At 46.7% G+C, this 68,850-nt stretch overlaps 7 protein-coding genes across 8 annotated transcripts in view; 2 read left to right on the top strand and 5 right to left on the bottom strand.

Moving 5' to 3' along the window:
• ikzf5 (IKAROS family zinc finger 5) overlaps positions 1-6,264 on the top strand; it is a 7,451-nt gene extending 1,187 nt beyond the window's left edge. Inside the window, exons 2-4 of the mRNA XM_066693773.1 lie at positions 1-157; positions 594-776; positions 1,208-6,264. The exon at positions 1-157 is cut by the window's left edge and continues 16 nt beyond it. Of these exons, the coding sequence (XP_066549870.1) occupies positions 25-157; positions 594-776; positions 1,208-2,136 (1,245 nt within the window). The 5' untranslated portion in view covers positions 1-24 and the 3' untranslated portion in view covers positions 2,137-6,264. The remainder of the gene's footprint in view (positions 158-593; positions 777-1,207) is intronic.
• Positions 310-9,264, bottom strand: pstk (phosphoseryl-tRNA kinase). Of its 2 annotated transcripts, none has more exons than XM_066693774.1 (7): positions 8,966-9,264; positions 8,255-8,483; positions 7,816-8,017; positions 7,272-7,347; positions 6,871-6,964; positions 6,493-6,760; positions 310-799 (listed from the first exon to the last, which is right to left on the bottom strand). In XM_066693774.1, the coding sequence occupies exons 1-6, from the start codon at positions 9,182-9,184 to the stop codon at positions 6,546-6,548; spliced, it is 1,035 nt and encodes a 344-aa protein (XP_066549871.1). In that variant the 5' UTR covers positions 9,185-9,264; the 3' UTR covers positions 310-799; positions 6,493-6,545. The 2 variants fall into 2 exon arrangements, with proteins under 2 accessions (XP_066549871.1, XP_066549872.1); XM_066693775.1 differs by having other exon boundaries at positions 8,255-8,480.
• A 513-nt stretch (positions 9,265-9,777) lies between these two features.
• adam9b (ADAM metallopeptidase domain 9b) lies at positions 9,778-20,099 on the bottom strand. Its single transcript, XM_066693772.1, has 22 exons — positions 19,947-20,099; positions 18,869-18,978; positions 18,669-18,745; positions 18,318-18,396; positions 17,672-17,748; positions 17,065-17,287; positions 16,760-16,822; positions 16,598-16,669; positions 15,735-15,904; positions 15,382-15,472; positions 15,126-15,253; positions 14,722-14,893; positions 14,454-14,543; positions 14,072-14,267; positions 13,702-13,807; positions 13,308-13,488; positions 12,716-12,796; positions 12,272-12,377; positions 11,593-11,734; positions 11,332-11,389; positions 10,842-10,885; positions 9,778-10,650 (listed from the first exon to the last, which is right to left on the bottom strand). Exons 1-22 carry the CDS (start codon positions 20,011-20,013, stop codon positions 10,521-10,523), a joined length of 2,463 nt encoding a protein of 820 aa, XP_066549869.1. The 5' UTR covers positions 20,014-20,099; the 3' UTR covers positions 9,778-10,520.
• A 3,858-nt stretch (positions 20,100-23,957) lies between these two features.
• On the top strand, positions 23,958-27,360 carry c20h10orf88 (chromosome 20 C10orf88 homolog). Its single transcript, XM_066692938.1, has 6 exons — positions 23,958-24,582; positions 24,800-25,006; positions 25,132-25,204; positions 25,615-25,815; positions 26,080-26,441; positions 26,523-27,360. The coding sequence occupies exons 1-6, from the start codon at positions 24,440-24,442 to the stop codon at positions 26,746-26,748; spliced, it is 1,212 nt and encodes a 403-aa protein (XP_066549035.1). The 5' UTR covers positions 23,958-24,439; the 3' UTR covers positions 26,749-27,360.
• Positions 27,361-27,481: 121 nt separating this feature from the next.
• Positions 27,482-35,389, bottom strand: LOC136715639 (deleted in malignant brain tumors 1 protein). Its single transcript, XM_066692934.1, has 20 exons — positions 35,288-35,389; positions 34,854-34,916; positions 34,490-34,637; positions 34,093-34,289; positions 33,781-33,798; positions 33,293-33,346; positions 32,820-32,957; positions 32,655-32,702; positions 32,238-32,372; positions 32,073-32,120; positions 31,768-31,905; positions 31,369-31,416; positions 31,107-31,232; positions 30,791-30,811; positions 30,435-30,585; positions 30,025-30,239; positions 29,558-29,733; positions 28,804-29,195; positions 28,392-28,636; positions 27,482-27,774 (listed from the first exon to the last, which is right to left on the bottom strand). Exons 1-20 carry the CDS (start codon positions 35,346-35,348, stop codon positions 27,719-27,721), a joined length of 2,478 nt encoding a protein of 825 aa, XP_066549031.1. The 5' UTR covers positions 35,349-35,389; the 3' UTR covers positions 27,482-27,718.
• A 5,154-nt stretch (positions 35,390-40,543) lies between these two features.
• On the bottom strand, positions 40,544-60,094 carry LOC136715805 (CUB and zona pellucida-like domain-containing protein 1). Its single transcript, XM_066693185.1, has 20 exons — positions 60,046-60,094; positions 59,311-59,331; positions 57,956-58,000; positions 57,588-57,680; positions 48,787-48,852; positions 48,465-48,482; positions 48,284-48,373; positions 47,876-47,941; positions 47,554-47,571; positions 47,371-47,460; positions 44,951-45,160; positions 44,554-44,574; positions 44,119-44,142; positions 43,837-43,929; positions 43,528-43,575; positions 42,873-43,023; positions 42,385-42,587; positions 42,073-42,248; positions 41,226-41,611; positions 40,544-40,883 (listed from the first exon to the last, which is right to left on the bottom strand). Exons 4-20 carry the CDS (start codon positions 57,670-57,672, stop codon positions 40,544-40,546), a joined length of 2,085 nt encoding a protein of 694 aa, XP_066549282.1. The 5' UTR covers positions 57,673-57,680; positions 57,956-58,000; positions 59,311-59,331; positions 60,046-60,094.
• Positions 60,095-64,704: 4,610 nt separating this feature from the next.
• Positions 64,705-68,343, bottom strand: LOC136715643 (CUB and zona pellucida-like domain-containing protein 1). The gene is made up of 6 exons (XM_066692939.1): positions 68,209-68,343; positions 67,721-67,923; positions 67,408-67,583; positions 66,561-66,946; positions 65,958-66,217; positions 64,705-65,490 (listed from the first exon to the last, which is right to left on the bottom strand). Exons 2-6 carry the CDS (start codon positions 67,839-67,841, stop codon positions 65,318-65,320), a joined length of 1,116 nt encoding a protein of 371 aa, XP_066549036.1. The 5' UTR covers positions 67,842-67,923; positions 68,209-68,343; the 3' UTR covers positions 64,705-65,317.
• Between the last annotated feature and the right edge of the window lie 507 nt (positions 68,344-68,850).

The following is a 68,850-nucleotide window of genomic DNA, read 5'->3' as shown; positions in this document are numbered from 1 at the left end:
CCCGGAGCCCAGCCAGCAGGGAACATGGGAGAGAAGAAACCAGAGCCGCTGGACTTTGTCAAGGACTTCCAGGAGTACCTGACCCAGCAGACCCAGCATGTCAACATGATCTCTGGGTCAGTGGGCGGCGAGAAGGAGACCGAGGTGCTGCAAGGAGGTGAGGGGGTCTGTTCTCCCCAGAACGGGAAAGGTCTATTCTGCCTAAAGTGGCATCCCATGTTTATTTCTTCTGCTTTCTGCTTTTCTTCAAGACAGAAATATCACCAATTGCACAAAAGTGTAATTAAAAATCCGCTAGCCAATACAGAATTGCTTGTATACGTTTATTACATTCACACAATGTCTTAGTATAATATTTCACTTACATATTCCATTTTGCTTTTTTGTTCCCTTGATAATGCATGTTTTCTAAGCCAATGCATAAAAAGTTCCTCCCCTGGTATCTCTGGGAACATGCTGAGATTTGAGTAGTCTGGGTCCTTCTAGCGCAGCTTCCCCCATCAGAGCCAGGGTGGGGGGGTCCGCAGACGGAGGTGCTGCCTCCCGGCGCCTGCAGGTGTCGAGATACTGACCTCTCTCCTGTGTGCCGACAGCTGGGCCGGACAATGACCAGAACGGGCTGGACCACCCCTCGGTGGAGGTGTCTCTGGAGGACAGCTCGGGGATGCTGGTGGACGGCTTCGAGCGGACGTATGACGGAAAGCTGAAGTGCCGCTACTGCAACTACGCCAGCAAGGGCACGGCGCGCCTCATCGAGCACATCCGCATACACACAGGTAACGCCGGGGGGCCAGGGGTCCTGCAAAAGGACGGGGTTTATCACACTGCTTCCTGAAGGAGCATCAAGGCTAAAGCAAGTTTTAAAAATTTGGAATGTGTTAAAAATATTGACACATATATAAATAGTTTGGGGTGCTTTAGCAGTAACATATCTGTTTAATTGGCCTTAAACTCCCACATTGCTGCTGCAGAATCCATTAAATCTCTTAACCCCAAATCCAACACTCTCTCTTTAAACCAGGCTATTGGGGTCCTCCTCAGTGGGTGGGTGTTGGGGCCACTGATGGATGTGAGGGGGACATGGATGGAACAAGGGAAGGAGGGACAAATGGTGGGGACAATAACTTATATATAAAAAAAGCGCTGCCCTGATTAGTGTGATGTTTTTATTTACATTTTTCTCCTTTTCCTCTCCTCTCTGCACCAGGAGAGAAGCCCCACCGCTGCCACCTGTGCCCCTTCGCCTCGGCCTACGAGCGCCACCTGGAGGCGCACATGCGCTCACACACGGGCGAGAAACCCTACAAGTGCGAACTGTGCTCCTTCCGCTGCAGCGACCGCAGCAACCTGTCGCACCACCGCCGGCGCCGCCACAAGATGCTGCCCATGAAGGGCTCGCGCTCCAGCCTGTCCAACAAGAAGATGCTCAGCGTCCTGCAGAAGAAGTCCAGCTCTCTGGGCTACAGCCGCCGGCTGCTCATCAACTTCAGCCCGCCCTCCATGGTGGTGCAGAAGCCCGACTACCTGACGGACTTCTCCCACGAGCTGCCCCACTTGCACTCGGATGGCTACGAGAGCATGGCTAAGGGGCAGGGCAGCAGCTCGCGCGACGCCCACGACATGATGGTGGACAACCCCCTGAACCAGCTCTCCACGCTGGCCGGGCAGCTGGCCAGCCTGCCCCCTGAGAGCCACACCCCCGCGTCCCCGGACGTGGTGTCCTGCCGGGACGAGAAGCCCTTCCTCATCCAGCAGCCGGCCGCCGCCCCCGCCGCCGTGTCCGCCAGCATGGCCCAGGCCTCGTCCCCCACCAGCCCCGAGCCGCGGCCCCCGCCCCATCGGAACTACAGCCCCGTGGCCGGGCCCAGCAGCGAGCACAGCGCCCACACCAGCACCCCCCCCAGCATCAGCAACAGCCAGCCCAGCACGCCGGCCCCCGCGCTGCCCGTGCAGGACCCCCAGCTGCTGCACCACTGCCAGCACTGCGACACCTACTTCGCCGACAACATCCTGTACACCATCCACATGGGCTGCCACGGGTACGAGAACCCCTTCCAGTGCAACATCTGCGGCTGCAAGTGCCGGAACAAGTACGACTTCGCCTGCCACTTCGCGCGGGGGCAGCATAAACAATGACTGACGGGGGACGAGGAGGACTGGAGCGAGGGCTAGGCTTGTGTTCCTCCTCCAGGGTCCCCTCGAAACTGGAAACCATAGAGAGAGAGAGGATAGGTGTTTTGTTTTGTTTTGAATCTCAGATTTCAGCCCTGGCGCTAAAAGATTTCCTCTTGTCAGGGAGAGGACGGAGTCTTCGAGTGGAGTGCCGTTTTTAATTCGTATGGGCTGACCTGGCGAGTGTTCTTGTTACAAAAGGAGCCAATGAATTAGGAGGCTTTCATTCCACCCCCCCCGCCCCCCGATCCTGATCTCTATAGTCATTCGGGACAGATTTGCAGAGATGGCTGGCTGTCAGGGGCCACACTTACAAATTTCAATGAAGAAACCGACAAACTCGCAAAAACACGCCAGTGATAACCATCCCACACCGGTCTGCACAAGTATGGTCTGTGTGTTTCCCGAGAACCTCCTCGGCCAGTTATAACTTTTCACTCTGGCCAGACCTTTCACACCTTTTCCATTTCCTGTGGCCCCTCTGATCGGCCGCAATCTGTTTTCAATGCTGTTTCACATTAAAAACTGACGGAGATCTACAGTACAATACAGTACTTCTAAAGAAAGTCTTTTCTAACCAGCTGGTATTGTGTGTAGGAGGTCTGACCGGACCGACTCTGGCCAGAAGACGCTCCGTACGTCCCCCCAGTTAGGACACAACAGCTGTGTCTCGTGTTCCTGCGAATTGATTCCTCTCTCGCTGCTGGGAACTCAGAGGACACACCAGGCCAGCGGAACAGTCATGGGAGATGTTGTCATTTTCGTTTAGTTTTTTTTTAATGATTCCCTCGTGAATGGGATGTTTAGCGGCAATACTGTCACCGGGCTTTCTAGATGGGTGGTCGTTGCCTTCGAACTTGGATCCTCGGAGAGAAGACTGCAAGCTCTCTTGCTTTTTTGATTTTCTGGACCGATCGGCTTCACGGACCTCGAACCAGCCTCCCTGGCGAATGGCCTTTTCTCTCTCAACCTCTCCCGTAGGGTGTTGAGCAGAAGTTTGTAAACAAAAACCCAGTGAAGAGATCGCGGCCCCAGAAGAATCCCCTTCTACCCTCATCTTGTCTGCAAGCTCTACGCCTTGAAGAACCACATTTGTAACGCTTCCACTTTCTGAAGGGTATTTGGGAAACAGGTGCCATTGAAATTGCCTTTCTGAATTTGCGGAAAAGCCTTTTTGTCTTTAATTTTTTCCCTAGTCTTAGTCCCGAGTCCATCAATCCTGACAAATGTCTGTCACGTTTGAATGCTCCCACGTTTACTCTAATTAAGTGTCTGGTATTAACCGTGAACAGCGAGTACATGAAGTTACGCGAGCCAAATAACCCTGCAGATTCAAACTAGCCTTGGAAATGGAGTAGAAACTGCTCATCGGGGTATTTATAACAATATGAAACTAAGCCTTTAAGAACTCGAATTGCAGCTGCTTGTCATGTCAAGGCCAAAGTAAACTTCATTAACATTTAAGAATATTTTTTTAAATAGCATATTTTTTAACCGCATTGTAGCAGCGCGTTTTCTTTTTAATCAGCAACTTAACAGATATTGTTTACCTATCGTAGTATTTTAATGATTTGCACATAATGTGGTGTGGATGTTTGTGTGTGTGTGTGTGTGTGTGTGTGGAGCTGTGCAGTGTTTTTGTGTTTGAAGTCAGTTCTCATAGTGTTCCCTTGAAATGAAACCTTGAAATGCTGCTCATGTTAGAAGTGAGTGTTTTCCTAGACAAAAGGAATGGAGACGTGTCACGTGTGCAGCTTCATAGGTCGTAGCGGTACAGCACGGTGCCTGGTACTCATTGTGACGCCGTAGCCGAGTGTTTGGAGACACGTAGGATGATAGTGTAGGACGGACCACAGGAACTGGCACGCAGGTCTGTCTGGAGCCTTGTTAAGGGGCTTTCGCTCACACTGCAAGGAAATGGCTTGAGTGGAGCAACAGGACCTGGTCTTTAGGAAGCTAGAGTTAAAATGTCATGTGTACTAAAAATACACCAAATATTAATCGTTAATTAACATTTAGGTTGGGTACTTTGTGGTATTGCAGTACAGTGATCATATTTCAGACTCTCACAGCCAGCCCAAGCCTCGCCGTGCCTTAGTGTGCGATGCACTAAAATGCCTGCGTGTTTCCGGTGCAAACGGGCGAATCTGCGCTAGGATCTGGTCTCGGCCTGGTCCACGGTGCTGTGGAGAGGACCTTTGCCGTCACTTAGCAGGACAGAGAGGAGGAATGGGTTGTTTTGTGAGAGCTAGCGAGCGCATTGCAAACACAGTATGTGTGATTTGCACCCCTGCACAAAAAAAGACGACAAATATTTGTTTGGAGGAAACAGTTTGAGCGTTGGTATGCAAGCCCATCTATCCCATCATCCCCTCTCCTTGGAAGAGATTTCAAACGCCCCGTTCTTGTGGCACGGTGGGTTGGTTGCTCGCTCGTGGGTCGTGTGGGTGGGGCATTCAGGATAGTGGTTCAGATTCAAGGAGGGCCAGAAAACCTTCAGGATAATTAGTCTGGCTTTTTTTGTTCCTCAAAGCAAGCAAGTCCATCCGAGTCAGTTACCATAGCAGATAGCCTGACTTCTTGAATTAACTGAATCCTGCCTGAATTAGTTAAACCAGGCATTGAACGGGGCCCAGGATATACACAGATGTATTGATACTTGATTGATTTCTTTGTTTTTGTTTTTTAGATTCGGTGTATCCAGAAATAATAATTGCCAAATCTCTAAGTATCCACAGCTGGCAGCTCGGTCCCCCGCATGTGCTGTAGAGCATCTGAAGCTGAAGACCTGGGGACGTCCCCGTGTCAGCTAAAATAGGACCTCGAGGACGTGCATGATGTTTTAAGGTGCGCGGTCATGAGGAGTCCCAGGCAAACCCTGGACAGTGTCAGGACGTCAGCATGTCAGCATTTAAAACCTAGAAGTAGGCTTTTTCTGTCAGTATTCGCTTTTAAGATTCCCAATTCATATTTAGTTTTTTCCTTTATTATGCCTTTGAGATATTCTTACCCTTATCATCGAGCATTTCTTACTGAAACCAGATCAGCCGAGTAGGTGTAAATCTACAGCAGTAGTGCAGAGTTGAAATGCTGGGTATGTCCGCCGCTTAATCGCCTTGTCAAGTTCACCAGAGCAAACGCAGTGCTGTAGTTCTGAAGAACAGGCTCCACGTGGCGTTTGTGTACACAAGGTCAAGGTCATTGTCTTTTAAACAGAGCAGACAGTGACAAATCGCAGGGAAAGGTGGAGAACCATTTCTTTAAAGAAATGTTTTGTTTTGGGGGGTGTTGTGTTGTTGTGTGTATGAGACGACCCATTTACTGTGTCTGACATTGGACTGCGTCTAGACAGTGTTTATTTTGCAGACATCTGAAGCTGGCAGAGACGTCCCTGTGTTTGGGTGTGTAAACGTACTGAGCGAGACTTCTTGCCTTTCCTATTTAACCACACGTTTGATTATACTTGTTACAGGAACTTTAGTGCTTTAATTTATTACCATGACTAAGATTGAGATTATTTTTATTATTATGATAATTATTATATGCCTATAGATAGAGAGATTTTGTGTGAAAGTGTTTTGTTTTTTTCCTAATTCTTTGGTAAAACTTTGCTTTACGCAGGAGTTGACTTTACCAACTTTTAGGATTTTCTTAAATTGTTCTGATTTTCAGAATGTTGTCTAACCAGCCGGAACTGATTCATTTTCATGTAGAAAATCATAGCGGTTCAAACAAAAAATCATTGCGGTTCAAACAAAATGTAAATATTCGAATAGTCTTTTAACAAGCTGACGGTACATTTAAAATGTGCAGCACCTACGAGAGCCCGCGGAAATCTGTATCTCCATCTAAAGCCTTTTATTTTTCTTGTCTGGGAATTCTTGTATCATAATCCAGTGACGTCATAAGTAATTGTTTAATGGTGTTTAAAAAACTTAAAGAAGGAAAAAAAAAAAAAAAAGTCAAGACTGTTGTTGGCATCATTGCATTGTACATGTAGAAACGACCTGTGAGAGTAACCTAAACTAATGTCCATTTAAACTTTCAAAGCTCTGCTTTTTGTACGTCATAAGTAAAAATTCAGTTTTCTAACCGGTCTGTCCTGTCTGCTCATTTCTGCGTGTGACACCTGCCAGTCGTGCACCAGAGCGAGTGCAATACCAGTTTAATGTGAACTAATCTCTACACAACGCAAAACAATGTTTCACACCTCCCAGTGATTTTAGCATTAAAAATAAAGCCAGTTTAACCCCCCCATTCCCTACTCTCTAAATACACACCATTTCACCACAGTGGACTTTTCTTTCATGTTTCAATTACCTTATAATTAAAGTAAAGTTTCCTCCAGCATGTTCTCGCTGACTCTTCGGTTGTCACGGGGGGGTCACTGTGCAGAACCTCCTCATTAGGTCCGTTTTGTCCCGATCGAAAAGCGCGACCGCTCGGCTCACCGCCGCCTCTACCCCATCCCCGAGGCCGGCGGGACCGTCCTGCAGCGCCCGTCTCCGCAGGTCCTCCAGCAGCCTTCCCTTCAGCTGACCGAGCTCCGCTGCCAGGGCTCTCATGCCACTTGGAGACGCGTCACGATCTGAGACGAGCGGGAGCACGGAAAGAAAAAGTTTGTCAGATCTGTGGCAGCACGTCGTGTCCCACATTTGTAGTAGTAGTGTTGCCGTTATTCCCCAGTGGGGGTCTGACCTCGGGCATCCTGCATGGCCTGGGAGACGAGGCGGCGACAGGCCTGGTCCACCTGGTGAAGGACACTGGAGGCGCAGATCCGTCGGGCCGTGTCCTGCAGAAACATGGACCGGTGAGACAACACCTCGGACACAGACAGAGAACCGACTAAAACTCACAAACCAGACCGAATGTGACTGCCAGGGAAAACAAGACGCTTCCTTGCGAGGTGCTGGACTGAGGACGCCTGTGCCAAGATGGCCGAGCCCTTCTCGCAACCTGCAACCCCACCTGCTGGAGGGCAGGGTTCTGGAGGTGTTACGATTTAAAGCAGGACTTGATTGTGAAGTGAATCTTATTTATGGTAGTCAGCCTGTCGCACTAGTGGTAGAGCTGTGCTACCACGCTGTACAGCTTCCTACCTTCTCCTCGGAGAGATCCTGGACTGGACTCAGCGGTTTGTCTAAAGCAGCAGCAATCAGCTCCATCACCTTCTGCCTGAGGGACACAAAGAGGCAAGCCAGACAGTCGGGAAAACAGGATAGAAAAATGCATTGATGATTCTACAAAGTGTGAGAATGTCATTGAATAGATTAGTGTCTTAGATTTAAACTGATCACGGGGGGAGATTCAGGTCAAGCCCCTCCAACACAACAGACAGACACAGGAACCCAGATTAGAAATATCCAGCCCTGATCCCGAAAGGAAAAAGGGTCTTCCTGGATCTCAGGCCTAAATGACTGATTTGGACCAGATTGTTTGCCGAAACTATTCACAAATAACGTTTTTCCCAGCCACTGACAGAAGGCACCTATAAACCCTCCAGCGTTGGTGCTCTCCTGGACCAGGGGTGGACAATACTGCTCAAGATGCTTCAAGAAGCTCCCCTCTTCTTGGTGACCTAGAGCAAGTAGCCCACACCCCCCACTGACAGAGGCTGGTCCACGTCACTGGACGCGGACTCACCCATCCTGCTGCGAGAGGCCGTCGGTGCTGCACAGCGCCAGGCTGCTCTGCTCCCAGGGGTTCTTGCGAGGGTCGGGGGGCTCGATGCGCAGTGCCATGTCCTCGATGACCCGGTCCGGCAGCGGGCGGCTCCTCCGCCGGTTCCTACTCAGGCACGTGCTCATGGCACACTGTAGGTACAGCACACAGAACCCCAGGGAATCTGTCCGGAGCGACCAGGACCAAAAGAAAAGCGACACGCTGATAAGCCTGGGGTTTTAATACACTTACAAGCAATGCAGAGACTAAACAGGAAAGTGCACACATGCACAACGTTGCTCTATAGTTAGAGGCAACTGAGTACTATCTAATTGGGCGTTGGTGGTAAAAAGGGTTAGCTCATCCTATTATAATATCAGACTGTTTTAACACAAACGAGTGCTCAATCGCTCATACGCACACTTCCTGGCGAGCTGGTACACCTCGTATCTCATGCTGGGGTAGTAGAAATTGTCGTCCAGGATGATGATAAGGGGTGCGCCGGGTGACTCTCGCAGGCATCGCACGAAGCGGTCCCACGTCTCCGGCCCCCCCGGCGCGCCGCACTCGGCCGCAGCACAGCTGGGGCTCTGCAGGAAGCGGTCAAGGCACCGGAGCACCCCTTGCCTGTAGCTCCGCCAGCTGCTCTGCTAAAGCGAGAAACGCTTGTTAGATTTTGATCAGTAAAAAACGGTGTGGGCGGCAACATTTCAGTTATTGTCGTTGTTAGAATTGCAATCCTGTACGGATGTCCACGCCTGCAGCACACACTGCCCCCTGGTGTCACTGCCTGGCACATGCAGGCCTCGGTGGGTTTGGGAAGAGTAATTAATCTACCCATCTGCACCACTGGAGCTGCAGGGCTGGCGGGCAAGGGTCTAATAATGTTACAGTGCAGTAAACACCAGCATGCATTCTCTGATCTGATGAAATGTAATGTTCTTGCATTGCACATGTAAATGATACAGTAGCCACTAATAGCGATGGTTACTATGATTAGTTATTTCCGATTCGTGTATATAATTAAAACTATGTCGTTTAAAGCAGCTACGCAGACAGCAGGACATGCATTTGATCACAGACACACACACCCAGTGAAGGCACCGCGCATCCTGGCCCTGAGCCTTAGTACCGTGTCTGCCGGGACGCCCGCGTCCTCCCCTCTCCGCTCAAACGCCTCTTCTGGGATCAGGTCGTCGTACCCCAGGACCAGACACCCCCAGCCTCTGCGCCCCAGCACTGCGGGCAGATCCCGGGCCAGACTGGACTTCCCTGCTCCGGGGAGCCCGCACAGCACGCACAGGCACGCCGGGGAGCACGCCGCGCCGCCCGGCTCAGCACACCCACTCATGCCCAGACACGCGTGGGACCCACAGCTCCCGAGTCACATGACAGCCTCTCACCCCCGGCCGTCACTCTTCCGGGATTTGAAAACAACAGGAAGCAGAGGGGCGTTGATTGACGTGCGGTACAGCCAATCAGAAGCGAGGAAAGGGTGGCTGGCAGGAGTTATGATAGCAAATCTATTCTTCACACAGATATCAGGGATTATACATTTGTAGTATCTCTGGCAATGTATTAAAGTACCTGTAGTGCCACTCTGGTCACTTTAGACAATGGGATATTTGAATTTAGTTAAATATTATTATAAAATATTATGACTTATTTACAATCACTAAAAGTCATAATATTTTATAATAATATTTAACTGCTTCTTTGTGTTCATTTTGACATCATTATTGTGTAGTCTTGCTCATTACTAAAGAGAAGTATCCAATAGCGTCCACCTCTGTATATCGATTGACCTTGGTGATGGATTATTGATTTGAGATTGTATTTAATCGCAACACTCTGTTCCAAGTCATGTCTTTTATTGTGGGAAACAGCATCTGGATGTGAATATTGTTTGTCGCTTTACAGTAAAAACAAAAAAAACAAAGTATGTCCATAATTGTATGCATTTATTAATACAAGTACAAATTTTACACCCTGTAAACAAGTTTCCCCGAGTTAAAAAATATTGTATAACAGCATTTCAGTTCCAGTTAACCGCAGTATATCTGTGTGTGTATGTACAGGCATTCAAGTTATGTTGTAAGAGTGGAAACAATTAGGAATGGTTTATTCATTAAATTAAATCAACTCCCGTGTCAACTATTGATCTGAACGCATCTCGATTGTCTGTGGATACTAAATGCTAAAGTACTGTTCGTCAAACTGAGTTAAACCCTGGATAAATGGTAACCTTAAAAATATCTAAATGCATTAATTTGAGGAAAAAAGCATCTCTGAGCTCTAGATTACATCTGAAGGATTGCAACATTTCCACCAAGAAACCATAGGTGCTGGTTTAGGCAACCATTGCTTGGGGTGTGCCATCAATGGTAAAATATCACTGCATTAATACCTGAAAGCTTTGCAAATCAAATCATACAGCAATAATGACATCATACAATTTGCAAATAAGCACTAGTGTATCAGTAGCGCCCACATATCGACACCTCCCTATTTTATTCATATATTTTGCTACAATACTAATGCTTGTATAATTGTGGAATCAAACATGGCCGACATCCATACATTGATGTTATGGCTCCAGTTTTCCCTCAAATATAAAAACAAACCCTGGGCTGAATAACCAGTGCAAGTGTCCCAGGCTGTGTGGCAGAGAGGTCGGAGGTTGGAGGTCAGGGCTTCGTGGGGAGGATGGGTCTGGGCACTCCAGGTCCCTGCTGGTTGACTTGGGGGGGCACGGCAGGATTCTCATAGCCTGGAATCCCAAAATTCCCATTTACGTTTCGGGGGGTAGGTGGGGGCCTGGCAGGAAGAGTGGATTATGGAAAATGCAAAATAAATGACAATGAATGAATTCATTAATTACGCAAAGGCATGTCCTGAGCTACTGCTAAACATCCACTTTGAAAAAATAAGATGGGCCTTCATGATACATGACTAAATAAACGGCAGGAATTCAAAGAGTCTCTGGGCTGAGAGAGAGGAGTACGAACCTGTATGAGGGTGGGGCAGCAGGTGCAGGAGTGCGGCTGGCAGGCTGTAATCGAGAAGGCAGAGCGCCATTACCACAGGCAGAGGACAAATACTAATTTCATACAGCTGAGGAATGCAAAACTGGAAATTGCACTCTTTAAAAATTGCCTGAATGTGCTGCATCAGACTCACACTGAGGCACATTAATCAAAACCTCAAGGACTGAAGAAGTGTTTTTTTATTACTTTTCTATCAAACAAAGTTATACGCAGGTGTTTATTTGCTTGTATTTGCTTACCAGCCCGGTAAACCAAGCAGTTATACTCCAATCCCTGTTCCTTGCGATTCTCCGATAATGTGTCATAAAAGCGCTCTCTAGCCATCAAACCTGGTGCTGTTAAATCCGATCCCTGAGAGATACTGTTGTGTGCATTTGCATCTGACTAAAGCTGGTGAAGAACCGCTGTCAGACCACTGAGCCCCAGCCAAGGAAAGTCGTTGCACGATTACCTGAGCTCTCTGGGGGGCGGCCCTGGGCGTTGAGGTTCTTGGTGCGGGGTCCCGTGACCTGTAGCACAGGATTGCAGCGAGACATTGTTAAGGACAGAGACGATGACCAGTGGATCGATATAGGCTGGAGATAGACAGCTAGATAGTGATGCCTATGGCTCTGGGACTGTGTAGGACTGAAGTGGTCAGTAACCTCAAGGCTGCACTACTGTGATCAGACCCCGGGCAGGAGGGCAGACAGGTGTGGGTGACGCATCTTACTGGTTCTGACTGGAGCGCTTCCGCCTCCGGCACCGCTGCAGCCCGCCGCGTTTGAACACGAAGAAGAGGATGGCGCCGATGAGGATGAGGACAGGAACCACCAGGAGGAAGAAGATGAGCAGACCGTCTCTGAGGGAGGTGTCTACAGAGACAGTCGCAGCAGCAGGGTCAGTGTCCGCAGATGACAGGGGGACACAGGTCACAGCCATAAGAGGGCTCTGAAATCCTCGACTCAGTGTGCACAGATGTTTCCAGGTATGGAGCAAATACCAGGCAGCCTTATACACACAAACAAGACTGGAGTGAGAGGCAGGAGGCTGCACACTCTCTCTCCACGGCAGTGTGGACGCTCACAGTCCCAGAGCTGGCCGTGGCGTTGACCGATGTGTCCCGCTGCCATTGTGTGTGCGTTCAAGGTGACCCGTATCAAGCATCGCAAACACAACCTGACTTTAAGTGTCCAATATCCTTGATTCTGGCAGTGAATACATTTCTGGTCCCCAACACAGATTGGGGGAGGGGGGGAAATCAAGGGACATGAACTCATACACTGCCACCTTGCAAGCAGAGCAGGATGGAAAACATGTTTATTAACAGACTGTTTCGCACGGATAGGAGATGCTTTGTGCCGGCTGACACTGCAACAGAGAAATGCACTGATTGTGTGACAGGCTATTACCGATCTTTGTGGGGCCGCTGTCTATGCTGCCTCCCGAGCCGCTACGGTCACAGTTGGGGGGGGCCCAGCCGTTGTTACAGTAACAGTGACCCAGGTTATCACACACCTGCAGAGAGCACAACAAGACACTTCAGTTTTCCTGCTCACACCTACAGCAATCATTTTATATCATCCCACTCTAATTACAGATTAAGTTAACTGGTTCAGTTTTGTACTGTAACTGCACACATGAAAAGATTGAGATAGAAAACCCCCTTTTGAAATGACCAAAGGTGACACTTCTCAGAAGACCATGGGTGGGTCTGTAAGTAAATGGCACCTTTTACCGGGACAGTGAACCTGTTGGACAGGAAGCGGAAATGCTGTGTGCTGCCCGCTGCAGTCAGGTTAGCCAAGGAGCAAAAAATACTGAACACTGCGCCCCCGGAGACAAGTCGCACTCACTCCTCTGCCATTGCACTGTGTCTGAGTGTCACAAGTGTAATTGAGCGCGGAGGTGTTGCTGCACTGATAGTTAAAGCAAGTCTGAAAGAAATAAAGAAAAGAAAGGGGAAAAAAAAAAAAAAAATCAGGATAACAGAGTGCTGGATACAATTAGAAAAGTGCATGAATGTCTTCACTTACACCTGAATTACACACCTGCATTCACATATGCCCTGGACACCTAAGGTGAAGGTGACAATAACAAACTCCCTGCTAGGAGGCAGCAGATGCTAGGAGAAATAAACACAACCACAGCAGCACTGTGACGGTCCTCTGTGAACTCCTCCCTTGTGGGATTTCACCACAGTGAACCGGCACAGTAATCCAACAGTTCTCCCACGATTTTCACATGATTTCCCCAATGCATGGGCCTGGCTCCCATAGTTTCCCCACGCACGGGCCTGGCTCTCGCCAGGTTTTGTATCATACTGCACCTCTGCACTCTCTACCTCGATGTTTCTTTGCTTTTCCACACTTTCTTTCCTGAGGTTTGACTATTGTGCCCTACAGTAAATTCTTCAGAGAACCGTCCTGCCTCTGGCCCTTCGCTCACCTTGCCCTGGTCACAGCTGCTGCCTGGGTTGACGTAAGCAGGGTCCACCACATCACTTCCCAGGTCAAAGTCCGCGTTGAAACACTGGTTTTGCCCGACATAGTGCAGAGTGATGGTCGCCCCGTAGGGAAGCTTGGTGATGTCAACGTTGCTGCACTGGATCTTCCCACATTTAACATTCCTGGAAGAGCAGACGGGAAATGCAGGGTGGTCAAACACAGCTCACAATCACCTCCATGCACCATGCTCATCCAAGCAAAATCCTGTGTTTGGGTGTGTGGGTCTGTGTGGGCGTGTGGGGGTGTCTTCTTTCTTTAACCTCAGTCTACTTTCAACCTCTGTGCGTGTTAGCACAGCAAACCGGTAGATGCCCTCATACAAGACTGCTACTTACGCCAGAGTACATTGGATATACGTAGCCCCATTTCTTCCACAGTTCCCAAACCGATCTCCCCTTGTATTGGAGTCTACGAAACAGGCATCTACAGCCTTTTCGGCATCTGTATGCAAAACCAGAAGAAAGACAGAAAAACAGAGAGAGAGAGAGAGAGAGAGAGAGAGAGAGAGAAAGAAAAAGTCTTGTTTAAGAAACAGGTTAAATGTTAAATACATAAATAAGGGAGCCAAGCTGTGCAATTAACTTGCTCTGGCAAAAATGCCAGTCGAACGTGCACATTGTAGCGTCTACCTAAAACAATGGTACTACAGTACAGTGGTGCAGCAGGAGCTGTATTCAGCTCGGTGCCCTTGCCCCAGACACGTACCGTTACCGAACAGCTGTTGGCACTGGTAGTCGTAGGTCTGGCAGCGACCCTCAAAGCAGTAGGCCGTGTTGTTGGCGCAGGGGAAGCCGTCCATGATGTAGTAGTCGATTGGGCAGGAGGGTGAGTTGCCCAAGCAGAACTCCGGCAGGTCACAGGGGTTGACAGACTCCCGGCAGGGGGTCCCTGCCACATTCATCTGCAACACAGCGGCACCAATTCCACATCAGCCACACGGAACAGAGTGTCTACACACAGGGGTTTCTACAGTGAGTTTAGACTGGTAGCTATACTGGCGGACGAGCACAGTGGCGCTGGAGCTCAGGATAAGTGCAGGTCATAGTGGGCAGTGCGAGGGTGCTGGAGACCCAGGGAGAGCACGCACCTGGCAGTTTTCACAGCACAAGCCCTGAGCGCAGGCCGAGCCCTTGCTGAACTTGCATGTGGCCGCATCGCAGCACTTGTTCGTGCAATCCTACAAAGACAAGATTCACACAGGATTAGGTGACAAACTACTCCCTGCACAATCAAACTCCTGAACTGGCACCAGAAGAGACCACATATTGAATGTGTTTGATTGGTGTGGCATAAAAGACACAAGGAACTTCAATACCAATACTTTCAGAGCACTTGCATCCACAGCACCTGAATACCTGGGGCTTGCCACAGTCGCACTGTTCGCCCTGCTCCACCAAGCCGTTGCCACAAGACGGCTCTGAGAAGACATCGGATGGCAAGGGCTGGTTGTTCAGGCAGATGCCTCCGCCCTGCAGGATCAGGTTGATGAAGTCATTGCTGCTACAGGTGCTGAATTTGGTGGAGCCGCTGAGGGACGAGAGGAGACACACGCTCACACAGACGAGCGCAGATACACACACACACACAGTGTCTCATCATTACTGTGACCCCACACACGTCTGCTCATACAGGTGGCCAGGCACTCACACCCGTACCACACAAAACAGACGTCTCCATTAGAATGCCCCACTCCCATACACACAGTAGGAACAAAGAGGGCACGGAGAATGAGGAAGACTGCCCGTTCAGCTCGGCTCACCCTGCCAACGCGTGCATGATGCAGCTCCCATTGCAGTCGCAGATCTTGTCGTCGTGGTTCATGCCCAGATTGTGCCCCATCTCGTGGGCCACCACCGTGGAGTAGTACTGTAGGCTGTTGGCAATGAACTGTGGAGGAGAAACACAGCCCTCAGACTGGGACTCACTCAGAATATCCCCCTACTTCTCACACATCTCTCCCTCATCTCCCAAGACTGTCTACCCGTCCAAACACCAGCATAGGCCAGAGAACTTACCACACTGATGCCCCCAGCGCTGCTCGGGGAACACACCGTGCCCACAACAGCCATGCCCAGGATACCGCCATTGTAACTGCTATTCCTGCCCCTGAAACACAGACACACTGTCAGCTGGGAACAGCTAGACATCTCCCCCGAGGATTATGATGTGGGATTATTATTATTATTATTATTATAGTGAACTGCTAAGCACATCCTCTGAAGAGCATAAAAATACCTACAACTAATCATTTGGCAGTTGATTGGCACTTTCCTTCTTGAGCAGCAGTCACACAATCATCTCCCCAGCGAGCCTCGGCACTGCAGGCCCCGCCCCCTAGTCTCACGGCAGGCCCCGGCTCTCCACTCACACCAACAGCATGGCCATGTCGTTCCTCTTGCGTGGAACCAGGTATGTCTTCCTCCACTTGACGAAGCTGTCCAGCACCTGTCCGGCTTGGCCGTCCACGTTGATGGGGTCCTGGGTCTTCCAGATCACCACCCCCACCAGGATCACGCGGATGTTTAGCTGCTGATAGTACTGAGAGATGGAGGAGGAAGAAGAGACGCAGGAGGAACAAGAGGAGAATGCAGGTGGTGCAAGAGGGGATGCAGGAGAAGGGAGCACATTTTGAAAATGAAAATGAGTTGTGTTTTTTTTACTAAACAATTGGTTGTCAGAGACTTGTTAAATAATGATTTTGGCACCAACACATGAGACACTATGCAGAGCCTTGCTCTCCTGTTTTCTATCTTGAAATTATTATTAGTAGTAGTAGCAGAGTAGTAGTATAAGTACTGAATGAAGGAGATTTCCACTGTCCCTACCTACTTATGTAGCAAAACCTTAGCCAATGGGATAGGTTTGGTGGAATAATGTCATATGAACTTGTTTAAGGAATTACTACTACAACTAATAATACTTATAATAATAATACATTCAGACAGAAATGTACTCCTCCCACAGCCTTTGCCCATATGAATCTTTGTACGTTGTACACAATGGGTTTATTACCTGATAAATTCCAAAATGATTGATTCATAACACATTTTCAAATAATTCACAAAGCAGTGAACTGTAGCACAAGTCAGAGAGCAGACACTGGGAGAGCTTCATGCACATTCACACTCTCTGAAAAGACATGATAAATACACACACACACATCCCTAAGAAACGATGCAGAGACCACACTGCTGCAGACTGCTCAGCCCTGAGCTGCTATAGCCATCTCACCCCATCCAGCAGGTTGGCCATCTGAATCAGCTCCTCGTTCACCGCCGTCTCGTTAGAATTCTTGTATACATACTGGGAACAAACACTTCAGTCAGTTCACCTGGGACAATGTGCGCCATGCTTTAAATGAAAGAAATATGCACACACATGCATTTGCCTCACCCTGCTTTTGTCTGCAACTAGTATGAGCTCCACATATCTGGTCTGTGGCAGATTGCGTTTCTTCTGTTGGTTATATACAAAATAATTCAGTAAGAAAAACAGAATACAAAATTGTCTTTAACAGTTAGTAAAATCAGACAGGGTGTCAGTTACACACAAGCAGTGTTATTCTGTCTCTGAACTGACCAACTACTAATGCTCACTGGGCAGAAGAGGAACATGTCAATATCAATGGCTTCCAATGGTATAAATGCTGAATATACTACAGGCGGATTAACGGACAGATCACAGCCTCAGCGACGCACTCTGAACAGCCTGGTCATGGACCCCACAGTGTCCGAGTGGCGCGTCTCCGCTTGGCGTGGCGTCTCGGGGTCTTCTTCTAGCGGCGGAGGCATCTCTGTGCTCACTCCACACGCAAAGGGCTCATGCTGGCTGTGCTCCAGCAGGAACAGGAGGTGCTCATTGGCTGGTGACTCAGCAACAGGCTCGATCGCATAACTCTGCTCTCCGATCAGAATGATACCTCTAGGGGGAGAGAGAGAGAGAGAGAATTCAGAAGTATGCAGGTCACAATAATCATCACTCTTCCAGGATTGCTCGTTTAGTATGTCACCTGATATTTCCGACAGGTTTAGGACATGCGCAATCCTTTACTAATTTCTACCTCAGAGTGTTCTCTAGAAACAGAAAAGATAAAGATCTTGAGAATAGAGAAGGACAACTCTGAGTTAATACCTTTGGAAAGCTACAGAACCATAGTAAATCCCCACCCCAGGCTTATAGGACCAGAAGTTGAGGTAAATTAATGAATCAATCAATCAATCAATCAATCAATTAAATTACAGACTGGACCCTGGATCTGAAGCTTTGACACCGAATAGAGGAGGACAGGAAGGGCGAGGGACACACCTGAGGCCCGAGCAGGTGCTAAGCGCAACCATCGAGTGTTCCAGTCCCTCCACTTGACCATGATAGTAACAGTGCTCCTGCAAGGGAGAGACAACACAGTGCTCACACCTCGTGCTCCTCTTCTCACACACACATTCACACACGCATGCCTCCACCCATCCTACACAACACTCTCCAGCGGTGGGCACCACTCCTGCCTCCCGCCTTGCTGCGAAGCTCCTTGCTTTTCAATAACCATCTCTCTTTATCTCCCGTGGACCTGTGCTTGGGGCGGGCAAGGACAAGTCAAAGGCCTAAAAGGAAACATGAAAACACGGACAGACCCTGCCGCCCACCCCCTGAGACCGGACAGACCCTGCCACCCACACAGAGGAGCGCAGGTATTTCGGTTTTTAAAGTAGTTCTCCCACAGCTCAGAGGGAGCCGTTTTAAAACTTGGTCATAAGCCTCCTGCATTCTCTCCAGCTTTCGGAGACTTCATCCTAGGCGAGTCTTTAAGTGTGATTTGGTGTGACTGTTCTCAGGGAATATGCTTTTAACATTCAGCATATGCCTTTCACATTATTTCACGACAGGTCTTATAAAATATCCCCAGTCACCACACCCTCGAAAACAGAACAATCTCTTCCCGGCCCACTTCCCTCACCTGTACCCTGGGGTATGAGGTCATCAGTTCCCCATTATCATTGTAAGAATACTGCACAAAATCTTCAGGTAGAAAGTCTCTAAGGAAAAAATAAATGCATACATTATTGTTATTGTAATATATAGTATATTATTTTATAATTATGGGACAAGATGTTATAGATGACATTATCTTATAATGTCTTCCGTATCTTCCATTTGGATATATTTAAAAGTCCATTGGAGAGATTTGCTTGAACTTGTCTGTATTAGACTGAATTGAACATTGAACGACTTGTTGACATCCAATATATCTTGGACTAAGGAAATGGAAACCACAGAGGACAACTACATATATAACATGTACACATACCTGTTCTTCTCCAGGTGAAGGAGATGATCCTTGCCTTTGATCCTTACGGAGTAGGTCAGGGTCTCTGTGTTGTGTCCCTGGAATATTTCATCATTACCGTTAATACAGTTTTTCCTCTGTCCTTCTGCACTTGACAGACAAAGCAGTGTCAATGACAAATCAGTGTTTGTAACAACAAGTATTGTAATTGTAGCAGTTACCTGCTCGGACTCCCGGGTCTGGTTTGCCAGACGTTTCTGCCTGTGGAAGATGGCCTTAGGAATGACCACATCATATTCGGACAGTCTGGCTGTCTGCTCCGCAAACGAATCTGAGAACAAACAGATCCTTCCTTAATCATCCCATCTGTACATTTTCTTTCACTGCAGTCCTATAAGACACACTGCATTCTCTCTGTCTATCTATCTTGTTTTTTAAACCAGAGGAGCTTTTCCAGATCAGCAGGGACACACGCACCCGGGGACACAAATGGAAATTGGGCTTCAAGGCATTCAAGACAGAAAACAGGAGACACTTCTTCACACAGAGAGGCGTCACAATCTGAACAAACTCCCCAGCGATGTGGCTGAAGAGACAATGTGGGAACATTCAAAATCAGACTGGATAGGATCCTTGATCACTTAGTTATTAATGGACACCAAACGAGCACGATGGGGCGAATGGCCTCCTCTCGACTGGACACTGTCTTATGAGCTTATGTTTGGTAGGCTAACTACTATTACATAGCAGGTGAATGGATATTGTTGTACATTAAATCAATAACAATCAATCAATACATACTAGTCTAGTGGTTGTTATGAAGTACAAGATGCAAGAAAGCAATGGTAATTGTGATGTTAGGTAACTATTGTTATTCTTGTTTCCAAGATGCCCCCAGGAACGCATAATGTAAAACTTGTTTTAAATTCCCCTGCAACACAGCGCTGCAATGCCAACGTATTTTCATAAAACAATTGCATGAATAAATGAGTGCGACAATATGAAAAGATGTTTAATTTACAAACCCGTTTTGACAAACACTAATATAATTATTAATCCATACCAGAAACATAATGAAAAAATAGTATTGTTATTTGTAGCAGGAGAAAACAAACCCCACAGTGGCCAACCTAAGTGAAAATCTTCAGGGCGCATGAACTGATCATTATGGGGACAGGCGGACTCTTCAACAAGCCAGAGATTTGAAACATGAAAAAGTCATATCCTATCCAGCCCGACTGTGACACAGCAGGCTTCACGTCAGGAAGTTACATCCTAGTGAACCGCAGCGCGTCTTACCGGCGGACACGATCCCGCAGCCGGAGCACAGCAGACAGGCGAGGAGCATCACCGCCCGGCCCGACATCTCCGACCGTCCAGCCGCGCAGACAGGAGCCCAGGGGTGCAGCTCCCGTGCGAGCTCACCGGACAGGTGGAGCCAGTCTGCCGGTGACGATGTGCGGCTATGCGAAGTGGAGGAACCGGTTATACTGTTTCTATTGTTGCACAGACGACAGTCAGTCTTCATTTTAACTGGCAGGATCACGGCTGTTGCGAATCGTAAATCAAAGGTGCATTAGTTTCTGTGGACGGACAGCAGCGGGTGCATGCGAGGCAAAGGGCGGTTTACTCCTTTAACGTGTAAATACCAGCCAAAGCAGGCAAAATGAATACGATTGAAGAGCAATTACGTATGAATATCAGTGGACTTGTAATACAATACCAACTTTGCCTTAATAAACATGTTATATATATATATATATGCTACACACACACTCGGCAAAAAAGAAAGTCCTCTCACTTTCAACTGCTTTTATTTTAAGCAAACTTAACATGTGTAAATATTTGTATGAACTTAAAAAGATTGAACAACTAAGCCATAAACTGAACAAGTATCACAGACATGTGACTGACAGAAATGGAATAATGTGTCCCTGAACAAAGGGGGGTCAAAATCAAAAGTAACAGTCAGTATCTGTGTGGCCCCCAGCTGCATTGTACTGCAGTGCATCTCCTCCTCATGGACTGACCCTTCTTGTGTGAGATGTTACCCCACTCCTCCACCAAGACACTTGCAAGTTCCCAGGCTTTTCAGGGGGAACGGCCTATGGGGTTGAGGTCCGGGCTCTTCGCTGGCCATCGCAGAACACTGACATTCCTGTCTCGCAGGAAATCACCTAGGCCCTGGGCATCTTTCTTTTGGTGTTTTTCAGAGTCAGTAGAAAGGTCTCTTTAGTGTCCTAAGTTTTTATAACTGTGACCTTAATTGCCTACCGTCTGTAAGCTGTTCATTAATTATTTAATTGAACAAGCATGGAAAACATTGTTTAAACCCTTTACAATAAAGATCTGTAAAGTTATTTGGATTTTTTCAAAATTATGTTTAAAATACAGTGTCCTGAAAAAGGGACGTTTCTTTTATATATATACACTCGCCTAAAGGATTATTAGGAACACCTGTTCAATTTCTCATTAATGCAATTATCTAATCAACCAATCACATGGCAGTTGCTTCAATGCATTTAGGGGTGTGGTCCTGGTCAAGACAATCTCCTGAACTCCAAACTGAATGTCTGAATGGGAAAGAAAGGTGATTTAAGCAATTTTGAGCGTGGCATGGTTGTTGGTGCCAGACGGGCCGGTCTGAGTATTTCACAATCTGCTCAGTTACTGGGATTTTCACACACAACCATTTCTAGGGTTTACAAAGAATGGTGTGAAAAGGGAAAAACATCCAGTATGCGGCAGTCCTGTGGGCGAAAATGCCTTATTGATGCTAGAGGTCAGAGGAGAATGGGCCGACTGATTCAAGCTGATAGAAGAGCAACTTTGACAGAAATAACCACTCGTTACAACCGAGGTATGCAGCAAAGCATTTGTGAAGCCACAACACGTACAACCTTGAGGCGGATGGGCTACAACAGCAGAAGACCCCACCGGGTACCACTCATCTCCACTACAAATAGGAAAAAGAGGCTACAATTTGCACAAGCTCACCAAAATTGGACAGTTGAAGACTGGAAAAATGTTGCCTGGTCTGATGAGTCTCGATTTCTGTTGAGACATTCAGATGGTAGAGTCAGAATTTGGCGTAAACAGAATGAGAACATGGATCCATCATGCCTTGTTACCACTGTGCAGGCTGGTGGTGGTGGTGTAATGGTGTGGGGGATGTTTTCTTGGCACACTTTAGGCCCCTTCGTGCCAATTGGGCATCGTTTAAATGCCACGGCCTACCTGAGCATTGTTTCTGACCATGTCCATCCCTTTATGACCACCATGTACCCATCCTCTGATGGCTACTTCCAGCAGGATAATGCACCATGTCACAAAGGTCGAATCATTTCAAATTGGTTTCTTGAACATGACAATGAGTTCACTGTACTAAACTGGCCCCCACAGTCACCAGATCTCAACCCAATAGAGCATCTTTGGGATGTGGTGGAACGGGAGCTTCGTGCCCTGGATGTGCATCCCACAAATCTCCATCAACTGCAAGATGCTATCCTATCAATATGGGCCAACATTTCTAAAGAATGCTTTCAGCACCTTGTTGAATCAATGCCACGTAGAATTAAGGCAGTTCTGAAGGCGAAAGGGGGTCAAACACAGTATTAGTATGGTGTTCCTAATAATCCTTTAGGTGAGTGTATATAAGCCCTTAAGAAGAGCGCAATAAGTGGAATGCAAAGTGTGGTACAGGACAGGCAAAAACTGTCACTCACAACCGAAGAGCCATGCCCGACCACACAAAAGTCTCATTCGTGATTAAAAAAAAAACAGTAATGCTTTCAAATGCATATACTAGTTCCCTTTAACACACAATTCTGAAAGAAAACGGAAACACGAGAAATGAAAGAGGAATTACATCCCAGGTGCAGCCAGTCTTGACAGGCCACACATTGTGTAGTTCCCGAGTGTCACCCCGCAGGTAGGTTTTGCACATTTGGTCCAAATATAACTTAAATCAGTCTTGCAGAGTAAATCAATTAAAACAATGAATATAACTTTGAAGACAAAAGTAATTATTTCTCCTACAGAAAACAGAAACGTTTCCATGTTTATGGGACGGACTCAGGAGAGCCTGAACAATTGAATTGTGACAGAACTCCAGTTCAAATTGACATCACCCCTCATCTCACTCGGGCCTAAGCAGATAAATAAGCAGATATTAATTATCAATACTGTCCCAGACCCCACTGAGGAGGAGGAAGAGGAGACTGTAAACACCCCGGTCTCTGCCAGGGGGTCTCTGCTCCATTTTTCACTGGGAAGAGGGAAGAGAGAAGAGAGAAAAGGGAAGAGGGAGGGGGAAGGCATTAAGCAACAAACTGATCCCAGAGTCAGCACTGAGAGCCGGCTCTGGATGAAGAATCATGTCTGGTTCATTATAAACATACAGGCCAACACCAGCGTCCATCTCTGGCATGACTTTAAATATGCTACAGATTGCCATGTGACGTCACAGGCTGCGAGACTGGTTTCGACCAACACCTTATGGTTAGATCATGTGAACAGCCCTGCAAAGTGAGAGTCATGAAAGCAGGACAGTGTGCAGAGATTAATAATAATAATAACACAACCACTCCTGACAGAAGAAGAAGAGTTATGCAACAGTGTACAGGAAGGCTATATTATTATTATTATTAAAAAAAAAAGATTACTTCTTTACAGATGCCCTTCCTGGGTGACTTTCAACATAAGTGCAATACAATATACTGCTGAGACAGACCCCCTGGATAGATGAAAAAGAAAACCCCCAGTTCTGACATCACTCCCTGAAATATCACCTGAAAAAATAACAGCACGCAACACTGGAAACATGTATAATAACACATATCTGTTTAACCCATACATAAAAGAATAATTAAATGCAGTTACACCAAATAAACAGCTACTAGTGTACAAACTTTATTTCAATGAAGACAAGACTAAACTACACTAAACATACATAGAGCTCTACTCTGTGTGCTTTAAGTTCAGGTTGCACTCCAATAATTAACAACATGCATCTAATAAACACATGACCTGAAGCTGTGACCCACCCGCAAGTTGTACCCTGTCGAGTTTACATGTATAAACAGTAGAAAGTGGCTTCTAACTATACATTAAACCGCGATCGGGTAGAGGTTTGTACTTTTAACCAGCGGGTCACAGACTGAGTCACAGCGGCAAAGATCAGAGCACCTGTCACGCCGATAGTGGGCGTGGCTACGTTCGTGCAAGGGGTCTATTGATTCAGTACGTGCGTGACGTCATATACAGAGAGACTAATTATCGTGAGGTAATCTATCGTAGGACAAGGATACATACATCTATATATAAAAATATAAGGCTCTATATATTTATAGTAGTTTCGTTTATTTGTCGTTTGTCAATATATGCTATGCAAAAATGCTACTTCTGTTGTCATGCGGGCTTTAGGACAGTCCTCCGTCGCTTTGGGTCCTTCTACAGGTCCGTCGCTGGAATGACGTGTCAGCAAATCTGGGAGAGCTGTCAGTTGGTTTGCATGGGGACGCGCACGTTTAAATTACACAACTTAAATATATATATGTATTACTCTTCTTATACGTGTATGTTTTAAGAAAATGAACTCATTTTCGCATAGGGTTGTTAATATAGCCTCCGAGAACCACTGCCCGAGGTCTTATGTGATATGTGCATGGAGACATCGCGTTTGAAATGAGTGTTTATCATCAATATCAGTAGTATCCGACTCTATCGAGGCTCTGCGGCTCTGGGGCTCTGACGTGGGCTCGGGTTATGGTCACAGACGCCTGGCTGTCACAATGGAGCGGCGGTGTTTGATCTCCAGTGCGGACGGCCGGGTCTCTGGTCATGTGACCTGGGCCAGCACTTCTCCGGACCGGCAGCTGGGGGACGTGCTGGTGCTCCGCAAACACGCAGCCGGCAGCTCCGAGGACCCGGGCGAGTAAGTCACTTCAAACACAAGCCTCTGGATCATGCATCGTATCACCTGCTGTGCTGCAACACCGACACGTCTGTTTGTTTCTTTGCATGTGTCCTGTTGTTGCTGTTTGAGTTCACTATCCGTGTAACTGTATGTTGTAAAAGTCACAGTTCCTTTGCCTTCGTGCACATGCTGGGTACTGGGAGAGTGAGGCTGTTTGTCTGTGTCTCCCGTGCAGGGCTCTACCTGCACCTGTGTTCCTGGAGCAGACCCCGGGAGATGGCGCCGGCCCCTGCACCCTGACCCTGCAGTGTGGCCCCCACTCTGGCGCCGCCATCTCCTCCCTGCTGGTGGTGAGCGAGGCCCGGACCATGGAGGTGTACTGCGACACCGAGTACTGCGGTACCTGCCGAGGGGAGCGTGTGGGCGGCCTGCGGGCCAACGGGTACGTGTTTCACTCCTCCTCAGGCCCGGCAACTCTTCATATCCAGGGAGTGCCTGCAGTTATTGTTCCTGAGAGAACTGCGGTCACACATTGAAATCTGCGTTCTTCCCCCCCTTCTTTCTTAGTGTCTCTGAAAACATTGCCCTGTATAAGAAAGAGCTGACGTTAGACTGTCCTGCTACATCGTGTGAAGTAAAGGTAAGGGCTGTACTGCATCGCCCTGACACCATCTCCTGCAGATGAGTGAAGGTTTTTTTTGTAACCATCCACTTAGAAACAGTCACAGAGCAACAGCGGGACAATTAGAAAATCTGATTTCCCAGCATGCATCAGAGGGATTATCCTGTTTGGCGTTTCCCTAGTAAGACTATCCGGAACTGGGTAAATAATAATAATAATAATAATAATAATAAATATACACACCATAGAAGTCTAAGGACCAAGTTTCACTCTCCAGCTGGACAATCCACATCTCTGTTGATCAACCTGCAGTTAGAACATCTTCCAGAATGTACTGTTTTGCTTTGTATTATTATTATTACTTTTTTATTATCAGATTTATGGACAACTTTGTCTGCTCTCACTCTAACGATGTCTTGCTGGCACAGCTGCTGTCTCTTGGCGGGAGGAGCAGAGTGGGCATCGGTCAGATGGTGTTGGGACTGAAGCCCGCGGGTCCAGCGGCGGTTTCGCCCAGCGCGGGGGGCAGCGTGGACCTGCAGGCGGTGCAGTGCATGATGGAAGCCATGGGCACCACACTCTCCCCGGGGGCACAGAACCTCATGGACATGGTGCAGTTTCAGCAGAAGGTATCTATCTGCAAATTACTAACTTGTACCCAGGAGGGATTTAGTTCAGTGGGCACTTTCTGCTGCCTTATCAATAAAACAGACAACTGGGTTCAAGTTTGTAATCTGCCACTGGCCCACGAATGGCAGATTACAAATTTGATTTTTTGTTTTATTGATAAGTCAGCAGAGTTTTGCTAATGTCTGTTTGTTTGCTCATAAATCTTGTGTGTTTTATGAATTCATATATAGTAATAAAACTACGCACTGTTATTTTTTTCCCAGAACAAGCAGGATGTCCTCGGGGGGTTTCTGCCGATGCTCCTGGGTGGTGGGGGGTCGCTGGCGGCTCTGGTGAGAGGAGGCATCGCGGCGCACACCGCAGGAGGAGTCGGGCTCCCCGCTGGGGGAGATGGGCCTCAGGGCACAGCCATCCCCAGCCCCGCAGTCCCATCGCAGTCAGCCAAATCCTGCCCCTCCGGTCAGCCCTCTGGACACGGCCTGACGGACACGGACAGGACGTCCTTCCGGGGGCAGGGCAGCCTGGGCCCCGAGACGCTGCCCCTCCTGCGAGGCATGTGTGGTGCGGTGACACGGCTGCGCGGCGAGACCGGGGCCCCTGTGGAGAGACCGCTGTCGGAGCCACCGTGAGTATAAAGACGGGCAGGTGTTGGGTGCCGTGCAGGCTACGGGCTTGGGTTTTGCGCTGACCCGTGTGTGTCGTCCAGGCAGGAGAGGCCATGCTGCCGGGCCCTGGAGGAGGCGGTGGAGCGCCGTCTGGAGGCGATGGAGAGGAGGCTGATGGAGCACATCGACCTGCGCCTCTCCGCCCTGCAGCGAGGCCTGGAGAGCACGGTGATGGCGGTCCTGGCCCCGGGGACGCCCCCTCTCGCCCCACACAACGGCCCTCTGCACTGCCGCTGCCGGGAGGAGCTGCCCAACGGAGACGCCTGAGCGCAGACACCACAGGGTGCCCCGGCACTGCATCACAGCTGTAAACGCTCGGGCACAACGGTTCTATAGAGGGAACGCTGAGAAATGTGTAGGTTTGGAAGTACTTTTGCGTTACTTTAAAGGCACTGAAGGCAGATGTCCAAAAGACTGTGACTGTGACTCACCACGCCTTGTTATTTTCCCCTCGGTTGTCGTTTTTGTTTTCGGACTATTCTGTTCTTGGGAGGTTATAGAAAATACTGCATTTGATCCGTGCAAAAGGGACTGGCTGATAATACAAACCGCACAGAGGGCTGCAGTAATCTCTCAAATACTGTTCTTCATGCTTTCAAAGTATATTTATATATATTTGTTTTCATTGACTTATTTTGTTTTATTTTCTTGCCTACGATGTATGTTTCTACCCCAGAGGGCGCTGTGTCGGGTGTCAGGTGGTTTAAGTGTCTGTCTTGAGTTGCTTCTCACTGTGACACCCTGACTGGTGACCTGTAATCCCTACAGTGTGTAACATTGTTGCTCACTGCTGTCTGCAAGCGGCAGATTCGGTTGAAAAGGGAGTTCTCATTTGGAGATATTTTAAGAATAAACCAATTCATTAAAGTCCTGTCCCCACACTGTCGTTATTCTGTAATCCTTATTTTTAGAGGGTTCCGTTTCTCTCTTTCCTACAGGCTTACTCTCGGGATCAGTACACAAAAGAGAGCTGCACAAAACACACGAGGGAAAAGGAATATGCTTTGAAAATGCTTTTTATTAAGTTATGGCATGAAAGATTGGAAAAAATTAAAGCGTTTTCCCCTTTTAAGATGCATCTAACGCGTGAATGCATTGCACAGATATTGTCTTCAGGTGCATATTTCTTCTGATTCACTTTAGTCTCGGGATTGATTTCGATCGCCAGCTATAATGATTTTAGGAGCAGATCAGCAGAGGGATGCAGGGCAGCGGCCGCAGGCTGGGGACTGTCCTCTTAGACCGCCACCTGGAGGGGGCTCTTCTCCGCGAGAGACTCGTCCGCCTTCAGATCTGGAAGGAAAGGGGAGGTTTATCACGGTGAGATTCCTAGTTCATCAGACACACCATTCGACACCCCACCCCCGTTGCAGTAATGCAGTGATCTATGATTCACCTCCAGGCTATATTCTAAAAAAAATAGTAGTCAGTCAACACCACCTGGCCTGGGGGTTTGTACCAGACTGCTGTGGGATACAATAGTTCCCAGTGTACAAAACATCCCAGGTTGCCTTCTGGTTTTATTGTATCAACAATATATATAAGATGGGGCTGAGGTTGGCTGTGTGAATCCAGCTCCAGTATTTCTACCTGTCAAATGAATGCAGTGAAAGTATTAAACTACTGTAAAATATGTCATCTGTCGGTCTGGAGAACTTCCTTGGTCGACTATCTGGCGCTTGTTGATGAGATCACTGCTGCGCTCATGTTACACGTTAATAACTTGACCATTTTAATAAAAAACAGCTTTTCTCTGGTTAGGGGACACCCCAGTCAAATCTGTGACAGAAAGCTTTATTTTAATTATTTAAATGAAACCGGAAGTCAACCTAGGGAGTTTAGTACGCTAGGACCTTTTGTCTCCCACATCGCCTCCTAACGACTGCCAGTGGCAAGAAGCCCCTCGTCACCTTTCAGCTGGATGGGCCCCAGCACCACGGTGGTCTTCTTCAGGGAAGGGCTCACGTCCCTCCTCCTGCGGGACAGGCAGCCCTGGGAGCAGCGGGACGAGTTGTCATTGGCCTGGCACACCGAGACGCGGCACTGCAGGTAAACCTGGGGGTGGACGCGCATGAACTTGAAGGCGTTGAAGCGGAAGCGTGCCACGTTGCTGGAGCCGCTGACGTAGGTGTAGAGGGTGCCGTCCCTCTTGCAGCTGGAAGGTGAAATGGGATCCGTCATAGTGAGACCAGGGGCTTGCCCCCCAACACATGTCTGTTTATAATGCATTTCTGTCAACGCTCCACATGGAAGCAAAAACCACAGCTGGAGTCACACCAGGAAGACCACAAACACAAATGTGTGTGTCGGGGGGTGTCTTACCCGTTGCGGATCAGGTCGTAGGTCCGCGTGACGAAGTCGGTGGCCGAGGGAGACGCTACACAGGTGTCCAGGAAGATCACAAGGTTGCTGTCACGGCTTTGCAGCTGGACTTGCACGTACAGGTACTGGTTGAGGTCGACCACGTAGGGCGACTGGAACACCTGGTTGTTGAAGTAGCTGGAGGTGAAGAAGGCCATCTTCACATTGTAGCGGCCCGAACCGGTCACGTTGCCCGTGTGGCGCTCCCTCGCCACGTACATTATCTGCACCATGGTGTCCCGCTCCATCAGGCAGCCTACGCGCAACTGCATGTGCGACTGCCGCGTGATCTCCCCCGTGGAGGACTTGTACGCCCGCACATCGTTGGTGTACGAGATGCGGCCCCCGCTGACCTGTGGACAGAGCAAGAGGGACACATGTGACCCAGGACCACACAGTTCGGGAACCTGTGTCAGCCAAGCAAGAGCTAAACTAGGTGGACTGGGCAGGCTTTCAATGTCCAATACAATTGCCAAGACTCTCTCTAATCCTGATTTTGTAAATGCCAGGAATCGTTTAAATTCTTGATCAACCACACAATCTCAAAAAACAGCATCAAAAGCAGCGACCCAGAAGACAGTGAAATCCTACTGGACCCCCATCCTCTTTCACAGTATCAGTGCACAGAGCTACCTCGTTCACAAGAAGAGAAAACAAAGCAAACATGGCTTCAACTGGGAAAATGAATATAAAGAAGTGAAAGAGAGAGACTTGCCTCTCGAACTGTGCCACAGCTGTTGAGCGCGACTCTGAACGTCACTGCGGTGGACGAGATTTGCGGTCGGCAGTACTGGTCATTCAGATACAGGTCGTTGCCGTTGTAGCCCATGGAATCCAGATAGGACCTCTGGATGACCACGTTCATGTAGTCTGTGGAGCACTCCACTCGTGCTGAAACAAGAAGGCAACAGGTTCTTCAGATTCTTCAGAATCAGAGTCGAAAGTCTCCATTAATTCATATATAGTAGATTTCGTTGACCAAAAGCCCAGTTGTGTGCTGAACTGATACTGCTCACACGAACAAGTTCCTTCAGCTGCTGACTGGGAATCCCGCCACTGCCACCACGTCAGGCAAACGCACTTCCTGAGGTTCCCTATGGTTGTCACCGATGCCCCGGTTAAAAGGCAAGGCCTGCATTGGACACACGTTATCTTTCACACAGAACCAGGTGTGTGTGTTACCTCCGGTGATGGTCTGGGAGCTGCTGTAGATGGCCCTGAACCCCCTCCTGACCACAGAGCTGTCAGTCCGGAAGAGCACCGTCATGGTGTTGGAGGTGGAGTGGTAGGAGTCCGACGAAGTGTTCTGGCAGATCTTCGCGATCAAGTGGGAGGAGGTGGATGGTCCGTCGAATATTGAGACAGAGTCGCAGCCACAACTGCCGCAGTTCTCGAGGCTGTAGAACAAAATCGCACAGGCAAAGTAAAGATGTTAACTTCCAAGAGACAGACACCGATGTCTCACCCAATGAAACATACAAACCAATCGATCGGTTTAAGTAGGAATCTCCTTTTTATTTTTTAGAAAGGTGGAAGAATAAAACAAAGATGGTACCCTTGAATTTAAGAAAAATACAGGACATCTCACTCACTCAAGATCGGTGAAGGTCAAGAAGACTTTGTATGTGGGGGGAATGGTGATGTGCCAAATACAGTAGGCGTTGTTGCTGTAGAGGTCGGGGTAATTTAAGCTTGAGAAGGCCCCCGTGGTTCCCCCCAGTTCACTTCCACACGGTGGGTGACCTGTGGACAAAACACAACGTCTTCGAGTTTAAAATCCTGGCATTGATTTAACAAAACAAACAAGAAATGGGACGAGAATATTGAACGTCATTAGGAGTAAGGACATTGTGAGATGTAGCTGGATGTCTCCATCACCATCCTGCCTGGGATGGAGCTTTGTCACCCCGAAGCTGCGGAGGAGATCGGAGCAGAGCGCAGCGCTCACCTGTGGTCATGTTGCAGTAGCCTGAAACACACAAGAGGAATCCCCAGTCAGGACTGGAACAGAGTGGTAGAAACTCCCTCCGACTTAAATCCAGGCTGAATAACAAACCATTCTGATATTCTGTACGTTTTCTGGATCACCTATTATGATGATGATGCTCAAAAAAACAATTCAGTTTAACCACTAAAGGATGACTGCTCAAGTAGCCAACCTTAGAATTGCAAGAAAACAACAACAATTGCACGGTGCCAAATATAACATGCATGTAACACTAGTGACCCAAAGGCAGGCTGCAGTGAAAGTGCAACATTCTCACCGCTGTCCACGTGGTAGCAGTAGTTGCAGAAGTCATGGCAGCAGTTGCCATAATAATCGCAGTCGGAGTTGCAGGAACAATTGCCTGAGTGGCCATAGCAGTTCCCTCTGCAAGAGCCCCAGGAGGCTGAGGGACAAACACACACAATTAACAAAGGGCAGTGTCTCCCTTGCCCCATAAGCCCTTGCTCCTGGGTGATCACGGAGATGAGTGAGACAGTGGGTCATGACACTGCATTTCACTGGAGGAGAGGAGAGGGTACCTGGAGGTGTGGTGTAGGAAGGGCCCTCGGTGGAAGCATTGCAGTAACCTAAAGAAACAAAGAGGGGATGAATGCAAACAGACAGAGAACATATCCCAACAGAACCTCCAAATGAAATCCGTTTAATTTACTTTCCTTTTCTTGTTATTACGCAAATTCTAAACTCTGTCACTCTTTTGTTGTTTATTACTCTACAGCCGTCCAGGCAGTTTTGACAGACGGCACTAACAGAAAGGGCAATTTTGTCATGTGTTTAATTAACGAGAGTCTGCAGCATGGGCGAATTTAATCAGTGGCGCTTTAGTTCACAAAGTGCGGCCTTAGCACAACAGACACACGCTGCGTTTTTAACACAGTGTCTTACTATGGATGGTTACTGGTTATTTCATTTAATCTTACCATAGTCCCAGTTTGAGCAGTAGTCGCAGAAGTCCGGGCAGCAGTTCCCGTACTGACTGCAGGAGGAACTGCAGGAGCAGGCCCCCGTACCGTTGCCACAGTTGTACCTGCAGGTCCAGCTGTTGTGTGTGGTGGAGTCTGGAGGAGAGAGAGTGGTTAGCATGTCCCTTCTACAATTATACCATTCACCAGGACCGCCAGCTCAGTACAGCACTGTGGGCACGATCAGCGGCCCGCCACTCGCACCTATACTGTGACGCCTGAATGTACAGTCTCGAATGCTGTGATGTCACTAAGTCACGTACCTGTTGTCGTCGGATCAGTTGTGGGATCAGTAGTGCCATAGCAGTAACCTAAGGGGCAGAAAAACACACAGCTGTTCAGCTCTGCCTCTGACTAACAACGAGAATTACAACCACCGTGGAAATCAGTTTCATACCAGACTAAGCCAGAGTTACCGAAGGTCTTACCATAGTCCCAGTTTGAGCAGTAGTTGCAGAAGTCCCAGCAGCAGTTCCCGTACCGACTGCAGGAGAAATCGCAGGAGCAGCCCGGCCCACTGTAGCCACAGTTGTACCTGCAGGACCCGCTGTGTGTGATGTAGTCTGGAGGACAAAGAATGGTTAGCATGTCCCTTCTATAATTATACCATTCACCAGCACCACCAGCTCAGTACGGCGATGTGGGCAGGATCAGGCTTATGTTTGTCTGTTCTGACATTAACAACATAAAACCTAAACAAATGTCAGATGGTCTGTATTGTACCGCACAATCTGCAGATCGTTACGATACTGTGAAGTCACTGAGAGCAGGGCAGCTGGCTGGCACCTATACTGTGACGCCTGAATGTACAGTCTCGAATGCTGTGATGTCACTAAGTCACGTACCTGTTGTCGTCGGATCAGTTGTGGGATCAGTAGTGCCATAGCAGTAACCTAAGGGGCAGAAAAACACACAGCTGTTCAGCTCTGCCTCTGACTAACATCGAGAATTACAACCACCATGGAAATCAGTTTCATACCAGACTAAGCCAGAGTTACCGAAGGTCTTACCATAGTCCCAGTTTGAGCAGTAGTTGCAGAAGTCCGGGCAGCAGTTCCCGTACCGACTGCAGGAGGAATCGCAGGAGCAGCCCGGCCCACTGTAGCCACAGTTGTACCTGCAGGTCCAGCTGTCGTGTGTGGTGAAGTCTGGAGGAAGAGCAGAGAGATCAGCTGGTCTCTTGCAGTGAAACGATTATGACACAAAATCCGACGTGAACTCGAGAAGCTGTTCTGATAAAATGACGGGATATAAAGTGCTTTACGAGAATAAGAGTATGAAAGTATGGAGAATGTCAAATCTCGGAGGCAGTGAGTGGTGGAAAGACTTGATTCTGGTCACTCTAATAATGTCAGCAAGTACTCCCTCTGCCCCCTGGTGATTGGTAGCAAATCTCTCCATCAATACCAACAACAGGTAATGATGCCACAGCCCTCTGAAGTCCCAGTCTGAAATCCTTGCAGACTAACTGATTGCACTGTACCTGGGTAGGCCATGGTGGTAGTAGGATCTGTTGTAGGATCTGTTGTAGGATAAGCTAGTGGGATGAAGGGAGATAAAAACACATCAGTTATTGTATCAAACAAAGACAGAGAAACATCCTGTTATGGCAGGCAGTGAGGAGAGTCACGGCCATCGCCTTCAGACAGATAAGCCTGGCCTTCCCATTCCCTCAGCTTTTCCTGCCTGTTGTTTTATAGGATGTAACGCATGGACACACTCATCTACAAACACAGTGTTAAGAGAGCTTTTAACTGCTTTGACCAGAAATCCCTACATAGATGGACTACAAAAGCTGCTATATGTTTATCTGTTCGCTGTGTCATCTCTGGGCACAACTGCTTTGTGCTCCGACAGTTTGTCTATTATTCACAGGTCTGATACGAGACTAAGGTATGAGGGTTTACGATGAATGGCACACAGAAAGGAGAGAAGGAGGACAGGAATGCGACTCCAATACTCCTACCGTACCTGGGAACCAGCCGACATCTGAAAGACACAAACATCGGCACAAGGGTCAGAGATGTTACCCGTGAGCGCTGGGGTTACGACACAAATCGATTGGGGCATAAGGGCAGGCAGAATCTCTCGTATTTTTCCGTCTGAATTTCTTCCATGATGAAGATACAACTCCAATAAAATAATAACAGTATGCTTTTGCTAAACATACAGACTATCGACCCGCTGTATAGCAAGGGACCAAGCTGTGGCTTGAACAGTGAGCTTCACTCCTTCCCTGCTCCCATTTTGAATGCACAGCTTAGCGGACCCAGAGGCACTCACAGTGGAAATCGTAGACCGCCTCAAATCCTTTGTAGTTGGAGGAAGAGTCGCTTCGGAAAACCACCGTCAAGTCATTTCTAGTCGAGTTGAACATGCGAGTTCGTCCCCCACAGAGTCTGCCCACCAGAGGGTAAGAGGTGGAGGGGCCGTCGTACACAGACACACTGTCGAACTGACATGAGGCGTCCGTTTCCAGCCTGCAGGGGAGACGATGATAAGAGAGCGCACATAAATAGCAGAGGCTAGTCAGTGCCGGAGCGGAGAGGACTGGGACTGCGGGGGAAGCCAACCCTCGTCACAGAGGATGATGGGATGACAGGCAAACACATCATGTTCAGCATGCTGGGTAAGAGGTGGACGATCAGCTGCTGTGCAAAACACACAATGGCCTACTTACATCAGGTAAGAGAACTGCAGTTGAATGATGCTGTATCCACTAGCGTGTATGGTCCAGGTGCATTGCGCATTGCTCGGGTAATTCCCAGGATAGTTGGGGCTGGTCAATAGTCCTCTGGAATTAGTCAGATACCCACCACACTGCCCAGCTTCAAAACAGAACAAAACATGAAGAAATTAAATAAACAATCAAAGATGTTTTCCGATCTATGATGCCCAGAGGATGATTTTAACTCGAAATCCAGATCTATATATACAAGGAACAGATCTACTTCTCAGAATCAAGGACAAGTCATTTGATCCTGCTCTGCTCTGCTGGACTAAGTCTGAGAGGTGCTCAGGGAGAGAGGTGAGAAGATACTTACAGGTTGTGTAATAATTTGAGGCTTGGGGTGTGTTTGTGGTCGGGGGTTCGGGTGTAGTAGTGGCTGAAAAACACATCAATAAGGATTCAGAAGCAGCTGAAAACACACTTGACCAGAGGTGGTCCTACTCTTATCTCTCAAAGGAAAATGATGGTCCATGTTGGCTTCTTCTTCTTCTGAACAGGAACATGCACATTAAAACACCTCAGATCATCCCACTTTAGCGGCCTTGATATATATTTTTAATTCCCTTTTTATTTACATTTGTTTATAAGTATTTCCAGCACTTTACATAAGTGAAACAGATTTTACCCAAATAATAATTGTGACTGTTAAGATGAATAGATTCTTCGTATCATTTGTACAATATGATCTTATGCTTCAGTATTTTCTGATCTTCCCAATATTAAAGAGAGAAAGGTAGCAACACTCACCTGCACAGACATTGCCAACAGCAAGCAAAGTGCAAGTCAGGAGCAGCCCAGTGAACGCCATTGTCCTCCTTGCTGGTTTGCTTCTGTGTTGCCCTGCTCCTCTTTATATATCTACCTCCCTGCCCACCAGTTGGGCAATTATTGCCACCATAAAACCTTCCCACCCTCTGTGATGTGAAGGAAATGCTTTGAAAATAATCCAAAGGCTGTGGAAACCGCGCAGGTGGACACGTTGTAAAATCATAAAATCTCATGGACATCCCGAGAGCTGAAACGTCACCAGATTATTTATTTCTATATTAAAACAGAGCAGGGAATACAAGTTGCAGAGAGTAGTTTAAATACCCCCACAAATAAAGAAACCGAAATCTACTGGATTTCAGATATTAAACATTTCACCTGTTATCTTCTTAGGACAAAGATGTTTAAAATGTTCCAAAATAGCACTTTTATGAAAAGTGTATGTAGTCAAAAGTATACACAATCCTTACTTGAAATGTGTAACTCAAAGATTCATATAGAGCTGGTTTCACAGAGCCTGATTAGCAAGTCTTGGATGACTCTACCTAAACTGACATTGTGCTAATGACTAGTGCTGATCTGGCTCAGTGAAACCAGCCCTTAGATTCTGAAACACTGATTTAACTAAAATTATTTATCAATCATATTTATTTTTGATTGAAAAATTACTGACACTAGAGAAAATGCGTCAGATTCCAGTTGAATCCATTTTGCCTTCCCTACCATGGAAATCTAACAAGGACAGGGATTAGCCTGCATTGGATCGTGGGTAATAAATAAGCTTTTGTTACATTTATTCCCATATATTAAATTAACTGCTTAGAAATATCTCTATACATTTTCAATTTCTGCAGTGGTTACTGGAATATGTTCAGTGTTCATCTTCAAATTACACTTAATGGCATGCCATTATTCTTCACATTGCAAGCTGAATTAGTCTCTCAAGATGAACGAGCTGTTATTTTCAAATTCTAATTGTATATACAGCAGCTCTGTGCTTGTTCTAGAGTTTGATGTACAGGAATGTTGATTCAGCAGCTCTGTATGTTGACACACGCGTCTGATTTCTCACCGGAACTGGCACCTTGACTCTGCAGAGCATCCTAACCGGTTTATGATATTATTAAGCTGCAATATGATCTGAGGTTTACAGTGAGGCGAGCTTGAAGTTGTCAAACAGCGCTGTCCTAAATCTGTGTGCGTTCCCATGGGTTGGCCAAGAGCTGCCGTAAGCACAGGGCAACAGCTGCCGCCTCTCACAGGGAAGCAGCGTTACTCTCACGTCTCAGTCCGCACACTTCTGCCAAGGACCCGACGGACTAGCCAAGGTTTCACACGTCACATGTGCACAACTTTACATACAAAAAGTGTAAAAAGGACAAATTGTACATGATGAATGTTGCTTTATGTTAAAGTCAATTATGAGAGAGAATGATGCATTATTTATGTATTAACAGTAGTATTAGAAAGATAACATGACAATATCAATGCATTATATCATTCACAGGATGTAGGGAGTAAAAATACAGACAAGTAACAAAAAGGATACAATATTCAACTGAAGACTTCCAAATGGCAAACTTATAAACAGGGTGGAGGGGGTTGGATTTCATAGTTTTTTTCTATGGAAAGCACAGAGGACCAAAAAAGGTCCTGGTGTGTACGACAAGCGCAGAATGCAGAATGTTTTCTTTCCAAGATGAACTCAAGTTGTTGTCAGTCGGAGTCAAGAATTAAAAATTTAAATTCAAATACAAAAGAGTAGGTCAGGCCTATATGGAGAAATAATGAGGTTCCAATACCACAGGATCTTGATTTTGGGGTGCAAGAAAGTTCCCCAGCAACTTTAGTTCTCCACAAAGAGGCCCATCTGCACTGGACACCGAATCTGAGCAGAGATTGGCTATATTCGAAACCACATACTACCCATACTACATACTAACATTTCAATATTACTGTAATGTTGGTATATAGTATGGGTAGTATGCAGTTTCGAATACAGCCAGTGTCACCATAAATACAGGAAGAGGAAGTCCTTAAAAATCTGCATTTTTATCATCATCATTATTAATTTGGCAGATGCAAGTTACATGGGCTCTAATTCATACAGTTGGGTGTCTACTGGTGCAAGTTGGGTAAAATGACCCGACTGGATGGTACAACAGCAGGGTCTCAATGAAGCGCCTGGGACACATGACCCTCCAGTCACAGGTTGAGCTTCCAGGCCTCAGAATACATAGCGCTGTGTTTTTTATGAGATCGCCACCTGCATGTTTCCACACTCTTCTCATGACATCTGCCCTTCCCTGAAGATCACGCTTCACCTTCTCACGCCATCATTCTCCACTTGCATCATCAAGTTGCATAAAATCTGAGACACAAAGCGGGCGATACCTACAGCAGACCTGCAGTCACAGCCGATATCCTGGTGACCAGACATATTAATAAATATCAGCCACAGTATCCAGCTTATTGCAGCAGGAGAATTAGCAACCTGGAACCATTACCATGAATGTTAGGAAAAATTGTTTGTTTTGTTCAGCTTGTTTATTTTTTTTAGACAAAATACATTGCAATTTCTATGATAAATATGAAACATCCAGATCAGGGCATATTCAAGACCAACCCACGACTGAACGTAGAGGGGAATGCATAGTTTATTTAGGAGTTGCATACAGTATAGGTGCACAGTACACAGAATACATTTTGTTGGCAAGGAAATGACAGCATGACCTGGGAATATCTTGACACGTGGATAATCAAATCTGAACACATTGCTGGGGGCTTAACCAGTTATTTTTTTAAGTGTGATGCACCGAGAGTTCACCTGTAGAACCCAGTCCATCTGTAAACTGATGACGACGCCAGGCCGTGTGGAAAGTCTGTGGCGCATCCAAGTTCTGCACATCCGTTTGCAATCAGTGAAACAAAAAATTATCATTGCAGCTTTGTACAATGTGTCAATGCATCAGAAGCACTAAGGGATTCCAAAAAATGGTTTACATGCGATCATAAAGCAGCGCAACAGCACCTACGCCTTTCAAGAGCTAAACGTGCAATTTATTGAGCTCATCCAGTGACTTAAGAACTACAGAGCAGATTTAATTTGAATTTAATGTCAGGTGTCACTTTGAACCATTTTTGCTTTTATTTAATTGGTTACTGGGCATGTCAATCATTTGTATTACTTTGTATTCACTCCGAGCTGATTTTATGGTTGATATTTGTGTTATAATACAAATATTTTTGGTAATAGCACGTTTAAATTATCCACAGATGTAAATTGTTAAGTTTGCTTTTTATTATTAATTTAGCCTACATTCTGTAGAGAAATGACTGCCTGCCTCGGTTCCACTGTCTGGTTCTTTGGCTTGATTGACATTCAGTGTAAACAATAAAATAACATTAAAGATGGTTCAGCCATTAAATTAAGTCCCAAAAAAAACAAACCACACTGATACCTGAAATTAAATTTGAGAGATGCATGGGAACTGACATAAAATAAGCATGATGCTTGATGTAAAATAAGACTGACACCTGATGGGTGACTTCAAATATGAGTGATAACTGACGGCTGAACACTAAACTTACTAAACTACTAAAAAACAAAGTGATGCGTGACAACTGAGGGAGGATGTCCTAATAGGGACACTGTAGTGCAGGTCCTCAATGACAAACAGGGTTATGGTGAGAGGGGAAAAGCGGGAGATGAGGAAGAGAAAAGAGTGAGATTAGCTAACCGTGACGTTGGCCGGCTCAGCCCTCCAGCAGCGTGTATCCAGCGCCACCGCTGTGCGGACTCCTGCGCAGCCGGAGAGACACCGCAGCCACAGCCAGCACTGCGGCCACTAGTGCCAGCAGGGAGAGCACCAGCGGAGTCTGATCCGGGGAGCCCTGGCCGGGGGGGGCGTCCTGTTGCTGCTGCAGTTCTGGAAAGACAGATACGATCATTGGGGACGGTTACTGGCGCTTCCTCCCTGGGTCTGTAGTCCCCTGAGCAAACACACCGACACTCGATCATAGGAGGATGTGAGGAGAGCGCTGAGCAGACGCCCTCAAACAGGACGGGTATGGCTTGTAGTATTAAAATTGTATTAATCCTGCTTTATATTTCAGACTCAAATCACATCACTAATACAAGGGAGGTCTGGCACGCTTCCTTCACTGATCTTCACATACTAAAAGGAACTACTACACATAGACAGAATTCACCAATACATGGTGCAGAGGCACACAGAGCCGCGTCTGGTCAAGCAAAATGTAATTCCTCTTTCCGACAGGGCCCGTGGCAAAGGTGGAATAGGCAAATGCTAGGGGCGCCGTCCATCCATAGGGGCGCCCAAATGAGTGAAGATTTTTTTATACTATTTACTAACAGTATTTTAATACTATTAATTCGAAATATTACCAAAAAGCAAAAGCCCCCACAACATAACTACATAGCTTATTAGGCAATATTTTCTGTGTTGCCCGCAGCATCACCCCGGCCCGGCGCATCAATCCCCGTGAGTGACACTGAACGCGACACATGAACAATTGGCATCAGTAACCACTTCAAACGATGTCAAAAAGACCAAAGCCCTCTGGTGCCCAGGGAAGAAAAAGAAGAAGAGAAGAGGAGGACAGACGGGAGAAGGACAAAGGTGATGTGATGTGATGAATGAATAGTTTATCTAATTGCATAGTTACCGTTGGAGCAGTGTTACTACTAGCCAGCATACTTTGGACGATACTAGTAACGTTTGCAAATTTAAAGAGCTAGCTTTAATGTCAGTTACTTTTACCTTAAATTCATTAGGGAATGTTGGAAAGACAATTCAGCTGTTTGGGAAATCTAACCTATAACATAATTTTGAGAAATACACTTTTTCTTTCAAGTGTGCTGCACGAACCATCCACTTATTTATAATTCACTTTATGTCACTTGTTTGCTGCAAGAAAGGCAAGGCGAGTAAGACTGTAGAACAATGCTACATTATGCATATTGCACTAAGGTTACTGTAATAGTTTTCTCATGCAATACTCTTATTTATATTTTATTTATAATTTGTTTCGTGTCACTTGTTTCTTTAATACTGTTTATTTATTTATTGTTTCTAAAAATAAAGAAAATCTCAAAGAGGCACCAGCTAAAATCTTGCCTAAGGCACCAATTTGGTCAGGGCCGGCCCTGCCCTCCGATGTGCCTCGGCGTCTCGTACTACAAGAATGAATACCCTGAGCGCGGGTGCGGGATCAGTCCGCACTAGGAGGACACAAGCTTGCGCTCCTGGACAGACTGCGGTGCTCTCGGCAGTGAGACTGCGGGGGGGTACCTGCTGGGGCCCGGTCTCTGCGCTGGATGGGCCCCAACATCACGCTGGTCGTGTGCGAGGAAGGGCTCAGGTCCCTCCTCCTGCGGGACAGACAGCCCTGGGAGCAGCGGTTGGGGTAGACGTCCGCCTGGCACACCACCACCTTGCACTGCAGGTACACCGTGGAGTCGCTGCGCAGAAACCGGAAGGCATTGAACTTAAACCGCGCCATGCCTGGGGGCACGTTGGAGAAGCTGAGGTAGGTGCTGTCCTGTGGACACCTGAGGGAGAAGAAAAGAGTATCAACATCGGGATTCAGGACTACAAGGACTACAAGACACTTTTGAAATCCAAGGTACGGATAGTTTGACAGTGTCAGGTTTTCAGTATGAGTTGCCAGTCGGTAGCACACAGGAATTATTAACACCTCTTGAGAGTTGGCATCAAATCCAATTTAATTTCAGTTCAATTCTGGCATTAGAATAAGAACTGGCACAGAGTTCCAGACCTGGAATGGACCAAACGGAATGCCAACAGAACTGGAATGGACCAGAACAAATCAAAACTAAAAATATCAGTGAGGATTTGGCATTGATCTACGGCCGGCAGACGGGGCTGCATACCCGTTCCTGATCAGAGAGTAGCTCTGGTACATGTCGGAGCTGGAGGGCGAGGCCACACAGCTGTGAATGAATAGACTGAGGTTGTCGTCGCTGCTGGAGAGCTGAACTTGGACAAACAGGTCCTGGTTGAGGTCCACGGTGTAGGGAGACTCCTGCACCGGGCTCAGGAAGGAGCCGGTCTGGTAGAAGGCCACGGTGATGTTGTAGTCGCCGGAGCTGGTGATGTTGGTGGTGTTCTCTTCTCTGGCGCGGTACACCACTTCCACCATGCTGTCCCGGTGCATCCGGCAGCTCACCTGCAGCCGCAGCTGGGTCTGCCGGGTGATCAGGGCGCCGGACGGCTCGGCCCGCAGCGTGTTGACGTAAGTGATGCTGTCGTTGTCGGCCTGAGGGAGAGAGAGTGAGTGAGTGAGTGAAAGCGCGTTATATCAGCACCATTAACTAGATTAACCCAGTAGTGACTGAAGACTCATGCGGAAATCCACACATTTTAAAGACTGTAAAAATGTAAAGAAATGTTCCAGGTGCAATTGTAAGTGATTCGCTAAGTTCCTTACTTGTTGGGACTAAAAGCCTGATTGTACACATAGTACAATTTTTGGACAATAATTGCCTTCTCAATGCATTATGGGAAGATATTTATACCACACATACATACCCATCTACAAAGGGCAACTAATCTGAATCGTTACCAGTTCTGGTCTAGTTTTCACTCCCGGACTAAGAGTTTATTTATTAACGCCGGATAATTGATCAAGCTTGAGCTTCGATACATGAGCTGCCACAATGTGAAAACCAGAGCACAACGATTCCTCTAGTCCTTCCCCCGGGCAGGATGGGGGTTTACCTGTTGGAAAGTCCCGCAGCCGTCCAGCGGGATGCTGAAGATGGCGTAGGAGCCGTTGTTTTGAGGACGGCAGGACGGGTCGTTCACGCTGATGTCGCTGATGTTGTAGTCCAGCGCGTGCAGGAAGGACAGCTCCAGGCCGACCCTCATGAGCTCACTAGAGCACTCCACCTGCACTGGAGAAGGTCAAACACGCGTGTGTTGCAGAGAGCGAGGTGCGTCTCCCCCCCCCCAGAGATCCTACTCCTACTCAAGAACGAGAGAACGAACACAAACAAGTCGTGTGATCTTACAGTGGCCGCTTCTCTTTACCTGGGGAGAGGGCCCGGTACTGAGCGAGGAATCCTGGGTTCGTCACCGAACCATCGGAGCGGAAGACCACCGTCATAGAGTTGGAGGTGGACATGAATGAGTAATTATCATTCCCGCACATGATCCCCAGCAGCGGGGAGCTGGTGGAGGGTCCGTCGTACACCGAAACAGAGTCATACACACATCCGTTTGAGTTTTCCAGTCTGTGGAAGAACAGTGAGAAGTCTCTGTTTCTGAGGCTCACACGTTTACAGAGACAGTCCTGCGATGAGTGTAGATATAGATTTACACCACGATGTATATAACTGAATAATCATCATGATCTTAACAACGTCTGTGTTGACTATAGGTGTGGACACGCAGACACGAGCTCTGCCAGGGTGTCAGGGATCACAGTGAGGGTTCAGGATGTGAGAGTACACCCTTACAGCACAATTTCACTCAAATACAAGGCTAGAACAACACACTGTAACCAAAGAAAATCTTACATGAACAGGTCAAATTCCAGTTGAATGATCTTGAAAGCTGGCACTGTGATGTACCACACGCAGTTAGAACTGGAAGGGTAGTTTCCTGGATAGTTTGGGGTGGAAAACCAACCCGAGGGGCCTTCCAGGGACCCCCCACAGGACTTCAAAACTGAAAGAGACAAGGGAAAGGATTTGAAATCATTGCATTAGTGATTAAAACACATCTAGAGGGACAGACACACAGGCAGCACAACACCAATTGCACGTCAGTGCACATTGACACCTGGGGGAAGTCATCTATGGTTAAAATGCTCTCTCACCGTGACCGGCATGCACACATGCACACACACAGGACACACAGATGAATAGTATTAATAGCATTCAGACAGGGTGGATGGTGATTCCACTAGTCTGACTGCATTCGGACTAGTGGAATCACCATCCACCCTGTCCGACTGCATGTCTATATGGAGCACGCTACTGACACGCAGACAAAAACAGCTGACTATCAAGAGATACAGCAGCCCCTCACTATGACCGGCACACTGGCACACTGACACCCCTGACACGGTGCTGAGGTGGGCACACCTCTACACACTGCCCAACACAGTGCATCTACAACAGCCTCCAACACACACAGCCCATGATGACACACAGCACACAGAGACCCTACCTGGAGTCGCGGGTGGTGTGGTGGTATAGTTTACAGGAGGACAGTACTCTGAGGAGAAATGACACAGAACAGCAGCACTGAGACCCAGAGGAAACACACATCGCAGCCTCACGCCCCCAGGAGGGCCCATCACCTGCAGACACAGCCTCCGCAGCGCACAGGCCCCGACACGGTTAATACACAGTGTGTCCTCATGGTTAAAGAGCACCAGAGCACCAGCAGGAATACTGAGCTTTATCCCCAGAGCAGAGCCACACACTACTACCCATCGACTCGGTCCGATACAGAGCGGCCGGATCCCACACTTACCGTAGAAGTCGGGGCAGCAGGTATTGTTCCATTCACAGGAGGAGTCACAGGAGCAGTCACCAACAGTGCCCCCACAATTGTTCATGCATGACCCTGAAAGAGCAACACACAGGACTTCAACACACTGTATGAGAGAATTATGAGAAAAAATACATTTGTTTTGAATAATTCTGAAAGCTTTATGAGAAAGATAGTGTGTAATTATGTCTCTAACGGGATCTTGTAGGAAAATGTAAAACGCTATCAAACAGCAAGTGGAGTAAAATAGAAATAAATAATTACATTGGGAAAGGATGGGGTTGTAACCTACAGAAATAAGAAATAGGTGTTAATAAACAGAAACTGTGAAAGGGGATTAATCAGATCTCACACACACACACACAGAAGCAAGGGTTGCCCCTCGGCTCTGGAACTCCCTCCCTCCAGCCATCCGTGTCTCTGAGTCCATCACCATCTTTCCGTCCCTCCTGAACATCCACCTCTGAGACCAGGACTACCCTTAACCCCCCCACACACATTGACACACTGCTGTATGTTTCTCAGTTCACAGCCCTCTCTTCCTTCCAGTGTTTTAGTCTGCTGTGGATTTGTCTTGATTTCAGTTTGTTGACAAAATTAAAAAAGAATGACTTCATATTCTTGAAAAGCTTTAAATAAGATCCATTAATTATTACAGTTATTATTATTAAGTGTAGTAAAATATAAATAAATGATTACCTGGGTAAGTAGGGGAGGTACCTACAGAAATATAAAGGAGGTGTTAATTACACAGTGGCTGTGAGACGGGGTTAATCAGATCACACACACACACACACTCACAAAGGAGGACACAGATTAATAGTTATCAGACAGAATGAATAGCGTTTCCACTAGTTTCTACTGTACTGAGCACGCTACTGACACACAAAACAAAAACAGCTGAGTATCAAGAGATACAGCGGCTCCTCACTGAGACCGGCACACCGACACACTGCTAACAGGGCCCTGTGGGACTGGAGAGAGGAGGGCACTGCCTCCACACACTGTGAACACAACGTCCAGAGCTGCGGTGTGCATCTACAACAGCCTCCCACACACACAGCCCCTGATGACACACAACACACAGAGACCCTACCTGGAGTGGTGGTGGGTGGTGGAGTGGTGGTGGGTGGTGGAGCGGTTGTTGTTGGGGTGGTGGTGGGTGGTGGAGCGGTTGTTGTTGGGGTGGTGGTGGGTGGTGGAGCGATTGTTGTTGGGGTGGTGGTGGGTGGTGGGGTGGTGGTTGTTGTTAGGGTGGTGGTTGTTGTTGGGGTGGTGGTTGGGGTGGTTGTAGGATCACAGTACTCTGAGGAAAAATGACACACAACAGCAGCACTGAGACCCAGAGGAAACACACATCGCAGACTCTCGCCCCCAGGAGGGCCCGTCACCTGCAGACACAGCCTCCGCAGCGTACAGGCCCCAACACGGTTAATAGACTGTGGCCCTGATATTCAATTCTCTGCAAAACGTGGGCCTCGCTCAAAGAATGCGATTTGGCTCAAAGAGAGATATTCCAACACTGTGCAAAGTATTTATGTGACACTAAAGTCACATCTGCCTTTAGATCTATGGGAAAGACATCAGTAAAGAAGGTTGGAAATTGTGGTGGAAAGCACACATTCGATGACCGTGATGCTCGTTCATTACTGCGATATGTAAGGAACAACAGAAGAGCAACTCTTTCCCAGGTGACTGAGAATGTCAATGCAGGATGTGATCAGACTGTCAGCAAGAACAGTCCGTTGAGAACGACACAGAGAGGGGTATTATAGTAGAGCTGCAGTGCAGAAACCCCTCATTACAAAGACAAATGTACATCTGAGAGTTTAGCGGTGCAAAAAACACAGGCACTGGTCTACAGAGATGCGGGAAAAAAGTGATCTGGTCAGATGAGTCATCCTTCAGCATGTTCTCGACAAGTGTGCAAGTGCATGTGTGGGACACCAAGAGATCGGGACAGGCCTGACTGCTGGACCCTACAGTGAGGGGGTCCGCAGGCTCTGTTGTGCTGTGGGGGGCATTTTCCTGGCATGGTTTGTGTTCACTTGTCCCCTTAGAGGGAAGGGTCCCTTCAAATAATGACACAGTTACTCTGAGTGATCACCTTTATCCTATGGTGCACATTTCTCTCCTGATGGGAGTGGTCTCTTCCAGGATGACAATGCCCCATCCACAGGGCATGAGGGTCACTGAATGGTGTGATGAGCATGAAAATGATGTGACTCATATGCTATGGCCTTCACAGTCACCAGATCTCAACCCAATGGAACACCTATGGGAGATTGTGGACCGACATGTTAGACAGCGCTCTCTACCACCATCATCAAATCCCCAAATGAGGGAATATCTTTTGGAAGAATGGTGTCCATCCCTCCAGTAGAGTCCAGAGACTCGTAGAATCTGTGCCAAGGGCATTGAAGCTGTTCTGGGGCTCGAGGTGCCAGACACCTCACTGAGACACTGCATGTTGTTTTTTCCTTAAAATTCTCACCCGTCTGTGTGTGAGTGTGTGTGTGTGAGTGTGTGTATATATACAGCTATGGAAAAAATTAAGAGACCACTGCAAATTTTTCTTAAATCAGCATCTCTACATGTATGACAGCCAGTCCATTCATATTTTTATTTGGAATTTGGTAGAAATGTTGTCATTATAGACTATATATTGACTTTACACCCCACTTTGTATAGACCTTCGTTGATCCTACAGACATGGACGACACGCAACAGAGCAGCAGTGCTGGCCGTAGGAGGCAAACATTTACAGAGGAGGAGGTACAAGTGCTGGCTGAGTAGTACGTTGCCATGATGAGACCCCGAGCAACCGAAGGGCAGCTCAGTCGACCCCGGAGAGGACGTGAATTGTTGATTAATTGCCATTCAGTCAAAAATAGACTAATTTGTTCTGGAGCAGCACACTTACAACCATATATAAAAACAGAGAAAGTTCTGCACTTCCCATTGTTGAGTGTGTGCTGGACTGGTGCTGTGCGCGGAGTTAACGCCATCCTTCTGTTAGCCTTAAAAGCATGCCTCGTCTAAGTGAGTCTAAACAAGGGAAAGCTAGAAAACCAGGACACTTAAACAATTCTGAGAGATTTGTCACAACACCAGGGCGTTTAATTAAAATCCGGGACTGTCCTGGTAAACGTACGCTCACCCTAGTGTATGAGAGCGGGTTGTGGTGGGAGAGGAACCGTGAGATTTCAAATGTCACAACCCTTAGGATAATGTCACACAGAAAGACTATGTTTTGTATTTAATATAGACAAATATTTTTCAGTTATTCAATACGCCTATACATATATTTCCCAGAATTCAGCCACTCTCAGAAGTAATCGAATTCAAACCTCCCTTTGAATACTGGAATACTGGTGCCCATCTCTACTGGAACCAAACTGAGTTCAATAACAAGGATCGACCCATTTGTAGTGCAATCACTGAAAGGGAGATGAGTGAACAACCCTCACGGATTCAGACTCGGTCCGATACAGAGCGGCCGGATCCAACACTTACCGTAGAAGTCGGGGCAGCAGTTATTGTACGAAGGACAGGAGGATTCACAGGAGCAGTTACCTAAAATATTCCCACAATTCTCTATGCATCCTGAAAGAAAGAGCAACACACAGGACTTCACACACACTGTATGTAGAAAACAAATTGAAAAAACAAATTAGTAAAATATAAATAAATTATTACCTTGTATAAAGGTGGGAACTGCAGAAATAAAAAGCAGGTGGTAATAAAAAATACAGCAACTGTGAAAGGGATCAGATCTCACACACACACAGTATTCAGACAGGGTGGATGGCATTTGCATTAGTCTGACTGCATGTCTGTAATGAGCACGCTACTGACACACATACAGCTGACCTCATCAAGAGGTATAGCAGCCCCTCACTGAGACCCACACACTGGCACACTGGCACACTCCTAACAGGCCCTGTGTGGTTGGGCGAGAGGAGGGCACAGCCTCCCACACACACAGCCCCTGATGACACACAACACACAGAGACCCTACCTGGAGTGGTGGTGGGTGTGGTTGTTTTTGGGGTGGTGGTTGGGGTGGTTGTTGGGGCGCAATACTCTGAGGAGAAATGACACAGAACAGCAGCACTGAGACCCAGAGGAAACGCACATCACAGCCTCTCGCCCCCAGGAGGGCCCGTCACCTGCAGACACAGCCTCCGCAGCGCACAGGCCCCGACACGGTTAATACACAGTGTGTCCTCATGGTTAAAGAGCACCAGAGCACCAGCAGGAATACTGAACTTTATCCCCGGAGCAGAGCCACACATTACTGGAGCCAAACTGAGATCAATAACAAGGATCGACCCATTTGTAGTGCAATCACTGAAAGGGAGATGAGTGGACAACCCTCACGGATTCAGACTCGGTCCGATACAGAGCGGCCGGATCCAACACTTACCGTAGAAGTCGGGGCAGCAGTTATTGTACGAAGGACAGGAGGATTCACAGGAGCAGTTACCTAAAATATTCCCACAATTCTCTATGCATCCTGAAAGAAAGAGCAACACACAGGACTTCACACACTGTATGTAGAAAACAAATTGAAAAAACAAATTAGTAAAATATAAATAAATTATTACCTTGTATAAAGGTGGGAACTGCAGAAATAAAAAGCAGGTGGTAATAAAAAATACAGCAACTGTGAAAGGGATCAGATCTCACACACACACAGTATTCAGACAGGGTGGATGGCGTTTGCATTAGTCTGACTGCATGTCTGTAATGAGCACGCTACTGACACACATACAGCTGACCTCATCAAGAGGTATAGCAGCCCCTCACTGAGACCCACACACTGGCACACTGGTACACTCCTAACAGGCCCTGTGTGGTTGGGCGAGAGGAGGGCACAGCCTCCCACACACACAGCCCCTGATGACACACAACACACAGAGACCCTACCTGGAGTGGTGGTGGGTGTGGTTGTTGTTGGGGTGGTGGTTGGGGTGGTTGTTGGGGCACAATACTCTGAGGAGAAATGACACAGAACAGCAGCACTGAGACCCAGAGGAAACGCACATCGCAGCCTCTCGCCCCCAGGAGGGCCCGTCACCTGCAGACACAGCCTCCGCAGCGCACAGGCCCCGACACGGTTAATAGACTGTGGCCCTGATATTCAAAACTGTGTGCCTCGCGCAAAGACTGCGTTTTGGCTTTAAGAGAGAGATATTCCAACAAAGCGCACAGTATTTCTGTGACACTGGAATGAGACTTTTTCCTGCCCCAAAATTGTTCTTCCCACTGTTTGAGCCAGCAGTCCAGTTACTGGATGAAGGCGCCTCACAAATATCGCACAGATATGGGTATATTCAGTGGCATTAGGGTTTTCATGCAATTAAAAATCGATTGCGCTATGTGCATGTCTAATGTCAGTCTCATATTACCGAGTCATTACCATAGGTTAATAAGCCACAGCATTAAAGGAACAGGACTCTGCAGGTGGAAGAATGGAGGCAGTGTGCTGGACAGAGGTGGGTGCCATGTTTCTGCACTCTGTTACATTATAAACGCTCTATTATGTGTACATTCATATATATATATACACACACACACACAGACGGGTGACAAATTAAAGGAAAAACCTGAATAAATGGGTGGAGGAACATAATGAATGCAGATGTATCCAAACAGGTGTATTGCATGATACAATTAAGCAATTAACATCCTATCATGCTCTGTGGCATGTATACAAATGCTGAGCAGGCCCGAGATCTGTCCAGAGATGTTGAAAGTGCTGGACAATGTTGGGGTGGCGTGGCTAACGCGCCTCTTCAATGTTACGTGAATGAAGGCAGGTACAGTTCCTCTGGATTGGCAAACTGGGGTGGTGGTCCCCATCTTCAAGAAAGGGGACCAGAGGGTGTGTTCCAACTACAGAGGGATCACACTCCTCTGCCTCCCTGGTAAAGCCTATGCCAGAGTGCTGGAGAGGAGACTTCGTCCGTTAGTTGAACCTCGGATGCAGGAGGAACAATGTGGATTCCGTCCGGGCTGTTGAAGAACAGACCTGCTTTTTGTCCTTTCACAGATATTTGAGGGGGCATGGGAGTATGCTAATCCAGTCTGCATGTGTTTTGTGGACTTGGAGAAGGCATATGTCCATGTTCCCCGGGATGTCTTGTGGAAGGTGTTGATGGAGTATGGGAAGCCACGGTCGCTTATGCATGCCATCCGGTCCTTTTATTCCCAAAGCGAGAGCTGTGTCCTTATTCTCGGTGTTAAGTCGAATACGTCTTGTCTCCACTCCTGTTTGTGATTTTCATGGACAGGATATCAAGGCACAGACAAGCTAGGGAGAGTATCCAGTTTGGGGGCTTGGAGGTGGCATCACTGCTGTATGCAGATGATGTTGTGTTTCTTGCCCCATCCGACTGTGATCTCTGACACGCACTCGAGCACTTCACTGCTGAGAGTGAAGTGGTTGGGATGAGAATCAGCTCCTCCAAGTCTGAGGCCATGGTTCTCTCTTGGAAAAGAGTGGATTGCTCGCTCCAGGTTAGGAGGGAGCAGCTGCTCTTAGTGGAGGAGTTTAAGTACCTCTGGGTTTTGTTCACGAGTGATGGAAAGGGGAAATGTGAGATTGGCAGGCGGATTGCTGGAGCGTCTGTAGTATTGTGGGAGCTGTATCGGTCCGTGGTGGTGAAGCGGGAGCCAAGTCCTTGGACAAGGCTCGCAGTTTACAAGTCAATCTACCTCCCCATCCTCATCTATGGTCATGAACGTTGGGTAATGACCACAAGGACTAGAATGAGATCACCTTAGAGGGTCACTGCAAATCATGACAAAGTTATTCTGAGTAATCACCTTTATCCTATGGTGACACATTTCTATCCAGATGGTGTAATGAGCGACACGTACACCAGAGTTGTAGTGAACTCCAAAGTGATTGTTTATTACAACTCTCCTAATTATACATTCTAATCTATGGAAGCCTCAGTAGGTCAAACTATACTTTAACGTATCTTTACACCTCCTTTTCTTTCTTTTTCTTTTTTTGAATTTCGATTCAGTATGCTTCATGTATAATTATCCTATTATTACTTATTTTAAACTTGTTTCTCATTTTAAAGATTCAGTTTATCTGGAGGTCTGTGATGAATGGGCTTGAGCCGTCATCCTGTCTTTAAAACTGAAACCCCAAAATACGCCGTTAATTTGTGTGTGTGTGTTACGAGGACAGTCGGATGTAAAGTTTTACGCATTATCCATCTCATTCACTCAATCTCTCTCTCTCTCTCTCTCTCTCTCTCTTTATCTAGTTGATTAGTCTATATTTCAGTATTAAAACTCCCTCTAACTTCATAATCCAACTCTCCTTTAAGTCCACACACACACACACATACGTGCGTATAAATGTGAGGAGTTGATACTTTAAAACACTGGTATTTATCTTTGCTTCTGTTCAGGTCGGGGTCTGCTGTGGGGAGTCGATCTGAAGATATTCGTTTTTTTTAAATAAGTAATCTATTGGAATGCATATGGTTTTTGTGCGAGGGGGCTTTTGTAAGGCAACTGATCTGTGTATGGGTATGGGAAGTGTGCCTTTTCTTTGGTTCTGCATGGTGGCAGTGCTGTAGGGGTTTCAACTGGGGAGGAATTAGTGCTCCTGTAGGCGAGTGCCGCGTAATCTCCCCTTAAAGGTGTGTGTTTACGCATATTGTCATGGAGGGGAGGGAAATAGCGATGTGACAGAAGATGCATACCCTACATAAGTACTAGGAACTGTGCATGTAAAGTATTATCCTGTTACGCTGATTGAAATGATTATTATTGTAGATTATTCTGTGCATAGATTCAGTACAAATGTAATGTTTGTTTTGATTTCTTTTTTCCCCAATCTCTGTATTGGGGCAGGTGGACTCTTCCATTTCTGGGGAATGAGTATAAAGGCTGTACAAACAGACAAGAAGGGGTTCTTCTCTTTCTTCCAATGATGAGGAAGGGTTACTAGCATTTAGTGGTGCAGTTTTTACTGTTATTTAGAGTTGTTTTCATTAGTACTGATTTAGTTGTTTGTTTGTTTTCAATGAATTATGGAATCTTTTTTTCTTTTGGTTCAAGAATGTTTTCTTGAATTAATTTTGTCTGGACACTAAAGGCATAGTAAAATACTTTTTTCTTCGGAATGTTGCTGACTCTGGCTCAATTTGTTCACCCTCCATGGCCGCTTTCTATAATACCTGAGCGAACAGGCATGGACAGTTTTTATATTCAGTGACAAGTCCATTTGACATCACCTGGGACCTCACAAGGTCTGATTGTACGTCCCGACTTCCTTTGAATCATGACATTTGACTCAGTAGGATTGTCTTGCAGCGATTCCCCTGCAGCATCAGTTCTTTGAGTATCACTCACCTTGTCTTCTGCCTCAGCATCTGACTGGTTCTACTTCTCCTCAGTTTCCTGCAGTGCCTGTGTAGATTCTTCAGTGTGCTGATCCAACTTCTCCTGGGTTTTAAGTAGATGTCTACAGTTTCGTCTCACAATCTTTCCAGCTTAAAACATTGTAGGACCTTGGAGCCACCTCTCTCAACACTGTAGCTCTGTGGTACCACTGTTCCTTTCCAGCATCATAAACTCTCACCGTATCTTGAGGCTTCAGTGGTAATAGACGTTTTGCAGAGCGATCAAAGTGGTGTTTTTGGAGGTTTTTCATTCATTTCATTTTTTGAAAAGCCAGCGTTTTTTTCTTCTCTGATATAACCCTTGGTACTCGGGTCTTCAGTTTCCGACCCTTGAGTAGCTCACCAGGTGACAGTCCATACGCCATGGGTGCTGCTCTGCATGCCAACAGAGCAAGATAAGGATCCTCCCCTTTCTCTGAGGACTTTTTTAGAAGGGTTTTCACAATCTGGACTCCCTTCTCTGCTTTTCCATTTGCTTGTGGATAGTGTGGACTCATAGTGACATGTTGGAATTCATAATCTCTGGCAAAGTGCTTGAACTCCTGACTCGCATATTGAGGTCCGTTGTCCGACACTACAGTTTTTGGAATGCCATGCCTGGCAAAGAAGGACTTCATTTGCATGATGATCGCATTTGAAGATGTGTTAGTGAGGACTTCCATTTCCGGAAAATTTGAATAATAGTCAATGAGTAGTAGATATTCCCTGCCATTGAAATGGAACATATCAGTTCCGACCTTCTCCCATGGCTGTTGAAGCATTTCATCTGTCAGTAAAGGTTTCTTCTGCTGCTTGTGAAGATACTTGATGCATGTGGCACATTTGTTGATCATTTCAGCTATGTCTCCGTTTATGTTTTATAGACTGTTTCCCTGACCAGCCACTTTGTTTTTTCAATGCCCAAATGCCCCTGGTGCAATCTCTTTAGGATTTCCAGTCTCAGAGTCGTGGGTATCACAATTTGATTTGTTTTCAGCAACAATCCCCCCACAAATGTTAACTCTTCATGAAATGAATAGTACTGTGGACATGCTTGCTTGGGCCAGCTATTCTGCATGAGCCACATGACCTTTTGCAGCTGACGGTCATTACTGGTTTCCTTCCACGATCCTTTGCTGCAGCGTTGGAGACAGTGGGAGTGCTTCCATGACAGCATGTACATGGCTTGCTACCTACTCAATTTCTTGTGGATGACTGGCTGCTGGTGGCCCCATAGGACTTGCTCTGGACAGAGCATCTGCCAGAATCAAGAACTTTCCTGGTTTGTATGTTAAAGTGTAATCATATCTTTGCAGCCACATCATCATTTGCTTAATTCGTGGTGACATATCATTAAAGTGCTTCTTTGAGATTATTATCAGAGGCTTATGATCAGCCTCTATTTCAATTTGGGGCAATCCAAACACATAGGAATGAAACTTCTCACAGCCAAACACAAGGCCCAAACACTCCTTTTCAATTTGTGCATACAGTGAGGGAAAAAAGTATTTGATCCCCTGCTGATTTTGTACGTTTGCCCACTGACAAAGAAATGATCAGTCTATCATTTTAATGGTAGGTGTATTTTAACAGTGAGAGACAGAATAACAACAAAAAAATCCAGAAAAACGCATTTCAAAAAAGTTATACATTGATTTGCATGTTAATGAGGGAAATAAGTATTTGATCCCCTTTCAATCAGCAAGATTTCTGGCTCCCAGGTGTCTTTTATACAGGTAACGAGCTGAGATTAGGAGCACTCTCTTAAAGGGAGTGCTCCTAATCTCAGCTCGTTACCTGTATAAAAGACACCTGTCCACAGAAGCAATCAATTAATCAGATTCCAAACTCTCCACCATGGCCAAGACCAAATAGCTGTCCAAGGATGTCAGGGACAAGATTGTAGACCTACACAAGGCTGGAATGGGCTACAAGACCATCGCCAAGCAGCTTGGTGAGAAGGTGACAACAGTTGGTGCGATTATTCGCAAATGGAAGAAACACAAAATAACTGTCAGTCTCCCTCGGTCTGGGGCTCCATGCAAGATCTCACCTCGTGGAGTTTCAATGATCATGAGAACGGTGAGGAATCAGCCCAGAACTACACGGGAGGATCTTGTTAATGATCTCAAGGCAGCTGGGACCATAGTCACCAAGAAAACAATTGGTAACTCACTACGCTGTGAAGGACTGAAATCCTGCAGCGCCCGCAAGGTCCCCCTGCTCAAGAAAGCACATGTACAGGCCCGTCTGAAGTTTGCCAATGAACATCTGAATGATTCAGAGGAGAACTGGGTGAAAGTGTTGTGGTCAGATGAGACCAAAATCGAGCTCTTTGGCATCAACTCAACTTGCCGTGTTTGGAGGAGGAGGAATGACCCCAAGAACACCATCCCCACCATCAAACATGGAGGTGGAAACATTGTGCTTTGGGGCTGTTTTTCTGCTAAGGGGACAGGACAACTGCACCGCATCAAAGGGACGATGGACGGGGCCATGTACCGTCAAATCTTGGGTGAGAACCTCCTTCCCTCAGCCAGGGCATTGAAAATGGGTCGTGGATGGGTATTCCAGCATGACAATGACCCAAAACACACAGCCAAGGCAACAAAGGAGTGGCTCAAGAAGAAGCACATTGGTGCCACATTGGTGCCACATTGGCCACTCCAGGACCTTAGTCTCCAGACCTTAATCCCATAGAAAATCTGTGGAGGGAGCTGAAGGTTCGAGTTGCCAAACGTCAGCCTTGAAACCTTAATGACTTGGAGAGGATCTGCAAAGAGGAGTGGGACAAAATCCCTCCTGAGATGTGTGCAAACCTGGTGGCCAACTACAAGAAACGTCAACAAGGGTTTTGCCACCAAGTACTAAGTCGAAGGGGTCAAATACTTATTTCCCTCATTAACATGCAAATCAATGTATTACTTTTTTGAAATGCGTTTTTCTGGATTTTTTTGCTGTTATTCTGTCTCTCACTGTTAAAATACACCTACCATTAAAATTATAGACTGATCATTTCTTTGTCAGTGGGCAAACGTACAAAATCAGCAGGGGATCAAATACTTTTTTCTCTCACTGTATCTGCTCATTTCTGTCAGTGATCTAGCTGCATAGGCCACTGGTTTCCAGGCTCCCTCCTGTTCCCGTAATAAAACAGCACCCAGGCCAACTTTAGATGCATCAGTTGACACTCTGGTTTTCTTGGTTGGATTGAAGAAGGCAATTACAGGTTTTGTAGCCAGTATTTGTTTCAATGTCTTCCATTCCTCATCATGTGCCTGTTGCCATGACCATTCATTTTTAGCTTGAAGCAGTTCTCTGAGGGTTACGGTTTTAGCTGAAAGGTTTGGCACAAACTTTCCCATATAGTTAACCATTCCTAAGGCTCTCTGTATGGCTCTCCTATCGGCTGGCTTAGGCATATCACTCACTGCTTTGATTTTGTTCAGATCTGGCCATATTGCTCCTGATGTTAATCTGTCTCCCAGATAAGTCACTTCCTTCCTGCCTGCCGGCACTTTTCTTTGTTTAGTTTTAGTCCATACTGGTGCACTCTCTCCAGTGCTCAGTCAGCTCTGGCATTGTGCTCCGCCTGTGATTTTCCCCATATAATGATATCATCAATGTACACTCTGACTCCTTCCAGCCCTTCAAAGATGTTCTCCATTGCCCGGTGGAAAATTTCTGGTGCAGGGCTGATGCCTAAGGGAAGTCTTTGGTAGCTGTAGTCTGCATACGCCTTGTGTTTCAATCATTTGCCCATTATAAGCTTTCAGACCCATGTTTTTCTTTATTATTCTAGGCTTATTGTCCAAGTCATTTAAGTCTGTATCACGTTAGCTCTAGCTCCTTTATCTAATTTCATACACAGTAGCTGGGTTGTTTGCCATTTCGTTATTTACAGTGTCTCTGTCAACTGCTCCTATGAACATCACGTGCCCATTGTAGGCGCTTTCGGCAGTGGACAGGGGTCAGCATGGGCACCCTGAATGGTCTGCGGCTACGCAGCCCCATACGCAACAAACTGCGATGCACTGTGTGTTCTGACACCTTTCTATCAGAACCAGCATGAACTTTTTCAGCAGTTTGAGCTACAGTAGCTCGTCTGTTGGATCGGACCACACGGGCAAGCCTTCGCTCCCCACATGCACCCCACAAGAGCTGCAGTTTTGGAGATGTTCTTGTATATAAATGGGGTAAGAGTACATACAGTTCTAATGTCTCGAATCCAGCAGAATACTGAGCTTTATCCCTCAGAGCAGAGTCACATATTACTGGAAACTAGGCACTTGCAATGTTTTTACTATTCAAACTTTTTTTTGCGAATACTTTTACTTTACTTCATATTTTGAGCAGCGGATTTACAAAACGAAATGTGTGTGACGTCTCCCTGTATCATGATCTCGATTAACACTGACAGTGAGTGAAGTATCCCAGATATTGTCCATTATTATTTCTCTGTGCGAGAATTAAACTGCACTGCTCTAGAACATCATCAACTTTAAATTTCTTTGCGATTCCTTCAAAAGAAAATCCCTTGTCCTGAGACTGTTGTCACATGATCAGGCAGTGGTTGTGTATTCATTGCTATTTTTCAAGGTAGTGATTTATTTCTACACTGTAGACACATCTGCCTGTCATTTGTCAGACTGGCGCTGGTTTCACGGGCAGCTGCACGTCTCTGGGCACACAACTCTGACACATGCCACTCAGTGCCTTTGATTCTGTTGGCATGCAGAAAACCGTCTATAGTAGCTTCACCATATTACATACAGTTACTGGTAATGAGGGTTTACCAATATCATTCAAACGTTTGCTTCTTCATGTGATCGATCACAAAGAAACATGCCTTGTGTATTTTTAAGGTTTTAAGAGTTTTAAATGAGTCTAAACAAAGGAAACTGGGACATTTAAGCAATTCTGAGAGATTTGTCGCAACACCGGGGCGTTTAATTAAAATCCGGGACTGTCCTGGTAAACGTACGCTCATCCTAGTGTATGAGAGCAGGTTGTGGTGCGAGAGGAACCATGAGATTTCAAATGTCACAACCCTTAGGATAATGTCACACAGAAAGATAGATTATATTTAACGTTTTTCAATACGCCTATACGTATATTTCCCAGAATTCAGCTACTCTCAGAAGTAATCAAATACGAACCTCCCTTTGAATACTCGAATACTTGTGCCCATCTCTACTGGAACCAAACTGAGTTCAATAACAAGGATCGACCCGTTTGCAGCGGAATCACTGAAAGGGAGATGAGTGGACAACCCTCACGGACTCGGACTCAGACAGAGCGGCCGGATCCCACACTTACCGTAGTAATCGGGGCAGCAGTTATTGTTCCATTCACAGGAGGAGTCACAGGAGCAGTCACCAGAAGTGCCCCCACAATTGTACATGCATGACCCTGAAAGAAGAGCACCAGATGTTTGGAAACCCAGATACATATAAAGCTGTGTGTTCATAACAGGACAACGAAATTGAGGAAAACAGACCATCTACACACAGACCCTACCCCCCCCACCTGCTCCACCCGAGACCCATCCCACCCATTCATCCCTCTTCATTGGCTCTTCCTTCAGCTAATCAAACTCGGTGATGGTTGTTTCCTCTGTATGAAAGCATCTCATTTGTTACACAGTTGAACAATGCAATACGCAAATAATCTGGATTTGTTCTCACCTGGCACTTCTTCTGTATTCAGTGCTGAAACTGTACGTCTTGTCTCTGTGAAAGAGGCATCGTCACACTGGATACGTGCACAGCATGGCATTGAGTCAGACGGACACATTCACACAGGGCGATACCACTACAAGCATGGGAGATTTACAATTCTGGGAGAAGATAAATACCCTGTCCGTCACACCACCAGCATTCGTCATTTTGCATCCCACCACCTCCCTTGTCACCACCTCTACAGCAGCTCTGTGACATATTCCCCATGAAACTGTGTGTGTTTATGTGGGGGGGGTGCCAGGCCGTCATTCCCTCAAGTCAAGCGAGTTCAAGCCAAACCTCTTTACATTTAATCCTCACGCCACATCACAACCGGTGTGGTAAACTACTGAAGTATAATTCTGTTCCTACAGTGTCTCTCAAAAGTATTCACCCCCCTTGGACATGTCATTGTGTTACAACATGAAATCAGAATGGATTTAATCAGGAGTTTTCTCCACTGATCAACACAGAAAATCATTAAGATGAAGGAACATTCAAATCCAATCCAGAATAAGGTTCTTCAAAAGCACCAGTCAGGGGTCAGATATAAGAACATTTCCAAGTCATTGAATATCTCCGGAGCACAGTGAAGTCCATTAAGACATGGAGAGAATATGGAACAAACGTGAGTATCCGGGCGAGAAGGGCACTAGACAGGGAGGCCAGCAAGAGGCCTATGGCAACTCAAAAGGAGTTACAGTCTCCCATGGCTGAGCTGGGAGACACTGTGCAGACTGCAGCAATAGCCCGGGTGCTTCACAAAATTGCCTTTTATGGGAGAGTGGCCATTGTTGAAAAAAACTCACATCAGATCTGGGTTAGAGTTTGCCAGAAGGCATGTGGGAGACTCTGAGACCATGTGGAGGAAAATTCTATAGTCTGATGAGACCAAAATAGAGCTTTTTGGCCTCAACGCTACATTTGGCTCCAGCCTAATACTGCACATCATCCTGAGAACACCATCCCTACCGTGAAGCATGGTGGTGCAGCATCATGCTATGGGGATGCTTCTCTGTGTCAGGGCCAGGAAACCTTGTAAAGATAGAGGGCAAAATGGATGCAGCAAAGTACAGAGAAATCCTGGAAGAAAACCTGCAGAAGTCTGCAAGAGACCTGGGACTTGGGAGAAGATTTCTCTTCCAGCAGGACAATGACCCCAAACAGACAGACAAAGCCACACTGGAGTGGCTTCAAAACGAAAAGGTCAATGTCCTGGACACACACACACCCTCACTCCCCCCCCCCCCCATCTAATTTGCATTAAAAGTTCAACAGCAGAAACAAAGGACAATACAAGTGACATATAAAAAGATTCTCACCAGTCCATTCTGTAGTAAATCCTGTAACAAACAGAGAAAGAGGTTTCATCACACTGGAGCAGAGCAAAACTGCCCTCTTAAAGCAATACACACGTTATAATCAATCAATAAATACGCACTCATTAGTTTTCTTCCTAAAAGCATGGCAATATTCAATATTCATAAACTATCTGCTGACTTAGTAATATTGAAAGGCAATGCAGCACATGCTATATGTTACAGGATTTTAGGGTCAATGCCTTCCGTTTTAAAGCGACTGTTTTAAGGTGCATTTTGCCAGGAATTGACGCTAATGCAGTTGGAGTTCAACACACAGCTCTTTCAGACGAAAGTCTCCAGGGGTATCTGGGCGTCTGTCACTTACAGAAGGTCAGTAATTATCACTGATAAACCCTTTTGCCCATTGATAGTGCGATATCGTTACAATAGCCTCTTCTGAACCTGTAAACTACAGCAAAATTCCCATCTGCAAAGAACGAGCAAACAACAGCACTGCCCCTCCAGCTATCCCAAAACACCATGGCCGTCCCACTTTACAATGAGCAGCCGTTGAGCCTCCCCACATGAAGTAGTTTCAGGTCCTCCCTGCGCTGCGCTTGGCAAAGGCGCGTTCATTTAGACGAGTCGTGTCTCTCAAACGCAGCCTTCACCCCTCCAGGGACCGCGAGCTACACTTCCGGTCAACTCTGCCTCCTCTGCCCCGGTGAAGCAGCAGGAGGTCGACTGCCCACGTACCTGCAGCCCCCAGCGCCAGCAGCCAGCAGGCAGCCAGGCACACGGCGGTCTTCATCCTCTCGCTCTGCCTCACCTGCAGCTCACCGGGCTTATATACCCCACTGACCTCCTCCACAATCTGTACCAAACCCCCCCGCACCTCCCCCAGCCATCTTATCAGGATCGTACGATAGATGTAAGTGACTTTATGGGAAACTCGGATTGTTCTAGATAATCAAATCCACCACTCAGGCACATTTGTTTTGGCGCGACGTGGTCAGAGCCACTCACAGTGCCCGGCCGCTCCAGCACTCCGCCAAAGTAAACACTGAGGAACGTCAGCCCCCCAGAGCGAATACATCAATAAGTCTTGCATCTGTTTAGGGCTCTAAATGGGTTGAAATTGTGGGTTCTGGCGTCAAAGGTCAGCCCGGCGCAGGAATAATGGGGAGCAGTGATTGAGGAGACGGGATCACGGGGGCGAGGGGATAAACGGGATCCCCGGCCCCCACAGGCAGACTCAGAGTGGATTAAGACTGGTCACAGACTTGAGAGAGGAGAGATTGAAGCCGTTCCTGTGAAACTGCCTCCTCCGACTGTTTTGGTGGAGTTCTGTTTTTATTCATGTTTTGCATAGGTTTCCAATGTTTTCCTCTGACTTCAGCTTTCTTATACATTAATTTAAGGCTGTAGGGGATCTGTTCAAATGAGTAACAGTAATGAAACAGTCATTCCCAGGATTGCAATGATGAATTGGTTAGAGGTGCACCTTGGGAGAACAATAAGATTACATATCTGTAAATTGTCAGATTGCATTCTTAAATTAGTATTAACTACTGGAAAACTCAAACCTTATTTATCATATGCAAACAACCTTTTGGTTACACAAAGGTTTCAGCATAAATTACAAACCTTCACTCAAAGCCATTAGAAAGAATGTATTTCACAATATTTCTTCTGGTTCACCTACCCAACCAAACAGTGAATTTAAAAGATGAAAATCAATGAGATATTTGTTTAACAAATATAAATACATAAAAGCCACTTGAGATACATGCAATGGAACATTCTGTGACGCTTAAGTTTGGTGAAGGACTGTGCACACATGATTAAGAAAATATTACAAATCTGTGAGGAAACAGAAACTGTCCACATTTCACCCATGCCCTAATGCAATACAATCCAGTGAGTTTACATTACATCATAATTATCACACATAAAATACTGACTATCCTATTGCTGACACAAAGAAAGTCTTGCCCATCCCAACTGATTTCAGCAAAACAATAAACATATGTATATATATATATATATATATATACATACAGTGTCTCTCAAAAGTATTCACCCCCCTTGGACTTTTCCACGTCATTTTGTTACAACATGAACTCAGAATGGATTTAATCAGGAGTTTTCTGTGCTGAACAACACAAAATGTCCATAATGTCAAAGTGAAAAATATATTCTGCACATTTTTCTAAATTAATTACAAATACAAAACAGAAAATAATTGAATCCATTATATACACATATCATACAACACATACAATACCTGGGCAACACATAAGGCACGATGTTGCTCAACAACACAGCCATGGAAAACCTCCAGGCTGCCAGTTTACGGATTGTACATGTACCTGCAAAGAAAGGGGTTTATTTTAATGTACTAGATCCATATGAAGGATTTAGTAATAAAATATTTATATTCTTACAGGGTTGTTCCATGTTAATCCAATAATCCCTGCAGCGGGTTTTGACTTGGGTTAAAGTAAAGAGGGGTATCCTGCACCTGTATCCTGATCATCTGCCGCTACAGTCTTCCTTCAGATTGAGTGATCAAACAAAGGATCCCACGATGGGTCATTTTTCATCAAGTGATTTTGTTCAGGCGTTTTGCTTTGTGTGGTAAGCAAACGATCCACCTGTGGATTTATGGATCAAAACAATTAGGATAAACGTTTTGAAATTAGACATCTCTGAAGCTCTGACATTTCCTGGGAGATAACACTTGACAACAAATGGAGGATTACCTGGCAATGTTTTTAACCATGTCCTTCCGTCCCCCACCTATCACCCCACTCATGTGCAGCTGGGGGTTTTAACACAAGATGGTCCTTTTCTACCAGAAGCCCTCAGTGGAAGCACTCCATCAGAAGCTAGACAGTAGCTGCATCAATCAGTTCAATTATGAGCATATCAATCATGTAACACTTGACGTCTCCACTACTTTATAGGGTACAAGTACTTAAAAAGCTCTCCCGAACAGGACCCTTGAACAGTCAGATTTAGGCCACCTGCTCATCGGACAGTAAAGCTGCGGTACTTCTGTGGCTCTTCTGCTGGGCTGCTGTCAGACCTGACCTGTATGTTCAACTAAACACAATACAAGCAAAATGCACATCTGATCCCGAGAGAGCTGGTTGATTTGCTCTCTCTGATTGGCCCTCAATTCAAAATAAAAATGGCAGATCAGAATGTATAGAAAGGATGCCATGAGCAGGACCCAGGTGTGGGGCTAACGCTGGCCTGGGAAGGCATGTTAGGAAACAGGTCAAAGCAATTGGAGAGGGATATAAAGCAGGCTATCAGGGTTAAAAAGGGAAATCCAAGAGACATACGAAAGTTTACAAATGATAGGAGGCCATTCGACCCATCACGCTCGTTTGGTGTCCATTCTCGTTCAAAAGGCAGGCAAAGGTCAGTCAATCGGCAAACAGGGTATTGGGGAGAGTCCAGGAGTCGTTTACAAAGGGAAACACAAGGTCAGTTACACGGAGCATCACTATACACTGATGAAGTGCTTGCCATTATTACACTGACAAGACTTCACAATAAATGAGGGAATAGAGGGATATATATATATATATATATATATATATATATACACAGGACTGAGGGAGCAATAGCAGGAGAGTGGAGTGCAGGACCAATGGGAGAGAAGAGGGTCAATTTAAAGTAAATGCACATGGGGCTGCGGAATGTGTGAGACAGGACTAGAAAGCGGGTGATGACGACCTCTGGTGGCAGGTGAAAACATGACAGGAATACATATATATTTGTATGGTTTCAATCAATGGAGGCAGAATGGGTGAGTTTCGAGGAGATAGTGGTGTTTTATTTGGTTTCCCTATGCCATGCGCTCTTCACGATGGGAGAAGAAAACTGCTCCCTGAAATGGACTGTATAGTGCCTGCGTCCGTCTATAGTGCAATGTCACAGGACTAAAGAGTCTAAAATAACTTTTTATTTTTCCTCCTCTCTGCTCCCTCCTCTGCCAGTTTATTCACCTGATGGAAAAAATACAAAATACAATTAGAAGTTTCATTCCAGGTTTTCAATTTTTTTATTCTGCATTGTCGAACACAAACCTACAATCCTGCAACCTGTCTTCACCACCACCACCACCACCACCTCCTCCTCCTCCTCCTCCTGCTGCTTCTGACACTCTTCCTCCTCCTCTTCCAGACCTTCTATAAAATGTAGGAAATTGAATTGAAAGCAATCAACAATAAATATCAAGACCAGGCTTAATCAGCAATAACGTGTGAGAAATTGGTTTAATTTCAGTTTCAATAGGCACATTTACACGGCCATTTCTGATCCGGATCAAATGCATCGGTAGCATTTGATCCTGGCAGTGTAAACTCTCAACCGGCTCAAGTCCCTGCATGTACTGCGGCAGTGTGTTTTAGAGACGGGGCAGACACAGCCCGCACATCAGTGGAGCAGATAGGAGAGCAGCTCCCACTGCCGTATTATACATAAAATATTGTAAAAACTAACACTAAATGGCTTGTTATTTCATATTGGCAAACATACATAATTGTATTTTTTATTTTCAATGCTTTGCTTGCGGAAAAATATGCAAGTGCGTTGGGTTTACTTGTAATAATAATTCTTAACAAGATAAATACAATTTTAGATACAGCCATGTGTTCTAAAAGACTCATTTGATACATATAATTAAGTTTGTACTTACACGCAGTGTGTCAGCTTTTGTTCAAAGGCAGGAGGCAGACCTGCATCAGTGAGCAGATAGATCCCCTTCCCTACCTCCCATATTATAAATACAATATTTTTACAATTAACACTAAATGGCTTGTTACTTTATGTTAGCATAAAATATATAATTGTATTTTAATTTAAAATGCTTCGGCTGCTAAGAATAACTGATTTTAGGTTAGCAAAACCTTATTTATAATGCGTGTTGGTTTTACTTGTTAGAATAATTTGCAATGAGATAAAATGTCAGTTTTTGATACAGCCGTGTTATAAAGGACTAATTTAATAAATGCATATAATGAAGTTTGGACCGCCAGGACCCCTGTGGCGGCTGAAAGAAAATGAACCTGATAACAAGCGAATCAGGAAAGCAATACCTTATCATGACATGCAAAACCCATTTTTCAGTATTATAACCATTCTATCAAGTCACTCTGACTAAGGGCATCTACAATTGTCACCACTGCTGCCCCGCTGCATCTCGTGCCCCTGACTGTGCACTCGGGGGCCCTGGGAATGGGTGGAGAGGAGCTTGAAGAGCCTTGAAGTAAAGTTTACAGCCTAGGAAAACGTATTTGTTTTGTTTTGTTTTGTATGTTTTTTTAGACGATACATGTCTATAATAAACGTGAAATATCCAGATCAGGACACATTCAAGACCAACCACACAACTGAACGTGAGGGGGGAATGCATAGTTTATTTAGGAGTTTCATACAGTATAGGTTCACAGTACACAGAATACATTTCGTTGGCAAGGAAATTACATAGCATGACCTGTGAATCTCTTGACACGTGGATAATCAAAGGTCTGCAGGGAATCTGAACACATTGCTGTGGCTGGACCGGCCCCGCCCCCTTTATAAACTGTGATGGACCGGTGGAGAGAGAACCCAGTCTGTCTGTTAACAAAGACAATGCCAGGCCGTGTCTGTGGCGCATGTAGGCCAAGTTCTCTACATCCGTTTCCAATCAATAAAACTAAAAATAATAACCGCAGCTTCGTACATCATGTCAATGCGTCAGAAGCACTGAAGGATTCAAACAATTGTTACAACGCAGAGCACAGCACCCACGCCTTTCAAAAGCTGCTAAATGTCCAATTCATTGAGCTCATCGCACGGCTTAAGAACTTAAGAGCATTTACTACGCCAAGCAAAGCAAACAACTGATTGAATATGAACACCAGATCAGTGCAGGTCCTCAATGACAAACAGGGTTATGGTGAGAGGGGAAAAGCGGGAGATGAGGAAGAGAAAAGAGTGAGATTAGCTAAGCGTGACGTTGGCCGGCTCAGCCCTCCAGCAGCGTGTATCCAGCGCCACCGCTGTGCGGACTCCTGCGCAGCCGGAGAGACACCGCAGCCACAGCCAGCACCGCGGCCACTAGTGCCAGCAGGGAGAGCACCAGCGGAGTCTGATCCGGGGAGCCCTGGCCGGGGGGGGCGTCCTGTTGCTGCTGCAGTTCTGGAAAGACAGATACGATCATTGGGGACGGTTACTGTCGCTTCCTCCCTGGGTCTGTAGTCCCCTGAGCAAACACACCGACACTCGATCATAGGAGGATGTGAGGAGAGCGCTGAGCAGACGCCCTCAAACAGGACGGGTATGGCTTGTAGTATTAAAATTGTATTAATCCTGCTTTATATTTCAGACTCAAATCACATCACTAATACAAGGGAGGTCTGGCACGCTTCCTTCACTGATCTTCACATACTAAAAGGAACTACTACACATAGACAGAATTCACCAATACATGGTGCAGAGGCACACAGAGTGAAACGTAATTCCTCTCTCCGATGTGCCTCGGCGTCTCGTACTACAAGAATGAATACCCTGAGCGCGGGTGCGGGATCAGTCCGCACTAGGAGGACACAAGCTTGCGCTCCTGGACAGACTGCGGTGCTCTCGGCAGTGAGACTGCGGGGGGGTACCTGCTGGGGCCCGGTCTCTGCGCTGGATGGGCCCCAACATCACGCTGGTCGTGTGCGAGGAAGGGCTCAGGTCCCTCCTCCTGCGGGACAGACAGCCCTGGGAGCAGCGGTTGGGGTAGACGTCCGCCTGGCACACCACCACCTTGCACTGCAGGTACACCGTGGAGTCGCTGCGCAGAAACCGGAAGGCATTGAACTTAAACCGCGCCATGCCTGGGGGCACGTTGGAGAAGCTGAGGTAGGTGCTGTCCTGTGGACACCTTAGGGAGAAGAAAAGAGTATCAACATCGGGATTCAGGACTACAAGGACTACAAGACACTTTTGAAATCCAAGGTACGGATAGTTTGACAGTGTCAGGTTTTCAGTATGAGTTGCCAGTCGGTAGCACACAGGAATTATTAACACCTCTTGAGAGTTGGCATCAAATCCAATTTAATTTAATTTTCAATTCTGGCATTAGAATAAGAACTGGCACAGAGTTCCAGACCTGGAATGGACCAAACGGAATGCCAACAGAACTGGAATGGACCAGAACAAATCAAAACTAAAAATATCAGTGAGGATTTGGCATTGATCTACGGCCGGCAGACGGGGCTGCGTACCCGTTCCTGATCAGAGAGTAGCTCTGGTACATGTCGGAGCTGGAGGGCGAGGCCACACAGCTGTGAATGAATAGACTGAGGTTGTCGTCGCTGCTGGAGAGCTGAACTTGGACAAACAGGTCCTGGTTGAGGTCCACGGTGTAGGGAGACTCCTGCACCGGGCTCAGGAAGGAGCCGGTCTGGTAGAAGGCCACGGTGATGTTGTAGTCGCCGGAGCTGGTGATGTTGGTGGTGTTCTCTTCTCTGGCGCGGTACACCACTTCCACCATGCTGTCCCGGTGCATCCGGCAGCTCACCTGCAGCCGCAGCTGGGTCTGCCGGGTGATCAGGGCGCCGGACGGCTCGGCCCGCAGCGTGTTGACGTAAGTGATGCTGTCGTTGTCGGCCTGAGGGAGAGCGAGTGAGTGAGTGAGTGAAAGTGCGTTGTATCAGCACCATTAACTAGATTAACCCAGTAGTGACTGAAGACTCATGCGGAAATCCACACATTTTAAAGACTGTAAAAATGTAAAGAAATGTTCCAGGTGCAATTGTAAGTGATTCGCTAAGTTCCTTACTTGTTGGGACTAAAAGCCTGATTGTACACATAGTATAATTTTTGGACAATAATTGCCTTCTCAATGCATTATGGGAAGATATTTATACCACACATTCATACCCATCTACAAAGGGCAACTAATCTGAATCGTTACCAGTTCTGGTCTAGTTTTCACTCCCGGACTAAGAGTTTATTTATTAACGCCGGATAATTGATCAAGCTTGAGCTTCGATACATGAGCAGCCACAATGTGAAAACCAGAGCACAACGATTCCTCTAGTCCTTCCCCCGGGCAGGATGGGGGTTTACCTGTTGGAAAGTCCCGCAGCCGTCCAGCGGGATGCTGAAGATGGCGTAGGAGCCGTTGTTTTGAGGACGGCAGGACGGGTCGTTCACGCTGATGTCGCTGATGTTGTAGTCCAGCGCGTGCAGGAAGGACAGCTCCAGGCCGACCCTCATGAGCTCACTAGAGCACTCCACCTGCACTGGAGAAGGTCAAACACGCGTGAGTTGCAGAGAGCGAGGTGCGTCTCCCCCCCACCCAGAGATCCTACTCCTACTCAAGAACGAGAGAACGAACACAAACAAGTCGTGTGATCTTACAGTGGCCGCTTCTCTTTACCTGGGGAGAGGGCCCGGTACTGAGCGAGGAATCCTGGGTTCGTCACCGAACCATCGGAGCGGAAGACCACCGTCATAGAGTTGGAGGTGGACATGAATGAGTAATTATCATTCCCGCACATGATCCCCAGCAGCGGGGAGCTGGTGGAGGGTCCGTCGTACACCGAAACAGAGTCATACACACATCCGTTTGAGTTTTCCAGTCTGTGGAAGAACAGTGAGAAGTCTCTGTTTCTGAGGCTCACACGTTTACAGAGACAGTCCTGCGATGAGTGTAGATATAGATTTACACCACGATGTATATAACTGAATAATCATCATGATCTTAACAACGTCTGTGTTGACTATAGGTGTGGACACGCAGACACGAGCTCTGCCAGGGTGTCAGGGATCACAGTGAGGGTTCAGGATGTGAGAGTACACCCTTACAGCACAATTTCACTCAAATACAAGGCTAGAACAACACACTGTAACCAAAGAAAATCTTACATGAACAGGTCAAATTCCAGTTGAATGATCTTGAAAGCTGGCACTGTGATGTACCACACGCAGTTAGAACTGGAAGGGTAGTTTCCTGGATAGTTTGGGGTGGAAAACCAACCCGAGGGGCCTTCCAGGGACCCCCCACAGGACTTCACAACTGAAAGAGACAAGGGAAAGGATTTGAAATCATTGCATTAGTGATTAAAACACATCTAGAGGGACGGACACACAGGCAGCACAACACCAATTGCACGTCAGTGCACATTGACACCTGGGGGAAGTCATCAATGGGTAAAACGCTCTCTCATGGTGACCGGCACGCACACATGCACACACACACAGGCAAGCACACACAGGACACACAGCTTAATAGTATTAATAGCATTCAGACAGGGTGGATGGTGATTCCACCATTATTAAAAAAGACTTCAGATTCTTGAAAAGCACTAAATAAGATCCATTAATTATTACAGTAATTATTATTAAGTGTAGTAAAATATAAATAAATGATTACCTGGGTAAGTAGGGGAGGTACCTACAGAAATATAAAGGAGGTGTTAATTACACAGTGGCTGTGAGACGGGGTTAATCAGATCACACACACACACACACTCACAAAGGAGGTCACAGATTAATAGTTATCAGACA

The sequence above is a fragment of the Amia ocellicauda genome, chromosome 20 (assembly GCF_036373705.1).
Source record: "Amia ocellicauda isolate fAmiCal2 chromosome 20, fAmiCal2.hap1, whole genome shotgun sequence".
NCBI lineage: Eukaryota > Metazoa > Chordata > Actinopteri > Amiiformes > Amiidae > Amia > Amia ocellicauda.
The sequence above is the reverse complement of the archived record's forward strand: the minus strand, read 5'-3'. Positions and strand labels throughout refer to the sequence as shown.

Bases quoted from the DNA above. Each gene is read 5' to 3' on its own strand.
- pstk (XM_066693774.1), bottom strand. From the start codon at position 9,184: ATGAGTGGGTGTGCTGAGCCGGGCGGCGCGGCGTGCTCCCCGGCGTGC. The intron at 8,484-8,965 runs GTACTAAGGCTC...TTCTCGCTTTAG, and splicing joins CGGGCGTCCCGGCAGACACG to CAGAGCAGCTGGCGGAGCTA. The intron at 6,761-6,870 runs GTCAGACCCCCA...CGCTCGTCTCAG, and splicing joins GGCCATGCAGGATGCCCGAG to ATCGTGACGCGTCTCCAAGT.
- LOC136715643 (XM_066692939.1), bottom strand. From the start codon at position 67,841: ATGTGCGGGAATGATAATTACTCATTCATGTCCACCTCCAACTCTATG. The intron at 67,584-67,720 runs GTAAAGAGAAGC...GACCTTCTCCAG, and splicing joins GTACCGGGCCCTCTCCCCAG to TGCAGGTGGAGTGCTCTAGT. The intron at 65,491-65,957 runs GTACCCCCCCGC...CTGTCTTTCCAG, and splicing joins CAGAGACCGGGCCCCAGCAG to AACTGCAGCAGCAACAGGAC.
- adam9b (XM_066693772.1), bottom strand. From the start codon at position 20,013: ATGTCGGGCCGGGCGGTGATGCTCCTCGCCTGTCTGCTGTGCTCCGGC. The intron at 18,746-18,868 runs GTAACTGCTACA...GAAATATTCCAG, and splicing joins AGACCCGGGAGTCCGAGCAG to GGACACAACACAGAGACCCT. The intron at 13,489-13,701 runs GTAAGTAGCAGT...CTGCTCTTCCAG, and splicing joins TATATCCAATGTACTCTGGC to GAATGTTAAATGTGGGAAGA.
- LOC136715805 (XM_066693185.1), bottom strand. From the start codon at position 57,672: ATGTACAATTGTGGGGGCACTTCTGGTGACTGCTCCTGTGACTCCTCC. The intron at 48,853-57,587 runs GTAAGTGTGGGA...ATTTCTCCTCAG, and splicing joins CTGCTGCCCCGATTACTACG to AGTATTGTGCCCCAACAACC. The intron at 43,576-43,836 runs GTAAGTGTGGGA...ATTTCTCCTCAG, and splicing joins CTGCTGCCCCGACTTCTACG to AGTACTGTCCTCCTGTAAAC.
- c20h10orf88 (XM_066692938.1), top strand. From the start codon at position 24,440: ATGGAGCGGCGGTGTTTGATCTCCAGTGCGGACGGCCGGGTCTCTGGT. The intron at 25,007-25,131 runs GTACGTGTTTCA...CTTCTTTCTTAG, and splicing joins GGCGGCCTGCGGGCCAACGG to TGTCTCTGAAAACATTGCCC. The intron at 25,205-25,614 runs GTAAGGGCTGTA...TTGCTGGCACAG, and splicing joins CTACATCGTGTGAAGTAAAG to CTGCTGTCTCTTGGCGGGAG.
- LOC136715639 (XM_066692934.1), bottom strand. From the start codon at position 35,348: ATGGCGTTCACTGGGCTGCTCCTGACTTGCACTTTGCTTGCTGTTGGC. The intron at 32,703-32,819 runs GTAAGACCTTCG...TCTGCCCCTTAG, and splicing joins CTGCTCAAACTGGGACTATG to GTTACTGCTATGGCACTACT. The intron at 32,121-32,237 runs GTAAGACCTTCG...TCTGCCCCTTAG, and splicing joins CTGCTCAAACTGGGACTATG to GTTACTGCTATGGCACTACT.